A 72,089-nucleotide genomic window follows, 5' to 3' on the forward strand; every position below is an offset into this window, starting at 1 on the left:
AGTTTCTTTACCGATATTAATTGGTATTTTTTAGAATTTATTGTTCTTATTTTATTTTTTTTTTATTATTTTTATATTTAAATATATTAAGCTATGAAAATTATTTTAGAATGATATTTTTAACTTTTAGTGTATGTGAAGGAGCTTTAGGATTATCAATTTTAGTTTCAATAATTCGAACTCATGGAAATGATTATTTTCAATCTTTTAGAGTTATATATCGTTAAAATTAATTTTTTTTTAATTTTTTAAGCCCTCTTTGTTTTATAAATAATATATTTTCAATGGTACAGATTATATTATTTTTTATTAGATTTGTTATATTATTAATAAATAATTTTTTAAATTATTGAACAAGTATTTCATATTTTTTAGGGGGGATATATTATCTTATGGGCTAATTTTGTTAAGCTTATGAATTTGTTCATTAATAATTATAGCAAGTGAAAGAGTTAATAAATATAATAATTATAAAAATTTATTTTTATTTAATATTGTTATATTAGTATTATTTTTAGTTTTAACTTTTAGAAGAATAAGATTATTTATATTTTATTTATTTTTTGAAAGAAGATTAATTCCAACTTTATTTTTAATTTTAGGGTGAGGGTATCAACCAGAACGTTTACAAGCAGGGACTTATTTATTATTTTATACATTATTAGTTTCTTTACCAATATTAATTGGTATTTTTTATATAATAAATAAAATAGGAACAAAAAATTTTTATTTAATAAATAATTTTATATTTAATTATGATTTATTATATTTTTGTATAATAAGTGCGTTTTTAGTAAAAATACCAATATTTTTAGTTCATTTATGATTGCCAAAAGATCATGTTGAAGCACCTGTTTCAGGGTCAATAATTTTAGCAGGTATTATATTAAAGTTAGGAGGTTATGGTATATTGCGAGTTATTAGAATTATACAACTTATAAACTTAAAATATATATTGGTTTGAATTAGAATTAGTTTAGTAGGAGGGGTTTTAGTTAGTTTAGTATGTTTACGCCAAACTGATTTAAAGGCTTTAATTGCGTATTCTTCTGTAGCTCATATAGGAATTGTATTAGCAGGGCTATTGACAATAAGATATTGAGGTTAATGTGGTTCTTATAGATTAATACTTGCTCATGGACTATGTTCATCAGGGTTAGTTTGTTTAACCAATATTTCTTATGAACGTTAAGGGAGACGAAGTTTATTAATTAATAAGTGTATATTAAATTTTATACCCGCTATAGCATTATGGTGATTTTTATTAAGATCAGCAAATATAGCTGCTCCTCCTACACTAAATTTATTAGGAGAAATTTTATTAATTAATAGAATTGTGTCTTGGTCATGAATTTCAATAATTATATTATCTTTGTTAACTTTTTTAGAGTTGCTTATACCTTATAAAGAGTGAAACATGTATATTATGACTTTATTTAAATAGTTTAATAAAAATACTAATTTGTGGTGTTAGTGATATGATGAATTCATTTTAGATCATGAAATATATATCAATTTAATTTTTATTAGAATATCATGTTTTATTTTAAAATTAAATTTTTTAATAAATGATAGTTTATTTTATCGAGTGAGAGTTAGTATCATTAAATTCGATTTCAATTGTTATAACTTTTTTATTTGATTGAAAAAGTCTTTTATTTATATCTTTTGTTTTAATAATTGCTTCTTTAGTAATTTATTACAGAAAAAAGTATATAAAAAGAGATGTAAATATTAATCGATTTATTATATTAGTATTAATATTTGTTTTATCGATAATAATATTAATTATTAGTCCAAATTTAATCAGAATTTTACTTGGATGGGATGGTTTAGGGTTGGTTTCATATTGTTTGGTGATTTATTTTCAAAATATTAAATCATATAATGCTGGTATATTAACTGCTTTATCTAATCGTATTAGGGATGTGGCTCTATTATTAGCAATTGCTTGAATATTAAATTATGGAAGATGAAATTAAGTATTTTATTTAGAAATTATACAAAATGAATATGAAATAATATTAATTGGAAGTTTTGTTATATTAGCAGCTATAACAAAAAGAGCCCAAATTCCATTTTCTTCATGATTACCAGCGGCTATAGCAGCCCCAACTCCTGTGTCTGCTTTAGTTCATTCTTCAACTTTAGTAACAGCAGGAGTATATTTATTAATTCGGTTTAATATTTTATTAGCAAATAGATGATTAGGCCAATTTTTATTATTATTATCTGGGTTAACAATATTTATGGCGGGGTTAGGTACTAATTTTGAATTTGATTTAAAAAAGATTATTGCTTTATCTACTTTAAGTCAACTTGGGTTAATAATGAGAATTTTATCTATAGGATTTTATAAGTTAGCAAATCATATAATGCTGGTATATTAACTGCTTTATCTAATCGTATTGGGGATGTGGCTCTATTATTAGCAATTGCTTGAATATTAAATTATGGAAGATGAAATTATGTATTTTTTTTAGAAATTATACAAAATGAATATGAAATAATATTAATTGGAAGTTTGGTTATATTAGCAGCTATAACAAAAAGAGCCCAAATTCCATTTTCTTCATGATTACCAGCGGCTATAGCAGCTCCAACTCCTGTGTCTGCTTTAGTTCATTCTTCAACTTTAGTAACAGCATAGGTATATTTATTAATTCGGTTTAATATTTTATTAGCAAATAGATGATTTTTATTATTATTATCTGGGTTAACAATATTTATGGCGGGGTTAAGCGCTAATTTTGAATTTGATTTAAAAAAGATTATTGCTTTATCTACTTTAAGTCAACTTGGGTTAATAATGAGAATTTTATCTATAGGATTTTTTAAGTTAGCAATATTTCATTTATTAACTCATGTATTATTTAAAGCTTTATTATTTATATGTGCTGGAGCCATTATTCATAATATAAATAACTCACAAGATATTCGGTTAATAGGGGGGTTGAGAATTTATATACCTTTAACTTCTGCTTGTTTTAACGTTTCTAATTTAGCTTTGTGTGGTATACCCTTTTTATTCAAAGGATTTAATTTTAGAAGTTGTAATAATTAGAAACATTAATATATTTTCTTTATCTTTTTCTACCGGGTTGACTGTTTGTTATTCTTTTCGGTTAGTTTATTATTCAATAACAGGGGATTTAAATTGTAGAAGCTTAAATATATTAAATGATGAAGGGTGAGTTATTGCGAGGGATATTAGGCTTATTAATTATAAAAACTGTTGGGGGAAGAATATTAAATTGATTAATTTTTCCTACCCCGGATATAATTTGTTTACCTATTTATATGAAATTATTAATTTTATTTGTTTGTATTGTAGGGGGTTTAATAGGTTATTTAATTTCTTTAAGAAATTTGTACAGAATTAATAAATCTTTAAGATTTCATGCTTCAACAAATTTTATAGGATCTATATGATTTATACCTTATATTAGAACTTATGGGCTAATTTATTTTCCTTTAAATTATGGCCAAATTGTTTGTAAAAGTTTTGATCAAGGTTGATCTGAATATATTGGGGGACAACATTTATATAGAAAATAAGTAAATTCTTCTCAAGTTTTATTTTTAATACATATTGCTTCATCTATTTTAAGTCAACTTGGGTTAATAATGAGAATTTTATCTATAATATTTTATAAGTTAGCAATATTTCATTTATTAACTCATGCATTATTTAAAGCTTTATTATTTATATGTGCTGGAGCAATTATTCATAATATAAATAACTCACCAGATAATCGGTTAATAGGGGGGTTGAGAACAAATTAGTAAATGCTTCTCAAGTTTTATTTTTAATACATAATAATAGATTAAAAATTTATTTAATATTATTTGTATTTTTTAATTTTAATTTTAACAATATTTTTTATAGTTTTATAAATTCAAATAGCTCACATTTAGAGTATAACATTGAAGATGTTATGGTGGCTGTTAAACCTTTGAATATTGTGAATTAATAATAGTAATTTATAAAAAAAAAGAATTTTATTCTTACAATGAAAATGTAAAGTTTTATTTAAACTATATAAATAGAAGTGTAAATGGAATTTAACCATTAAAAGGAAAAAGTTAGCTTTTACTTGAACACCACACTTCCTTAATTGGAGATAGCTCTCAATTTTATCATTAACAGTGATAGACCTCTATTTTGGTTTAAATTAAAAAGAATAAGGGTAAATTTACCTAAGATTAGGTCGAAACTAATTGCAATCAATAGCTTCATATTCGTTTAAATATAAGGTAGATTGAAAATTCAATACTTTTTGAATGCAAATCAAATGTTATACTTAACTACAACCCTAAATTTTGTATTAATTTGATCAGTTTAATATTCCTTGATTTCCTTCATCGTAAAGTCCAATTAATAAAATTAAAATAAAAATAATTGATGTTATTGTTCAAACAAGTAAATTTGAAAATTTAAAAATAATAATTATTGGTAAAATTAATGCAATTTCTACATCAAAAATTAAAAAAATAATTGTGATTAAGAAAAATTGAAGAGAAAATGGGAGACGAGAAGAAGATTTTGGGTCAAATCCACATTCAAAAGGGGAACTTTTTTCTCGATCAACCAAAGTTTTTTTTGATAAAATTGAAGCTAAAATTATTACAATAAATGAGATTATTATAATAAATGAAGAAATTATTGGAAGTCAAATATACTTTTATACTATATAGATAATTATAAGATGATTAATATCCTCATTAATAAATTGTGATATATAAAAATAATCATACTACGTCTACAAAATGTCAGTATCAAGCTGCTACTTCAAATCCAAAATGATGGTTTTTTGAAAAGTGATTATTTAAATGTCGTAATAAACAAATTAATAAAAAAGTGGTTCCGATTAAAACATGAACACCATAGAATCCAGTAGCCATATAAAATGTATAACCATAAACTGAGTCTGCAATTGTGAATGGAGCTTCAATATATTCGCATGCTTGTAGTATAGTAAAATAAATTCCTAATAGAACTGTAAAAAATAAACCTTGAGTTGTTTGAGAGTAGTTTCTTTTAGTAAATGAATTTGGAAATGATTAAATGAAATAATACCAGCTGGAGATCATGAAGACCCTAATTCAATTGCTGGGGATAAACTTCTATGGAAAAAAGCTCAGAAAAATCTTACAAAAAATAAAACTTCAGATAAAATAAATAAAATTATTCCTCATCGTAATCCAATAGTTACAGCAAATGTGTGTAATCATTGATATGTACCTTCTCGGGATACATCTCGTCATCATTGGTAAACAGTAAGAATTGTAATAATATTTCCTAATAAAAATAAAGAAGTATCATATTGATGAAATCATTTAACTATTCCTGAAACAGTTCTTATAGCTCCGATTGCACCTGTTAAAGGTCATGGGCTATAATCAACCTGATGAAATGGGTGATTTGAATGTGTTGACATTTAATAAATAAATTAAGTTACTTCTCTAAATGTAAATATTGATTTTTTTTAAAAAGAAAGTTTTTAATTAAATAATGCTTTATAGTAAATTTAAAAAAAAAAATTATATTTATATTGTAAATAATTAAAATTTTCTATATAGATATATATATTAATGTAAATCTTTAACAATATATAAATATATAAATATATAATAATTTATAAAAATTATATAAATTTATATAAATTAAAATAATATTTAGATAAATCTTTTAAATATAGATTTTTTTACTATAAATGTAAAGATTTTTGGATTGCGAAATTTTTTATCTAAATTGTTAACTATATAATAATATATATATATATATATATATATTTAATAATTTTAAAATTTATAAAATAATTAACAATTTAAAAATAAAAAAAAAAAATTAAAATTTTACAAAAATAATTAACATGTAATAATTTAATAACCCCAAAAAGAATAAGTAAATAACAGCAATTTTGTGACTTCTAAAAACTATTCTCTTTTTTTTTTAATTTTAAAAAATTAGTAAAAAAGAAAACTTATTTATATTAAAAATTATATTTTTTTTAAATATTTTTATATACTAGATCTAGATTAATATATAATATATATATATATAATATATATATATATATATATATATATATATATATATATATATATATATATATTATATATTAATCTAGATCTAGTATATAAAAATATTTAAAAAAAATATAATTTTTAATATAAATAAGTTTTCTTTTTTACTAATTTTTTAAAATTAAAAAAAAAAGAGAATAGTTTTTAGAAGTCACAAAATTGCTGTTATTTACTTATTTTTTTTGGGGTTATTAAATTATTACATGTTAATTATTTTTGTAAAATTTTAATTTTTTTTTTTATTTTTAAATTGTTAATTATTTTATAAATTTTAAAATTATTAAAAATTTTTATAATTTTGTTAGTTTATAAATTTTTATAATTTTTATAAATTATTAAATTTTAATTTTAATTGAAATTTAATTTAAAATTACCTAAAATAAAGTATTTACAATGAAATTATTTTAAAACTTTTTTTGAAATAGTTAATAATGATTAAATTTAATAATTTTTTAAAAGTTACAATAATTTATAAAGGGCACATTTTATATTATCAGATTTAGTGATTATAATTAAATATTTAATTAAAAATTATTTAAAAAAAATTTTTAGGAATAAATTATAATTATAAATTATTAAATTAATTAACATTTATAAAATTTTTATAAATATTTATTAAATTAATATATTAAAGTTTTATTTTGGCTTAAAATTTTGTTATTAATTTGATTTACATGTAAATTTTTGTGTGAAATTTTATTAATTTTAAAAATTAGTAAATTATTTATAGCCGCAGTAATTAATTTTATAAATTAAAGAAATTTAGATATAGTAATATTAAAGAGTACAGATAAAATTGGTGCCAGCAATCGCGGTTACACTAATTGTACAAATGAATTTTTTCGGTAAAAGTTAAATTAAATTTTGTTAAATATAATTAAATTTATTAAGTGAAATTTTAAATTTAAATTTTTTATAAAATATATAATTGAAACTTGAAAATTTTAATAAAAAACTAGGATTAGATACCCTATTATTTAAAATGTAAATATTAATACTTAAGTAGTAGTAGTTATGTTCTTAAAAACTTAAAAAATTTGGCGGTATTTTAGTCTATCCAGAGGAACCTGTTTTGTAATCGATAATCCACGATGGACCTTACTTAAATCAATCAGTTTATATACCGTCGTTATCAGAATATTTTATAAGAATAATAATATTCAATAATTTTTATTAAAATTATCAGATCAAAGTGTAGCTTATATTTATGTAATAATGGGTTACAATAAATTAATTTAAACGGATAATATTATGAAAAAATTTTTGAAGGTGGATTTGGTTGTAAAATTCTATTTTAGCTCTAAAATATCTACACATCGCCCGACGCTCTTATTATGAAGGTAAGATAAGTCGTAACAGTAGATGTACTGGAAAGTGTATCTAGAATGACAATTTAAAGCTTATTTAGTAAAGCATTTCATTTACATTGAAAAGATTTTTGTGCAAGTCAATATAAATTGATTAGATTTTATTTATTAATTTTATTTATTTTAATTGAAAATATTAAAAATAATTTTATAGAATAAAGTTTTAGTATTGTTTAAAGAAAAAATAAATTTAATTATAGTTTAATAGTATTGTAAAAAAAAAATTGAAATAATTTGAAAAATTTTTATTTTAAAAGAAAATTTAATTTATTGTACCTTGTGTATCAGTGTTTATTAAATAAAGAATATTAAAAATATTTTTCTCGATTTTAAAAGAGTTAATATAATATAAGTTAATGTAGTAAAATTATTTATAATATTATATTAGAAATGAAATGTTATTCGTTTTTAAAGGTATCTAGTTGTTCAAGACATGAATTTAATTCAGAATTTTTAAATTCATTTAATAATTTTTAAATTAAATGATTTATAAATTTAATATTTTATGGGATAAGCTATAAAATAAAGTTTTATAAATAATAAATAAATTTAATAAATATATGCTTAGAATTAGCAATTGTTTACAATTATGTTATAATTTATTTTATAAAATAAATTATTTATTATATTTTAATTATTTATAGAAATATTAATTTTAATTTTTAAAATTAAGTAATAATGATAAAATTAGTATATTATATTGTAAAGATAAATTTAAATGAAAAGATTATATAAAGAATTCGGCAAAAATATTGTTCGCCTGTTTAACAAAAACATGTCTTTTTGAAATAAATTTAAAGTCTGACCTGCCCACTGAAATTTTAAATGGCCGCAGTATTCTAACTGTGTAAAGGTAGCATAATCATTAGTCTTTTAATTGAAGGCTGGAATGAATGGTTGGACGAAATATTAACTGTTTCATTTAATTTTTTTAGAATTTTATTTTTTAGTCAAAAAGCAAAAATTTATTTAAAAGACGAGAAGACCCTATACATCTTTATATTTTATTTATTTTAATTGTAAAGATTAATTTTATTATAATAAAATAAAATAAAATATTTTATTGGGGTGATATTAAAATTTAAAAAACTTTTAATTATAATAATTCATTAATTTATGAATAATTGATCCATTAATAATGATTAAAAATTTAAGTTACTTTAGGGATAACAGCGTAATTTTTTTGGAGAGTTCATATCGATAAAAAAGATTGCGACCTCGATGTTGGATTAAGATATAATTTTGGGTGTAGCTGTTCAAATTTTAAGTCTGTTCGACTTTTAAATTCTTCCATGATCTGAGTTCAAACCGGCGTAAGCCAGGTTGGTTTCTATCTTTAAAAAATTGTAATATTTTAGTACGAAAGGACCAAATATTAAAATAATTATATTTTTAATTTGAATATTATTAATTGAGCAGCTATATTGGCAGATTAGTGCAATAAATTTGGAATTTATTTATGTAATTATACCCTGATCCCATTAAAAATGGGAAATCAGGGTATAATGGTTTTGTGCAAATGTATGTAACAGGCAGAAGGAGGCGTGGCAGACCCCATAAAGTATATATATTCTTGATCAGGACGACAAGCCGAGTCGATTGAGCCCTGTCCGTCTGTCTGTCCGTCCGTCTGTCCGTCTGTCCGTCTGTCCGTCTGTCCGTCTGTCCGTATGTGTGAACGCGTGGATCTCAGCATCTATAAGAGCTAGAGACTTGAAATTTTTTTTGTAGGTCCGTGTATAGCACGCGCAGGTCAAGTTTGTTTCAAATATTCGATAACTATTCGCATTTAATTGTTATCGAATAAAAACATTATTGAAATGCAGTAAATAAATTATATCTCGAACGTCTTAAGAGCTAGAGCCTCCAAATTTTGTATTTAGTCTTATGTATATTTTATGCAATTTTGATTTTGTTGGATTTTGGATACCGGCTCCAAATTCCCCCAAATTCTTAGAATTTAAGTTTAGTTGGAGCTAGGGCCATTATGTGAAGGCGTTTGCATCTCAACCAAGCCAATAGGATATGTAGATCATATGCTGAAAGTTTCATTAAAATCCATTAAGTAAAACAGAAGTTATTAAACAAAACGTTTGGCCAATTTGCTAAAGCACATGTCAGCAGCGCCACGCGCACGCATTTTTCCTATGCGTGTGCACACATACATTCAAATGCGTGTATTCTTTTCTATTCCAAGAATTGAAATTGCGATTGAATTGTGCTGAATTATTAGCTGCTACTTATGTTCAAATTTGCAACAACTCGCGAAAGAAGGGCAGTGGCTGCGTTGGTATAGGCGCCGCTCGTATGCAGCTTGGTCCGGGTTCGAGACCAGAGGAGATGAAATGTTTTTTATTGTTTTATTTTTTTTTTTTAGTTATGAAGTGGCGGTGTTGGTAGAGTTTGTGCACGTTGCGCAAATAATCCGGGTTCGAATCCTGGTCTCGCAATGTCGATTTTTATTTGTTTTCTTTTTTTTTTAATTCTCGATACAAACTACGGAAAATATTACAAAACTCAAAGGACTAGGATCAGGGTATCTCCTAGTCGGGCACCCCGAGTAGAGCTTTCTTACTTGTTTTATTTACAAATAGTACTTGTTTTATATAGAATTAATTATGTCTTTAATTGGGAGTTTATTATTAATTATTTGTGTCTAGTAAGAGTGGCTTTTCTAACTTTATTAGAACGGAAAGTTTTAGGATATATTCAGATTCGTAAAGGTCCTAATAAAGTTGGATTAATAGGAATTCCTCAACCTTTTTGTGATGCGATTAAGTTATTTACAAAAGAACAAACTTATCCTTTATTGTCAAGTTAATTAAGATACTATATTTCTCCAATTTTATCTTTATTTTTATCTTTAGTTGTATGAATATGTATACCTTTTTTTATTAAATTATATTCATTTAATTTAAGAGGTTTATTTTTTTTATGCTGTACAAGATTAGGAGTTTATACTGTTATAGTAGCTGGTTGGTCATCTAATTCAAATTATGCATTATTAGGGGGTTTACGAGCTGTTGCTCAAACAATTTCTTATGAAGTTAGATTAGCTTTAATTTTATTATCTTTCGTATTTTTAATTGGAGGCTATAATTTTATATATTTTTATTGCTATCAATCTTATATTTGGTTTTTAATTATTATTTTTCCTATAGCTTTAGTTTGAATTACTATTTCTTTAACTGAAACTAAACGAACTCCTTTTGATTTTGCTGAAGGAGAATCTGAATTAGTTTCGGGGTTTAATGTAGAATATAGAAGAGGGGGATTTGCATTAATTTTTTTAGCAGAGTATGCAAGAATTTTATTTATAAGAATGTTATTTTGTGTAATTTTTTTAGGGTGTGATGTATTTAATTTATTATTTTATTTTAAATTAACATTAATTTCGTTTGTTTTTATTTGGGTTCGGGGAACTTAACCTCGGTTTCATTATGATAAATTAATATATTTGGCTTGAAAATGTTTTTTATCTTTTTCTTTAAATTATTTATTATATTTTATTGGGTTTAAAATTTTATTATTTGCTTTATTATTATGAATTAAACTTAGTAAAGTTAATAGAAAATAAAATGTCTATCTTATGTTTTCAAAACATAAAATTATTCAAGCTCATTAACTAATTTAATAAATTATCTCATCATTTATTAACGACTGGATTAATTAAATAATATAAAAAATAAATTACAGTTAAAATTTGTCTAATTAATACATAAGGTTCTTCAACTGGGCGAGCTCCAATTCAAGTCAGTAAAATTACAGTAACAACTATAATTCAAAATAGAATTTGATTAATTGGGTAAAATTGAATTCTTCGAAATTTTCTTAAGTTATAAAAAGGGAGAATTATTAAAATAGCAATTGAAAGAACTAAAGCAATAACTCCACCTAATTTATTAGGAATAGAACGAAGGATGGCGTAAGCAAATAAAAATATCATTCGGGTTGAATGTGGGCAGGAGTAACAAGAAGGTTAGCAGGGATAAAATTATCCGGGTCTCCAAGTAAGTTTGGGTTAATTAAAATTAAAGAAAAATTCATTGTACTAAATCAAGTCCTAAGTAAGGTACTGCTGATAATAAATTTGTAATAACTGTTGCTCCTCAAAAAGATATTTGTCCTCAAGATAATACGTATCCTATATAAGCAGTTCCTATTACAAGAAATAAAATAATTATTCCAATTGTTCATGTTGGGGTAAATAAGTAAGATCCGTAATAAATTCCACGTCCAACATGTAGATAAATACAAATAAAAAAAGAGGCTCCGTTAGCATGTATAGTTCGTAGTAATCAACCATAATTTACATCTCGGCAAATATGATTTACTCTGTTAAAAGCTATATTAACGTCTGCTGTGTAATGAATGGCTAAAAATATACCGGTTAAAATTTGAATAATTAAACATAACCCTAATAATGATCCAAAATTTCATCATGCAGAAATATTAATTGGTGCGGGTAAATCAACTAATGCATTATTAGCAATTTTAAATAAGGGGTGTGAAGTTCGTAAAGGTTTGTTCATTAGTTTATTAAACGTAAAGGTCCCTTGAATATATTTGTAATTTTTACAACAATTAAAGTAATTAACAAATAATTTATTAATAAAATTGTTACAAAATTTGTTGGGGAGTTATAAAGTTTATTAAGAGAAAGTGTATTTTCTGGGAAATAAGAGTAGATATTTGAAATATTTTGTATTTCGTTATTTATAAAAAAAAATTAATATAATTTTTGTCGATAAATAAAAATACAAAAATTCTTAAAAATATAAAAGTAAAACAAATTAAGGTTAATTTAATAGATAAATTAAATATTTCATTAGAAGCTAAGGAGGTAACATAAACAAATAAAACTAGTATACCCGCTAAAAAAAATTAAAAATAAAATATATGAAAATCAAAAAGTTTTTGTTATTATACCTGTAATTAAACAAATTAAAATTGTTTGAATTAATAAAGTTAAACCTATAGCTAATGGGTGAATTATATTAATGAAAATAATTGAAGTAAAAAAAATATTGCGTAAAGAATTAATTGAAGAATTTCAAGAGGTAGTTTATATAAAATATTAATTTTGGGGATTAATGAAAAAGAAATATTTTTTTCTCTTGAAGTTTTAAAAGAAATAATCTTATTTTTGATTTACAAGACCAATGTTTTTATTAAATTATTAAAACTAATGAGTATATTTTTGTATTGAAGTTTACCTGTGATTTTATTTATTTTTGGGTTATTTTGTTTTGTGTCAAATCGTAAGCATTTACTTTCTATACTTTTAAGTTTAGAATTTATTGTTCTTATTTTATTTTTTTTATTATTTTTATATTTAAATATATTAAGTTATGAAAATTATTTTAGAATGATATTTTTAACTTTTAGTGTATGTGAAGGAGCTTTTGGATTATCAATTTTAGTTTCAATAATTCGAAATCATGGAAATGATTATTTTCAATCTTTTAGAATTATATAATGTTAAAATTATTTTTTTTTAAATTTTTTTTTAAGCTTTCTTTGTTTTATAAATAATATATTTTGAATGGTACAGGTTATATTATTTTTTTATTAGATTTGTTATATTATTAATAAATAATTTTTTAAATTATTGAACAAGTATTTCATATTTTTTAGGAGGGGGATATATTATCTTATGGGCTAATTTTGTTAAGTTTATGAATTTGTTCATTAATAATTATAGCAAGTGAAAGAGTTAATAAATATAATAATTATAAAAATTTATTTTTATTTAATATTGTTATATTAGTATTATTTTTAGTTTTAACTTTTAGAAGAATAAGATTATTTATATTTTATTTATTTTTTGAAAGAAGATTAATTCCAACTTTATTTTTAATTTTAGGGTGAGGGTATCAACCAGAACGTTTACAAGCAGGGATTTATTTATTATTTTATACATTATTAGTTTCTTTACCAATATTAATTGGTATTTTTTATATAATAAATAAAATAGGAACAATAAATTTTTATTTAATAAATAATTTTATATTTAATTATGATTTATTATATTTTTGTATAATAAGTGCGTTTTTAGTAAAAATACCAATATTTTTAGTTCATTTATGATTGCCAAAAGATCATGTTGAAGCACCAGGGTCAATAATTTTAGCAGGTATTATATTAAAGTTAGGAGGTTATGGTATATTGCGAGTTATTACAATTGTACAACTTATAAACTTAAAATATATATTGGTTTGAATTAGAATTAGTTTAGTAGGAGGGGTTTTAGTTAGTTTAGTATGTTTACGCCAAACTGATTTAAAGGCTTTAATTGCGTATTCTTCTGTAGCTCATATAGGAATTGTATTAGCAGGGCTATTGACAATAAGATATTGAGGTTAATGTGGTTCTTATAGATTAATACTTGCTTATGGACTATGTTCATCAGGGTTAGTTTGTTTAACCAATATTTCTTATGAACGTTAAGGGAGACGAAGTTTATTAATTAATAAGTGTATATTAAATTTTATACCCGCTATAGCATTATGGTGATTTTTATTAAGATCAGCAAATATAGCTGCTCCTCCTACACTAAATTTATTAGGAGAAATTTTATTAATTAATAGAATTGTGTCTTGGTCATGAATTTCAATAATTATATTATCTTTGTTAACTTTTTTAGAGTTGCTTATACCTTATAAAGAGTGAAACATGTATATTATGACTTTATTTAAATAGTTTAATAAAAATACTAATTTGTGGTGTTAGTGATATGATGAATTCATTTTAGATCATGAAATATATATCAATTTAATTTTTATTAGAATATCATGTTTTATTTTAAGATTAAATTTTTTAATAAAGGATAGTTTATTTTATCGAGTGAGTTAGAATCATTAAATTCGATTTCAATTGTTATAACTTTTTTATTTGATTGAATAAGTATTCTATTTATATCTTGTTTTAATAATTGCTTCGTTAGTAATTTATTACAGAAAAGAGTATATAAGAAGAGATGTAAATATTAATTGATTTATTATATTAGTATTAATATTTGTTTTATCTATAATAATATTAATTATTAGTCCAAATTTAATTAGAATTTTACTTGGATGGGATGGTTTAGGGTTGGTTTCATATTGTTAGGTGATTTATTTTCAAAATATTAAATCATATAATGCTGGGATATTAACTGCTTATCTAATCGTATTTGGGATGTGGCTCTATTATTAGCAATTGCTTGAATATTAAATTATGGAAGATGAAATTATGTATTTTATTTAGAAATTATACAAAATGAATATGAAATAATATTAATTGGAAGTTTTGTTATATTAGCAGCTATAACAAAAAGAGCCCAAATTCCATTTTCTTCATGATTACCAGCGGCTATTGCAGCTCCAACTCCTGTGTCTGCTTTAGTTCATTCTTCAACTTTATTAACAGCAGGGGAATATTTATTAATTCGGTTTAATATTTTATTAGCAAATGGATGATTTTTATTATTATTATCTGGGTTAACAGTATTTATGGCGGGGTTAGGCGCTAATTTTGAATTTGATTTAAAAAAGATTATTGCTTTATCTACTTTAAGTCAACTTGGATTAATAATAAGAATTTTATCTATAGGATTTTATAAGTTAGCAATATTTCATTTATTAACTCATGCATTATTTAAAGCTTTATTATTTATATGTGCTGGAGCAATTATTCATAATATAAATAACTCACCAGATAATCGGTTAATAGGGGGGTTGAGAACAAATTAGTAAATGCTTCTCAAGTTTTATTTTTAATACATAATAATAGATTAAAAATTTATTTGATATTATTTGTATTTTTTAATTTTAATTTTAACAATATTTTTTATAGTTTTATAAATTCAAATAGCTCACATTTAGAGTATAACATTGAAGATGTTATGGTGGCTGTTAAACCTTTGAATATTGTGAATTAATAATAGTAATTTATAAAAAAAAAAGAATTTTATTCTTACAATGAAAATGTAAAGTTTTATTTAAACTATATGAATAGAAGTGTAAATGGAATTTAACCATTAAAAGGATAAAGTTAGCTTTTACTTGAACACCACACTTCCTTAATTGGAGATAGCTCTCAATTTTATCATTAACAGTGATAGACCTCTATTTTGGTTTAAATTAAAAAGAATAAGGGTAAATTTACCTAAGATTAGGTCGAAACTAATTGCAATCAATAGCTTCATATTCGTTTAAATATAAGGTAGATTGAAAATTCAATACTTTTTGAATGCAAATCAAATGTTATACTTAACTACAACCCTAAATTTTGTATTAATTTGATCAGTTTAATATTCCTTGATTTCCTTCATCGTAAAGTCCAATTAATAAAATTAAAATAAAAATAATTGATGTTATTGTTCAAACAAGTAAATTTGAAAATTTAAAAATAATAATTATTGGTAAAATTAATGCAATTTCTACATCAATATTTCTTATGAACGGTTAGGAAGACGAAGTTTATTCATTAATAAGGGGATATTAAATTTTATACCTGCTATAGCATTATGATGATTTTTATTAAGATCGGCGAATATAGCTGCTCCTCCTACATTAAATTTATTAGGGGAAATTTCATTAATTAATAGAATTGTTTCTTGGTCATGAGTTTCAATAATTATATTATCTTTTTTATCTTTTTTAGAGCTGCTTATACTTTATATTTATACTCTTTTAGACAACATGGAAAGATTTTTTCTGGGGCTTATGCTTTTAGAGGGGGTAAAATTCGTGAATATTTATTATTATTATTACATTGATTACCTTTAAATTTATTAATTATAAAGAGTGAAACATGTATATTATGACTTTATTTAAATAGTTTAATAAAAATACTAATTTGTTGTGTTAGTGATATGATGAATTCATTTTAGATCGTGAAATATGTATCAATTTGTAGAATTAGATTTATTAATTTAATTTTTATTAGAATATCGTGTTTTATTTTAAGATTAAATTTTTTAATAAATGATATAGTTTATTTTATTGAGTGAGAGTTAGTATCATTAAATTCGATTTCAATTGTTATAACTTTTTTATTTGATTGAATAAGTCTTTTATTTATATCTTTTGTTTTAATAATTGCTTCTTTAGTAATTTATTACAGAAAAGAATACATAAGAAGAGATGTAAATATTAATCGATTTATTATATTAGTGTTAATATTTGTTTTATCAATAATGATATTAATTATTAGACCAAATTTAATTAGAATTTCATATTCATCATATTGTTTAGTGATTTATTTTCAAAATATTAAATCATATAATGCTGGGATATTAACTGCTTTATCAAATCGAATTGGGGATGTGGCCTTATTGTTGGCAATTGCTTGAATATTAAATTATGGGAGATGAAATTATGTATTTTATTTAGAAATTATACAAAATGAATATGAAATAATATTAATTGGGAGTTTGGTCATATTAGCTGCTATAACAAAAAGAGCTCAAATTCCGTTTTCTTCTTGGTTACCGGCGGCTATAGCAGCCCCAACTCCTGTGTCTGCCTTAGTTCATTCTTCAACTTTAGTAACAGCGGGGGTATATTTATTAATTCGATTTAATGTTTTATTGGCAAATAGATGATTAGGTCAATTTTTATTATTATTATCTGGATTGACAATATTTATAGTAGGATTAGGAGCTAATTTTTAATTTGATTTAAAAAAGATTATTGCTTTATCTACTTTAAGTCAACTTGGATTAATAATAAGAATTTTATCTATAGGATTTTATAAATTAGCAATATTTCATTTATTGACTCATGCAATATTTAAAGCTTTATTATTTATATGCGCTGGGGCAATTATTCATAATATAAATAATTCACAAGACATTCGATTAATAGGGGGGTTGAGAATTCATATGCCTCTTACTTCTGCTTGTTTTAATGTTTCTAATGTAGCTTTGTGTGGGATACCTTTTTTAGCTGGGTTTTATTCAAAAGATTTAATTTTAGAAGTTGTAATAATTAGTAACATTAATATATTTTCTTTTTTTCTTTATTTTTTTTTCTACAGGGTTGACTGTTTGTTATTATTTTCGTTTAGTTTATTATTCAATAACAGGGGATTTAAATTGTAGAAGTTTAAATATATTAAATGATGAAGGGTGAGTTATATTGCGAGGAATATTAGGTTTATTAATTATAAGAATTGTCGGTGGAAGAATATTAAATTGATTAATTTTTCCTACACCGGATATAATTTGTTTGCCTATTTATATGAAATTATTAATTTTATTTGTTTGTATTGTAGGAGGATTAATAGGTTATTTAATTTCCTTAAGAAATTTATACAGAATTAATAAATCTTTAAGATTTTATGCTTCAACAAATTTTGTAGGTTCTATATGATTTATGCCCTATATTAGAACTTATGGGTTAATTTATTTTCCTTTAAATTATGGACAAATTGTATGTAAAAGTTTTGATCAAGGTTGATCAGAATATTTTGGAGGGCAACATTTATATAGAAAATTAGTAAATTCTTCTCAAACTTTATTTTTAATACATAATAATAGATTAAAAATTTATTTGATATTATTTGTATTTTGAATTTTAATTTTAACAGTATTTTTTATAATTCTATAAATTCAAATAGCTCACATTTAGAATATAACATTGAAGATGTTATGGTGGTTGTTAAACCTTTGAATATTGTGAATTAATAATAGTAATTTATAAAAAAAAGAATTTTTTTCTTACAATGAAATTGTAAAGTTTTATTTAAACTATATAAATAGTGTAAATGGAATTTAACCATTAAAAGGAAAAAGTTAGCTTTTACTTGAACACCACACTTCCTTAATTGGAGATAGCTCTCAATTTTATCATTAACAGTGATAGACCTCTATTTTGGTTTAAATTAAAAAGAATAAGGGTAAATTTACCTAAGATTAGGTCGAAACTAATTGCAATCAATCGCTTCATATTCGTTTAAATATAAGGTAGATTGAAAATTCAATACTTTTTGAATGCAAATCAAATGTTATACTTAACTACAACCCTAAATTTTGTATTAATTTGATCAGTTTAATATTCCTTGATTTCCTTCATCGTAAAGTCCAATTAATAAAATTAAAATAAAAATAATTGATGTTATTGTTCAAACAAGTAAATTTGAAAATTTAAAAATAATAATTATTGGTAAAATGAATGCAATTTCTACATCAAAAATTAAAAAAATAATTGTGATTAAGAAAAATTGAAGAGAAAATGGGAGACGAGAAGAAGATTTTGGGTCAAATCCACATTCAAAAGGGGAACTTTTTTCTCGATCAACCAAAGTTTTTTTTAATAAAATTGAAGCTAAAATTATTACAATAAATGAGATTATTATAATAATTGAAGAAATTATAGTAATTGAAAAAAGTATCTATACTATTATTAATAGACCTTATGATTGGAAGTCAAATATACTTTTATACTATATAGATAATTATAAGATGATTAATATCCTCATTAATAAATTGTGATATATAAAAATAATCATACTACGTCTACAAAATGTCAGTATCAAGCTGCTGCTTCAAATCCAAAATGATGGTTTTTTGAAAAGTGATTATTTAAATGTTGTAATAAACAAATTAATAAAAAAGTGGTTCCGATTAAAACATGAATACCATGGAATCCAGTAGCCATATAAAATGTATAACCATAAACTGAGTCTGCAATTGTGAATGGAGCTTCAATATATTCGCATGCTTGTAGTATAGTAAAATAAATTCCTAATAGAACTGTAAAAAATAAACCTTGAGTTGTTTGAGAGTAGTTTCTTTTAGTAAATGAATTTGGAAATGATTAAATGAAATAATACCAGCTGGAGATCATGAAGACCCTAATTCAATTGCTGGGGATAAACTTCTATGGAAAAAAGCTCAGAAAAATCTTACAAAAAATAAAACTTCAGATAAAATAAATAAAATTATTCCTCATCGTAATCCAATAGTTACAGCAAATGTGTGTAATCATTGATATGTACCTTCTCGGGATACATCTCGTCATCATTGGTAAACAGTAAGAATTGTAATAATATTTCCTAATAAAAATAAAGAAGTATCATATTGATGAAATCATTTAACTATTCCTGAAACAGTTCTCATAGCTCCGATTGCACCTGTTAAAGGTCATGGGCTATAATCAACCTGATGAAATGGGTGATTTGAATGTGTTGACATTTAATAAATAAATTAAGTTACTTCTCTAAATGTAAATATTGATTTTTTTTAAAAAGAAAGTTTTTAATTAAATAATGCTTTATAGTAAATTTTAAAAAAAATTATATTTATTTGTAAATAATTAAAATTTTCTATATAGATATATATATATTAATGTAAATCTTTAACAATATATAAATATATAAATATATAATAATTTATAAAAATTATATAAATTTATATAAATTAAAATAATATTTAGATAAATCTTTTAAATATAGATTTTTTTTACTATAAATGTAAAGATTTTTGGATTGCGAAATTTTTTATCTAAATTGTTAACTATATATATATATATATATATATATATATATTATATATTAATCTAGATCTAGTATATAAAAATATTTAAAAAAAATATAATTTTTAATATAAATAAGTTTTCTTTTTACTAATTTTTTAAAATTAAAAAAAAAAAGAGAATAATTTTTACAAGTCACAAAATTGCTGTTATTTACTTATTCTTTTTGGGGTTATTAAATTATTAAATGTTAATTATTTTTGTAAAATTTTAATATTTTTTTTTTTATTTTTAATTGTTAATTATTTTATAAATTTTAAAATTAATAAAAATTTTTATAATTTAGATTTATTAATTTAATTTTTATTAGAATATCGTGTTTTATTTTAAGATTAAATTTTTTAATAAATGATATAGTTTATTTTATTGAGTGAGAGTTAGTATCATTAAATTCAGTTTCAATTGTTATAACTTTTTTATTTGATTGAATAAGTCTTTTATTTATATCTTTTGTTTTAATAATTGCTTCTTTAGTAATTTATTACAGAAAAGAATACATAAGAAGAGATGTAAATATTAATCGATTTATTATATTAGTGTTAATATTTGTTTTATCAATAATGATATTAATTATTAGACCAAATTTAATTAGAATTTTGCTTGGATGAGATGGTTTAGGGTTGGTTTCATATTGTTTAGAGATTTATTTTCAAAATATTAAATCATATAATGCTGGGATATTAACTGCTTTATCAAATCGAATTGGGGATGTGGCCTTATTGTTGGCAATTGCTTGAATATTAAATTATGGGAGATGAAATTATGTATTTTATTTAGAAATTATACAAAATGAATATGAAATAATATTAATTGGGAGTTTGGTCATATTAGCTGCTATAACAAAAAGGGCTCAAATTCCGTTTTCTTCTTGGTTACCGGCGGCTATAGCAGCCCCAACTCCTGTGTCTGCCTTAGTTCATTCTTCAACTTTAGTAACAGCGGGGGTATATTTATTAATTCGATTTAATGTTTTATTGGCAAATAGATGATTAGGTCAATTTTTATTATTATTATCTGGATTGACAATATTTATAGCAGGATTAGGAGCTAATTTTGAATTTGATTTAAAAAAGATTATTGCTTTATCTACTTTAAGTCAACTTGGATTAATAATAAGAATTTTATCTATAGGATTTTATAAATTAGCAATATTTCATTTATTGACTCATGCATTATTTAAAGCTTTATTGTTTATATGCGCTGGGGCAATTATTCATAATATAAATAATTCACAAGACATTCGATTAATAGGGGGGTTGAGAATTCATATGCCTCTTACTTCTGCTTGTTTTAATGTTTCTAATTTAGCTTTGTGTGGGATACCTTTTTTAGCTGGGTTTTATTATATATTAATCTATAATCTGAAGGAATTATTAAAAGTTCTAAAATGTTCTGATTCAATTTAATGATAAACCGAAAATTGCTGATGGGTCAAATACAGAAAATAGATTTGTTATCATTTTCAATTTATTGAATTTAAATTAATATTTTTTAATTCGTTTGATTTAGGAGATGAAGGTATGTATGAATAATAATTTAATGAACAAAATAAAATAGAAATAATTGAGAAAGTAAAAAATATTAAAAGTCATCTAATAGGGGCTATTTGAGGAATTAAAAAATATTAAAAATTTAATAATTTTAGTTTGACATACTAATGTTATAAGTAATTTTTTCACAAAAAGTAATCGTTAATTTACTATAAAATGGTTTAAGAGACCAGAAATTCACTTAATAAAATAGTTTGCTGTTTCAACATAGGTAAAATAAAAGTCGTAAAGAAAGGAATGCAATAAATAAAAGAATAATTGCAGGAAGAATAGTTCAAATTATTTCAATTAATTGACTGTGTTAAAGAAATCTATTTACATATTTATTGAAAAATAATATAAATATAAGATACCCGACTAATACAGTAATTATTACTAAAATTAATAAGGCATGATCGTGAAAAAAAATTAACTGTTCTATTAAAGGAGAAGCACTATCTTGAAGACCTAAATTAGCTCATGTTGACATTAGCAACTTCTAATAAAAGTTAAATACTTTATATATGGAGCTTAAATCCATTGCACTAATCTGCCATATTAGAATGATTAATTAGTTAATAAAGGTAACTCAGAATATCTATGTTCAGCAGGTGGGGTATTTTGGTATCATTCAATTGAAGAATTTAATTGAATAGGATAAATAACTTGTCGTTGTGATACAAGACTTTCTCAAATAATATAGAAAATAAATAAAATCCCTAACAGTGAGATAGGTGAACCAATTACATTTCACCTTGTGTAAGCGTCTGGGTAATCAGAATATCGACGAGGTATCCCAGGTAATCCAAGAAAATGTTGAGGGAAAAAAGTAAGATTTACTCCAATAAATATAATGACTTTTTAATCCTGTTAAACCTCCGACTGTGAATAAAAATACAAATCCTAAAGCTCATAAAATAGCATGGGAATATGTAAGTTGTTGTCTAAAACTAAAAATTTTGATACCTGTTAGGAACAGCAATAATTATAGTTGCAGATGTGAAGTAAGCTCGGGTATCTACATCTATTCCCATACTGAATATATGGTGAGCTCAAACAATAAATCCAAGTAAACCAATTGCAAGTATGGCATAAATTATCCCTAAAGACCCAAAAGTTTCCTTTTTTCCTGATTCTTGACTAATAATATGAGAAAATATTCTAAATCCTGGTAAAATTAAAATATAGACTTCAGGATGACCAAAAAATCAAAATAAATGTTGGTAAAGAATTGGGTCCCCTCCTCCGGCTGGGTCAAAAATGATGTATTTAAATTTCGGTCAGTTATTATTAGTAATAGCTCCGGCTAAAACTGGAAGTGACAATAATAACAAAAGTGCAGTAATTACAACTGATCAAACAAATAAAGGTATACGATCTAGAGTAATTCCTTTTGATCGTATATTAATTACAGTAGTGATAAAATTAACTGCCCCTAAAATTGAAGAAATTCCGGCTAAATGTAAAGAAAAAATAGCTAAATCTACAGAAGTTCCATGAGCAATCCCTGATGATAGGGGTGGGTAAACAGTTCATCGTGTGCCAGCTCCGTTTTCAACAATACTTCTCACTAATAAAAGAGATAAAGCAGGATGAAGGAGTCAAAATCTTATATAGCTATATCAGGAGCTCCTAATATTAAAGGAACTAATCAATTTCCAAATCCACCAATTATAATAGGTATTACTATAAAAAAAATTATAACAAAAGCATGTGCAGTAACGATTACATTATAAATTTGATCATCTCCAATTAAAGCACCAGGATGGGCTAATTCGGCTCGGATTAGAATTCTTAATGATGTTTCTGCTATTCCCGCTCAAGCTCAGAAAATAAAATATAAAGTTCCAATATCTTTGTGATTTGTTGAAAATAATCATTGTCGCCATTAAGTGGCTGAAGTTTAGGCGATAGATTGTAAATCTATTTATAAGAATTATTCTTCTTAATCAATTAAAAAAATAAAGGTCTTATAGTCAACAATGATATCAAACTGCAATTTTGAAGGTGTAAAATTTACTAAGGCTTAAAGGGTATTCCTATATTTACAGCTTTGAAGGCTATTAGTTTATTTAACTTAAAGCCTTAGCTTAAAATATTATATAAAATAAGGAAATTAGGAATATACCAAAAATTAAAAAAAATGTTATTAATAAATATAATTTTATAACAACATTATTAATTTGTCAATTTGATACTCAATTATTTTCATAATAATTTAATATAAATGCTGAGTAACAAATTCGTAAATAAAAAAATAAAGTAATTAATGCTGATATTAGTATAATAAATAATTGAAAATATTGTCTACAAAAAGTTATTTGTTGAATTACGATTCATTTAGGGAAAAATCCTAAAAATGGGGGTAATCCTCCTAAAGATAAAAAATTTGTAAATAAAGTAAATTTTACTATTTTATTTTGAGAAAATCAAGAAAATAATTGATTTAAATGGAATAATTTAAAAATATTAAATATAAAAGTTAAAGTAAAAGATAAAAATGAATAAAATAAAAAGTAAATAAATCAAACTGATTCACTAATTATTAAAGCTCTTAGCATTCATCCTAAATGGTTAATTGAAGAATAGGCTATTAATTTTCGTAAAGAAGCTTGGTTTAACCCTCCTAAGGCCCCAACAACAACTGATAAAATTACACTAACTAATAAAAGATTTTTTAAATTTAAATAGGAAATTAGCATTAAAGGGGCAATTTTTTGTCAAGTTATTAATAAAAGTGCGTTTATTCATGTTAAACCTTCTATTAAATTTGGGAATCAAAAATGAAAAGGAGCTGCTCCTCTTTTTATTAACAAGGTCGATAAAATAATTATAGAAATAAAAGATCTATTTGTTTCATAATTTATGTTATTCTTTAATATTAACAAAATTACAAAAAATAATAATTCAGTTGAAGCAAGAGCTTGAGTTAAAAAATACCTTAAAGAAGCTTTAGTAGATTTTAAATTATTACTATCTCTTATAAGGGGGATAAAAGACAATAAATTAATTTCAAGACCTATTCAAGCTCCTAATCAAGAATTAGAAGTAACTGTAATTAAAGTTCCGATAATTATTATTAATACAAATAAAATTTTTGAAGAATTATTAAAAATTAAAAAGAAAAGGATTAAAACCTTTATAAATGGGGTATGAACCCAGTAGCTTAATTAGCTTATTTTTTTAAATTATTTTATTTTAGTGTACGATGCACAAAAGTTTTTGATACTTTTAGAAATAGTTTAATTCTATTAGATATAAATTCTTTCCAAAAAAAACAATAAAAGTTATTAATGAATGTAGAATACTACATTATTTACCCTATCAAGGTAATCCTTTTATCAGACAATTCATTATTAATAGCTTTCGCTACGTTTTTTTTTTTTTTTTTTTATTGCACTTTTTTTGTAAATATTGATTTTTTTTAAAAAATAACTTTTTTAATTAAATAATACTTTATAGTATTTTAAAAAAAAAAATAAATATATTGTGGATAATTATAATTTTCTATATAGATATATATATTAATGTAAATTTTCAATAATATATAAATATATAAATATATAATAATTTATAAAAATTATATAAATTTATATAAATTAAAATAATATTTAGATAAATCTTTTAAATATAGATTTTTTTTACTATAAATGTAATGATTTTTGGATTGCGAAATTTTTTATTTAAATTGTTAACTATATAATAATATATTAAATATTTATATATATATATATTATCTATTAATCTAGATCTAGTATATAAAAATTTTTTTAAAAAAATTATAAATTTTAATATAAATAAGTTTTCTTTTTTACTAATTTTTTAAAATTACAAAAAAAAAAAAAAAGGGGGAAAGAATTTTTATAAGTAACAAAATTGCTGTTATTTACTTATTCTTTTTGAAGTTATTAAATTATTAAATGTTAATTATTTTTGTGAAATTTTAATATTTTTTTATTTTTAAATTATTAATTATTTTATAAATTTTAAAATTGTTAAAAATTTTTATAAATTTGTTAGTTTATAAAAATTTATGATTTTTATGAGTTATTAAATTTTAATTTTAATTAAAATTAAAATTAACTAAAATGTAATATTTAAAATGAAATTATCTTAAAAATTTTTTTGAGATTTTTTTTCATTAAAATAGTAGATAATGATTAAATTTAATAATTTTTTTTTTAAATATTATAATAATTTATAAAGGGGTCATTTATATTATCAGATTTAGTGATTATCATTAATTATTTAAATAAAATAAAAATTTTTAGGAATAAATTATTATTATAAATTATTTAATTAATTAAAATTTATAAAATTTTTATGAATATTTATTAAATTAATATTTTAAAGTTTTATTTTGGCTTAAAAATTTGTTATTAATTTGATTTATATGTAAATTTTTGTATGAAATTTTATTAATTTTAAAAATTAATAAATTATTTATAGCCGCAGTAATTAATTTTATAAATTAAAGATATTTAGATATAGTAATATTAAAGAGTACAGATAAAATTGGTGCCAGCAATCGCGGTTACACTAATTGTACAAATGAATTTTTTCGGTAAAAGTTAAATTAAATTTTGTTAAATATAATTAAATTTATTAAGTGAAATTTTAAATTTAAATTTTTTATAAAATATATAATTGAAACTTGAAAATTTTAATAAAAAACTAGGATTAGATACCCTATTATTTAAAATGTAAATATTAATACTTAAGTAGTAGTAGTTATGTTCTTAAAAACTTAAAAAATTTGGCGGTATTTTAGTCTATCCAGAGGAACCTGTTTTGTAATCGATAATCCACGATGGACCTTACTTAAATCAATCAGTTTATATACCGTCGTTATCAGAATATTTTATAAGAATAATAATATTCAATAATTATTATTAAAATTCATATCAGATCAAGGTGTAGCTTATATCTATGTAATAATGGGTTACAATAAATTAATTTAAACGGATAAAATTATGAAAAAATTTTTGAAGGTGGATTTGGCTGTAAAATTATAAAGATTAATAATTTGATTTTAGCTCTAAAATATGTACACATCGCCCGTCGCTCTTATTATTAAGGTAAGATAAGTCGTAACATAGTAGATGTACTGGAAAGTGTATCTAGAATGACAATTTAAAGCTTATTTAGTAAAGCATTTCATTTACATTGAAAAGATTTTTGTGCAAATCAATATAAATTGATTAGATTTTATTTATTAATTTTATTTATTTTAATTTAAAATATTAAAAATAATTTTATAGCAAAAAGTTTTAGTATTGTTTAAAGAAAAAATAAATTTAATAATAGTTTAATAGTATTGTAAAAGAAAATTGAAATAATTTGAAAAATTTTTATTTTAAAAGAAAATTTACTTTCTTGTACCTTGTGTATCAGTGTTTATTAAATAAAAAATATTGAAAATATTTTTTATCGATTTTAAAAGAGTTAATATAATATATAAGTTAATGTAATAAAATTATTTATAATATTATATTAGAAATGAAATGTTATTCGTTTTTAAAGGTATCTAGTTTTTCAAGACATGAATTTAATTCAGAATTTTTAAATTCATTTAATAATTTTTAAATTAAATGATTTATAAATTTAATATTTTATGGGATAAGCTATAAAATAAAGTTTTATAAATAATAAATAAATTTAATAAATATATGCTTAGAATTAGCAATTGTTTACAATTATGTTATAATTTATTTTATAAAATAAATTATTTATTATATTTTAATTATTTATTGAAATATTAATTTTAATTTTTAAAATTAAGTAATAATGATAAAATTAGTATATTATATTGTAAAGATAAATTTAAATGAAAAGATTATATAAAGAATTCGGCAAAAATATTGTTCGCCTGTTTAACAAAAACATGTCTTTTTGAAATAAATTTAAAGTCTGACCTGCCCACTGAAATTTTAAATGGCCGCAGTATTCTAACTGTGTAAAGAAAGCATAATCATTAGTCTTTTAATTGAAGGCTGGAATGAATGGTTGGACGAAATATTAACTGTTTCATTTAATTTTTTTAGAATTTTATTTTTTAGTCAAAAAGCAAAAATTTATTTAAAAGACGAGAAGACCCTATACATCTTTATATTTTATTTATTTTAATTGTAAAGATTAATTTTATTATAATAAAATAAAATAAAATATTTTATTGGGGTGATATTAAAATTTAAAAAATTTAATTTATGAATAATTGATCCATTAATAATGATTAAAAATTTAAGTTACTTTAGGGATAACAGCGTAATTTTTTTGGAGAGTTCATATCGATAAAAAAGATTGCGACCTCGATGTTGGATTAAGATATAATTTTGGGTGTAGCTGTTCAAATTTTAAGTCTGTTCGACTTTTAAATTCTTACATGATCTGAGTTCAAACCGGCGTAAGCCAGGTTGGTTTCTTTCTTTAAAAAATGGTAATATTTTAGTACGAAAGGACCAAATATTAAAATAATTATATTTTTAATTTGAATATTATTAATTGAAAAGCTATTTTGGCAGATTAGTGCAATAAATTTAGAATTTATTTATGTAATTTTATTTACAAATAGTACTTGTTTTATATAGAATTAATTATGTCTTTAATTGGGAGTTTATTATTAATTATTTGTGTACTTGTAAGAGTAGCTTTTTTAACTTTATTAGAGCGGAAAGTTTTAGGATATATTCAGATTCGTAAAGGTCCTAATAAAGTTGGATTAATAGGAATTCCTCAACCTTTTGCGATGTATTTAATTTATTATTTTATTTTAAATTATTATTAATTTCATTTGTTTTTATTTGGGTTCGAGGAACTTTACCTAGGTTTCGTTATGATAAGTTAATATATTTAGCTTGAAAATGTTTTTTTATCATTTTCTTTAAATTATTTATTATTTTTTATTGGTTTTAAAATTTGATTGTTTTCTTTATTATTATGAATTAAATTTAGTAAAGTTAATAGAAAATAAAATTTCTATCTTATGTTTTCAAAACATATGCTTATTCAAGCTCATTAACTATTTTAATAAATTATCTCATCATTTATTAACGATTGGATTAATTAAATAATATAAAAAATAAATTACAGTTAAAATTTGTCCAATTAATACATAAGGTTCTTCAACTGGGCGGGCTCCAATTCAAGTCAGTAAAATTACAGTAACAACTATAATTCACAATAAGATTTGATTAATAGGATAAAATTGAATTCCCCGAAATTTTCTTAAATTGTAAAAGGGGAGAATTATTAAAATGGCGATTGGAAGAACAAGAGCAGAAACTCCACCTAATTTATTAGGAATAGAACGAAGGATGGCATAAGCAAATAAAAAATATCATTCAGGTTGAATGTGAGTGGGAGTAACAAGAGGATTAGCGGGGATGAAATTATCTGGGTCTCCAAGTAAATTTGGGTTAATTAAAATTAAAGAAATTAATAAGAAAATTATGATAATAAAACCAACAATATCTTTGTAAGTAAAGTAAGGATGAAAAGGAATTTTATCTGTATTTGAATTTAATCCAATAGGGTTATTTGATCCAGTTTGATGTAGAAATAATAAACGAATTATTGTTATTGCTAAAACAATAAAAGGTAAAATGAAATGAAAAGTGAAGAATCGTGTTAAAGTTGCGTTATCAACTGCGAATCCCCCTCAAATTCATTGTACTAACATATCCTATAAAAGCAGTTCCTATAACAAGGAATAAAATAATTACTCCAATTATTCATGTTGGGGTGAATAAATAAGATCCATAGTAAATTCCACGTCCAACATGTAGGTAGATACAAATAAAAAAAAAGAGGCTCCTTTAGCGTGTATAGTTCGTAATAATCATCCATAATTTACATCTCGGCAGATATGATTTACTCTGTTAAAAGCTATATTAACATCTGCTGTGTAATGTATAGCTAAAAATAAACCGGTTAAAATTTGAATAATTAAGCATAATCCTAATAATGATCCAAAATTTCATCATGCAGAAATATTAATTGGTGCGGGTAAATCGACTAATGCATTATTAGCAATTTTAAATAAGGGGTGTGAAGTTCGTAGAGGTTTGTTCATTAGTTTATTAAACGTAAAGGCCCCTTGAATATTTTTGTAATTTTTACAACAACAATTAAAGTAATTAGTAAATAATTTATTAATAAAATTGTTACAAAATTTGTTGGGGAGTTATAAAGTTTATTAAGAGAGAGGGCATTTTCTGGGAAATAACAGTAGATGTTTGAAATATTTTGTATTTCGTTATTTATAAAAAAAAATTAAAATAATTTTTATCACTAAATAAAAATACAAAAATTCTTAAAAATATAAAAATAAAACAAATTAAGGTTAGTTTGATAGATAAATTAAATATTTTATTAGAAGCTAAAGAAGTAACATAAATAAATAAAACTAATATTCCCCCTAAAAAAATTAAAAATAAAATATATGAAAATCAAAAAGTTTTTGTTATTAAACCTGTAATTAAACAAATTAAAATTGTTTGAATTAATAATTTTAAACCTATAGCTAATGAATGGATTATATTAATAAAAATAATTGAAGTGAAAAAAATTATTGCATAAAGAATTAATTGAAGAATTTCAAGAGGTAGTTTATATAAAATATTAATTTTGGGGATTAATGAAAAAGAAATTCTTTCCCCTTGAAGTTTTAAAAGAAATAATCTTATTTTTGATTTACAAGACCAATGTTTTTATTAAACTATTAAAACTAATGATTATAATTTTATATTGAAGTTTACCTGTGGTTTAATTTATTTTTGGGTTATTTTGTTTTGTATCAAATCGTAAACATTTACTTTCTATACTTTTAAGTTTAGAATTTATTGGTCTTATTTTATTTTTTTTTATTATTTTTATATTTAAATATATTAAGTTATGAAAATTATTTTAGAATGATATTTTTAACTTTTAGTGTATGTGAAGGAGCTTATTATCAATTTTAGTTTCAATAATTCGAAATCATGGAAATGATTATTTTCAATCTTTTAGAATTATATAATGTTAAAATTAATTTTTTTTTTGATTTTTTTGAGCTCTCTTTGTTTTATAAATAATATATTTTGAATGGTGCAGGTTATATTATTTTTTATTAGATTTGTTATATTATTAATAAATAATTTTTTAAACTATTGAACAAGTATTTCTTATTTTTTAGGGGGGATATATTATCTTATGGATTAATTTTATTAAGTTTATGAATTTGTTCATTAATAGTTATGGCAAGTGAAAGAGTTAATAAATATAATAATTATAAAAATTTATTTTTATTAAATATTGTCATTAGTTTTATTTTTAGTTTTAACTTTTGGAAGAATAAGATTGTTTATATTTTATTTATTTTTTGAAAGAAGATTAATTCCTACTTTATTTTTAATTTTAGGATGAGGATACCAACCAGAACGTTTACAAGCAGGAATTTATTTATTATTTTACACATTGTTAGTTTCTTTACCAATATTAATTGGTATTTTTTATATAATAAATAAAATAGTAACAATAAATTTTTATTTAATAAATAATTTTATATTTAATTATGATTTATTATATTTTTGTATAATAAGTGCATTTTTAGTAAAAATGCCGATATTTTTAGTTCATTTGTGATTACCAAAAGCTCATGTTGAAGCACCTGTATCAGGATCAATAATTTTAGCAGGTATTATATTAAAGTTAGGGGGTTATGGTATATTACGAGTTAATAGAATAATACAACTCATAAATTTAAAATATAGATTTGTTTGAATTAGAATTAGTTTAGTAGGAGGAGTTTTAGTTAGTTTAGTATGCTTACGTCAAACTGACTTAAAAGCTTTAATTGCATATTCTTCTGTAGCTCATATAGGGATTGTATTAGCAGGGTTATTAACAATAAGATATTGAGGTTCATGCGGTTCTTACAGATTAATACTTGCTCATGGGCTTTGTTCGTCTGGGTTATTTTGTTTGGCAAATATTTCTTATGAACGGTTAGGAAGACGAAGTTTATTCATTAATAAGGGTATATTAAATTTTATACCTGCTATAGCATTATGATGATTTTTATTAAGATCGGCGAATATAGCTGCTCCTCCTACATTAAATTTATTAGGGGAAATTTCATTAATTAATAGAATTGTTTCTTGGTCATGAGTTTCAATAATTATATTATCTTTTTTATCTTTTTTAGAGCTGCTTATACTTTATATTTATACTCTTTTAGACAACATGGAAAGATTTTTTCTGGGGCTTATGCTTTTAGAGGGGGTAAAAATCGTGAATATTTATTATTATTATTACATTGATTACCTTTAAATTTATTAATTATAAAGAGTGAAACATGTATATTATGACTTTATTTAAATAGTTTAATAAAAATACTAATTTGTGGTGTTAGTGATATGATGAATTCATTTTAGATCGTGAAATATGTATCAATTTGTAGAATTAGATTTATTAATTTAATTTTTATTAGAATATCGTGTTTTATTTTAAGATTAAATTTTTTAATAAATGATATAGTTTATTTTATTGAGTGAGAGTTAGTATCATTAAATTCGATTTCAATTGTTATAACTTTTTTATTTGATTGAATAAGTCTTTTATTTATATCTTTTGTTTTAATAATTGCTTCTTTAGTAATTTATTACAGAAAAGAATACATAAGAAGAGATGTAAATATTAATCGATTTATTATATTAGTGTTAATATTTGTTTTATCAATAATGATATTAATTATTAGACAAAATTTAATTAGAATTTCATATTCATCATATTGTTTAGTGATTTATTTTCAAAATATTAAATCATATAATGCTGGGATATTAACTGCTTTATCAAATCGAATTGGGGATGTGGCCTTATTGTTGGCAATTGCTTGAATATTAAATTATGGGAGATGAAATTATGTATTTTATTTAGAAATTATACAAAATGAATATGAAATAATATTAATTGGGAGTTTGGTCATATTAGCTGCTATAACAAAAAGAGCTCAAATTCCGTTTTCTTCTTGGTTACCGGCGGCTATAGCAGCCCCAACTCCTGTGTCTGCCTTAGTTCATTCTTCAACTTTAGTAACAGCGGGGGTATATTTATTAATTCGATTTAATGTTTTATTGGCAAATAGATGATTAGGTCAATTTTTATTATTATTATCTGGATTGACAATATTTATAGTAGGATTAGGAGCTAATTTTTAATTTGATTTAAAAAAGATTATTGCTTTATCTACTTTAAGTCAACTTGGATTAATAATAAGAATTTTATCTATAGGATTTTATAAATTAGCAATATTTCATTTATTGACTCATGCAATATTTAAAGCTTTATTATTTATATGCGCTGGGGCAATTATTCATAATATAAATAATTCACAAGACATTCGATTAATAGGGGGGTTGAGAATTCATATGCCTCTTACTTCTGCTTGTTTTAATGTTTCTAATGTAGCTTTGTGTGGGATACCTTTTTTAGCTGGGTTTTATTCAAAAGATTTAATTTTAGAAGTTGTAATAATTAGTAACATTAATATATTTTCTTTTTTTCTTTATTTTTTTTCTACAGGGTTGACTGTTTGTTATTATTTTCGTTTAGTTTATTATTCAATAACAGGGGATTTAAATTGTAGAAGTTTAAATATATTAAATGATGAAGGGTGAGTTATATTGCGAGGAATATTAGGTTTATTAATTATAAGAATTGTCGGTGGAAGAATATTAAATTGATTAATTTTTCCTACACCGGATATAATTTGTTTGCCTATTTATATGAAATTATTAATTTTATTTGTTTGTATTGTAGGAGGATTAATAGGTTATTTAATTTCTTTAAGAAATTTATACAGAATTAATAAATCTTTAAGATTTTATGCTTCAACAAATTTTGTAGGTTCTATATGATTTATGCCCTATATTAGAACTTATGGGTTAATTTATTTTCCTTTAAATTATGGACAAATTGTATGTAAAAGTTTTGATCAAGGTTGATCAGAATATTTTGGAGGGCAACATTTATATAGAAAATTAGTAAATTCTTCTCAAACTTTATTTTTAATACATAATAATAGATAAAAAATTTATTTGATATTATTTGCATTTTGAATTTTAATTTTAACAGTATTTTTTATAATTCTATAAATTCAAATAGCTCACATTTAGAGTATAACATTGAAGATGTTGTGGTGGTTGTTAAACCTTTGAATATTGTGAATTAATTATAGTAATTTATAAAAAAAAGAATTTTATTTTTACAATGAAAATGTAAAGTTTTATTTAAACTATATAAATAGAAGTGTAAATGGAATTTAACCATTAAAAGAAAAAAGTTAGCAGCTTTTACTTGAACTCCACACTTCCTTAATTGGAGATAATTCTCAATTTTATCATTAACAGTGATAGACCTCTATTTTGGTTTCAATTAAAAAGAATAAGGGTAAATTTACCTAAGATTAGGTCGAAATTAATTGCAATTAATCGCTTCATATTCATTAAAATATAAGGTAGATTGAAAATTCAATACTTTTTGAATGAATGTTATGTTAAGTTTTATATTAATTTGATCAGTTTAATATTCCTTGATTTCATTCATGATAAAGCCCGATTAGTAAAATTAGAATAAAAATAATTGATGTTATTGTTCAAACAAGTAAGTTTGAAAATTTAAAAATAATAATTATGGGTAAAATTAATGCAATTTCTACATCAAAAATTAAAAAAATAATTCTGATTAAAAAAAATCGAAGAGAAAATGGGAGACGAGAAGAAGATTTTGGGTCAAATCCACATTCAAAAGGAGAAGTTTTTTTTGATAAAATTGAGGCTAAAATTATTACAATAAATGAGATTATTATAATAATTGAAGAAATTATAATAATTGAAAAAATTATCTATACTATTATTAATAGACCTTATGATTGGAAGTCAAATATACTTTTATACTATATAGAGAAGTATAAGATGATTAACCTCCTCATCAATAAATTGTGATATATAAAAATAATCATACTACGTTTACAAAATGTCAATATCAAGCTGCAGCTTCAAATCCAAAATGATGGGTTTTTGAAAAATGATTATTTAAATGTCGTAATAAACAAATTAATAAAAAAGTTGTCCCAATTAAAACATGATCACCATGGAATCCTGTAGCTATATAAAATGTAGAACCATAAACTGAGTCTGCAATTGTGAATGGGGCTTCAATATACTCGTATGCTTGTAGTATAGTAAAATAAATTCCTAATAGAACTGTAAAAAATAAACCTTGAGTTGTTTGAGAGTGGTTTCTTTCTATTAAACTATGGTGGACTCATGTCACTGTGACTCCTGATGTTAATAAAATTGCTGTATTTAATAAAGGAATTTGAAATGGGTTAAATGAAATAATACCAGCTGGGGGTCATGAAGCTCCTAATTCAATTGCTGGGGATAAACTTCTGTGGAAAAAAGCTTAGAAAAATCTTACAAAAAATAAAACTTCAGATAGAATAAATAAAATTATTCCTCATCGTAATCCAATAGTTACAGCATATGTGTGTAGTCCTTGGTATGTGCCTTCTCGAGATACATCTCGTCATCATTGGTAAACAGTAAGAATTGTAATAATATTTCCTAATAAAAATAAGGAAGTATCATATTGATGGAATCATTTAACTATTCCTGAAACAGTTGTTTGGCTCCAATTGCACCTGTTAAGGGTCATGGGCTGTAATCAACTAGATGAAATGGGTGATTTGAATGCGTTGACATTTAATAAATAAAATTAATTTACTTCTCTAGAGTATAAAGTTCTTAAAACAGCGAATACATAAGATTGAATTATAGCAACAGCAGATTCTAAAACTAATAAAGCAATTTGTCCGGCTAATAAAAATGTTACTAAAATATAAGATATTGAAGGACCCGTATTACCCAATAAAGTTAATAGTAAATGTCCTGCAATTATATTAGCTGTTAATCGTACAGCTAAGGTACCTGGTCGAATAATATTTCTAATTGTTTCAATACATACTATAAAAGGCATAAGAATAGCTGGAGTACCTTGAGGAACTAAATGTGCAAATATATGTTGGGTATGATTAATTCATCCATAAATTATAAAAGATAATCATAAAGGTAGAGCTAAAGATAAGGTTAATGTTAAATGGCTTGTTCTTGTAAAAATATATGGAAATAAGCCTATAAAATTATTAAATAAAATTAAAGAAAATAATGAAATAAAAATAAATGTTGAACCGTTATGGCCTGAAGGTCCTAATAATGTTTTAAATTCTTTGTGTAAAGTCAATAAAATTGAATTTCAGAAAATATATCGAGAAGGTATTAATCAATAAGCTGAAGGAATTATTAAAAGTTCTAAAATGTTCTGATTCAATTTAATGATAAACCGAAAATTGCTGATGGGTCAAATACAGAAAATAGATTTGTTATCATTTTCAATTTATTGAATTTAAATTAATATTTTTTAATTCGTTTGATTTAGGAGATGAAGGTATGTATGAATAATAATTTAATGAACAAAATAAAATAAAAATAATTGAGAAAGTAAAAAATAGTAAAAGTCATCTAATAGGGGCTATTTGACGAATTAAAAAATATTAAAAATTTAATAATTTTAGTTTGACATACTAATGTTATAAGTAATTTTTTCACAAAAAGTAATCGTTAATTTACTATAAAATGGTTTAAGAGACCAGAAATTCACTTAATAAAATAGTTTGTTGTTTCAACATAGGTAAAATAAAAGTCGTAAAGAAGGGAATGCAATAAATAAAAGAATAATTGCAGGAAGAATAGTTCAAATTATTTCAATTAATTGACCGTGTAAAAGAAATCGATTTACATATTTATTGAAAAATAATATAAATATAAGATACCCGACTAATACAGTAATTATTACTAAAATTAATAAGGCATGATCGTGAAAAAAAATTAACTGTTCTATTAAAGGAGAAGCACTATCTTGAAGACCTAAATTAGCTCATGTTGACATTAGTAACTTCTAATAAAAGTTAAATACTTTATATATGGAGCTTAAATCCATTGCACTAATCTGCCATATTAGAATGATTAATTAGTTAATAAAGGTAACTCAGAATATCTATGTTCAGCAGGTGGGGTATTTTGGTATCATTCAATTGAAGAATTTAATTGAATAGGATAAATAACTTGTCGTTGTGATACAAGACTTTCTCAAATAATATAGAAAATAAATAAAAACCCTAACAGTGAGATAGGTGAACCAATTGTTGAAATTACATTTCACCTTGTGTAAGCGTCTGGGTAATCAGAATATCGACGAGGTATCCCAGCTAATCCAAGAAAATGTTGAGGGAAAAATGTAAGATTTACTCCAATAAATATAATGATAAATTGACTTTTTAATCATTTATTATTTAATTTTAACCCAGTAAATAAAGGGAATCAATGAACAAATCCTGCTATAATTGCAAATACAGCTCCTATAGATAAAACATAGTGAAAATGAGCAACTACATAGTATGTATCATGTAAAATAATATCAACTGAAGAATTGGCTAATACAACTCCTGTTAAACCTCCGACTGTGAATAAAAATACAAATCCTAAAGCTCATAAAATAGCATGGGAATATGTAAGTTGTTGTCTAAAACTAAAAATTTTGATACCTGTTAGGAACAGCAATAATTATAGTTGCAGATGTGAAGTAAGCTCGGGTATCTACATCTATTCCCATAGTGAATATATGGTGAGCTCAAACAATAAATCCAAGTAAACCAATTGCAAGTATGGCATAAATTATCCCTAAAGACCCAAAAGTTTCCTTTTTTCCTGATTCTTGACTAATAATATGAGAAAATATTCCAAATCCTGGTAAAATTAAAATATAGACTTCCCCTCCTAGACGTCCCCTCCTCCGGCTGGGTCAAAAATGATGTATTTAAATTTCGGTCAGTTGTTATTAGTAATAACTCCGGCTAAAACTGAAAATGACAATAATAACAAAAGTGCAGTAATTACAACTGATCAAACAAATAAAGGTATACGATCTAGAGTAATTCCTGTTGATCGTATATTAATTACAGTAGTGATAAAATTAACTGCCCCTAAAATTGAAGAAATTCCGGCTAAATGTAAAGAAAAAATAGCTAAATCTACAGAAGCTCCATGAGCAATCCCTGATGATAGGGGTGGGTAAACAGTTCATCGTGTGCCAGCTCCGTTTTCAACTATACTTCTCACTAATAAACGAGATAAAGCAGGATGAAGGAGTCATAATCTTATATAGCTATATCAGGAGCTCCTAATATTAAAGGAACTAATCAAATTAAAACAAAAGCATGTGCAGTAACGATTACTTTATAAATTTGATCATCTCCAATTAAATCACCAGGATGGCCTAATTCGGCACGGATTAGAATTCTTAATGATGTTTCTACTATTCCCGCTCAAGCTCCGAAAATAAAATATAAAGTTCCAATATCTTCGTGATTTGTTGAAAATAATCATTGTCGCGATTAAGTGGCTGAAGTTTAGGCGATAGATTGTAAATCTATTTATAAGAATTATTCTTCTTAATCAATTAAAAATAAAGGTCTTATAGACAACAATGATATCAAACTGCAATTTTGAAAGTGTAAAATTTACTAAGGCTTAAAGGGTATTCCTATATTAACAGCTTTGAAGGCTATTAGTTTATTTAACTTAAAGCCTTAGCTTAAAATATTATATAAAACAATGAAATTAGGAATATACCAAAAATTGAAAAAAATGTTATTAATAAGTATAATTTTATAATAAAATTATTGATTTGTTTTTTTTTTGTAATAATTTAGTATAAATGCTGGGTTATCCGGGTCTCCAAGTAAGTTTGGGTTAACTAAAATTAAAGAAATTAGTAAAAAAAATTATAATAATAAAACCAACAATATCCTTTTAAGTAAAGTAAGGATGAAAGGGAATTTTATCTGTATTTGAATTTAATCCAATACGGTTATTTGATCCAGTTTGATGTAGAAATAATAATAATAATAATAATAATAAATACAAATAAAAAAAAGAGGCTCCGTTAGCATGTATAGTTCGTAGTAATCAACCATTATTTCCATCTCGGCAAATATGATTTACTCTGTTAAAAGCTATATTAACGTCTGCTGTGTAATGTATGGCTAAAAATAAACCGTTTAAAATTTGAATAATTAAACATAACCCTAATAATGGTGCGGGTAAATCAACTAATGCATTATTAGCAATTTTAAATAAGGGGTGTGAAGTTCGTAAAGGTTTGTTCATTAGTTTATTAAACGTAAAGGTCCCTTGAATATTTTTGTAATTTTTACAACAACAATTAAAGTAATTAACAAATAATTTATTAATAAAATTGTTACAAAATTTGTTGGGGAGTTATAAAGTTTATTAAAAGAAAGTGTATTTTCTGGAAAATAAGAGTAGATATTTAAAATATTTTGTATTTCGTTATTTATAAAAAAAAAAATTAATATAATTTTTGTCGATAAATAAAAATACAAAAATTCTTAAAAATATAAAAGTAAAACAAATTAAGGTTAATTTAATAGATAAATTAAATATTTCATTAGAAGCTAAAGAGGTAACATAAATAAATAAAACTAGTATACCCCCTAAAAAAATTAAAAATAAAATATATGAAAATCAAAAAGTTTTGGTTATTATACCTGTAATTAAACAAATTTAAATTGTTTGAATTAATAAAGTGAAACCTATAGCAAATGGGTAAATTATATTAATGAAAATAATTGAAGTAAAAAAAATTATTGCGTAAAGAATTAATTGAAGAATTTCAAGAGGTAGTTAATATAAAATATTAATTTTGGGGATTAATGAAAAAGAAATTCTTTTCTCTTGAAGTTTTAAAAGAAATAATCTTATTTTTGATTTACAAGACCAATGTTTTTATTAAACTATTAAAACTAATGATTATATTTTTGTATTGAAGTTTACCTGTGATTTTATTTATTTTTGGATTATTTTGTTTTGTGTCAAATCGTAAGCATTTACTTTCTATACTTTTAAGTTTAGAATTTATTGGTCTTATTTTATTTTTTTTTATTATTTTTATATTTAAATATATTAAGTTATGAAAATTATTTTAGAATGATATTTTTAACTTTTAGTGTATGTGAAGGAGCTTATTATCAATTTTAGTTTCAATAATTCGAAATCATGGAAATGATTATTTTCAATCTTTTAGAATTATATAATGTTAAAATAATTTTTTTTTTAAATTTTTTAAGCCCTCTTTGTTTTATAAATAATATATTTTGAATGGTACAGGTTATATTATTTTTTATTAGATTTGTTATATTATTAATAAATAATTTTTTAAATTATTGAACAAGTATTTCATATTTTTTAGGGGGGGATATATTATCTTATGGGCTAATTTTGTTAAGTTTATGAATTTGTTCATTAATAATTATAGCAAGTGAAAGAGTTAATAAATATAATAATTATAAAAATTTATTTTTATTTAATATTGTTATATTAGTATTATTTTTAGTTTTAACTTTTAGAAGAATAAGATTATTTATATTTTATTTATTTTTTGAAAGAAGATTAATTCCAACTTTATTTTTAATTTTAGGGTGAGGGTATCAACCAGAAAGTTTACAAGCGGCGATTTATTTATTATTTTATACATTATTAGATTCTTTACCGATATTAATTGGTATTTTTTATATAATAAATAAAATAGGAAAAATAAATTTTTATTTAATAAATAATTTTATATTTAATTATGATTTATTATATTTTTGTATAATAAGTGCGTTTTTAGTAAAAATACCAATATTTTTAGTTCATTTATGATTGCCAAAAGATCATGTTGAAGCACCTGTATCAGGGTCAATAATTTTAGCAGGTATTTTATTAAAGTTAGGAGGTTATGGTATATTGCGAGTTATTAGAATTATACAACTTATAAACTTAAAATATATATTTGTTTGAATTAGAATTAGTTTAGTAGGAGGGGTTTTAGTTAGTTTAGTATGTTTACGCCAAACTGATTTAAAGGCTTTAATTGCGTATTCTTCTGTAGCTCATATAGGAATTGTATTAGCAGGGCTATTGACAATAAGATATTGAGGTTTATGTGGTTCTTATAGATTAATACTTGCTCATGGACTATATTCATCAGGGTTAGTTTGTTTAACCAATATTTCTTATGAACGTTTAAATTTTATACCTGTTATTTTTATTAAGATCAGCAAATATAGCTGCTCCTCCTACACTAAATTTATTAGGAGAAATTTTATTAATTAATAGAATTGTTTCTTGGTCATGAATTTCAATAATTATATTATCTTTGTTATCTTTTTTTAGAGCTGCTTATACCTTATAAAGAGTTAAACATGTATATTATGACTTTATTTAAATAGTATAATAAAAATACTAATTTGTGGTGTTAGTGATATGATGAATTCATTTTAGATCATGAAATATATATCAATTTGTAGAATTAGATTTATTAATTTAATTTTCATTAGAATAACATGTTTTATTTTAAGATTAAATTTTTTAATAAATGATAATTTATTTTATCGAGTGAGAAAGACGGACAAAGGCAGACCGACACAGCCAATCGGACACAAACAGACGGACACAGCCTGAAAGACGCAGAGAGATGGACAGCCATATACATACACAGATGGACGGACTCATGTAAACTGACACAGACTGGCAGTCACAGACAAATACAGGCGAAAACGGATAGACGGACACAGACAGACGGACACAAAAAGACGAACACAGACAAAAAGACAGGCACATACAGAAAGGCAGGCACATACAGACACAGACAGACGGATACATTCAAACACAGGCAAACCGCCACACACACAGACAGTCTGTCACAAATAGACAGACACGAACAGACTGGCAGAAATATACACACCTAGACAGACATATACATACACACGGATACAGACAGACGGACAAAAATAGACGGATAGAGATCGACAGACAGACGCTGAAAGACGGGAGGAAAGAGACGGTCTCAGGCAGACAGACGGACACAGGCAGGCAAATACAGACAGACACAGATGAACACAGACTAACAGACACAGACAGATAGACACACAGACACAGACAGACACAGAGAGACGGAGACACGTTGGCAGACAGACACAGAACGACGGGAACATAGAGTCGGTCATAGACAGACTGACACAGACAGAGGGACACCGAAAGACACACACAATCGAACACAAAGAGACGCACACAGACAGACGGACACAAACCGAAAGACGGGCATATACAGACACAGACAGACGGACACACGCAGACAGACTGTCACAAGCAGACATACACAGAAACACGGGCAAAGATAGACAGACCTAGATGGGCACGGACACAGACAGGCATATACAGACAGTAATACACAGTCAGACGTCAGTTTTGAAAACAACAAATACATAAGATTGAATTATAGCTACAGCAGATTCTAGAACTAATAAAGCAATTTGTTTAACTAATAAGAATGTTGAATTTCAGAAAATAGTATATCGAGAAGGTATTAATCAATAAGCTGAAGGAATTATTAAAAGTCCTAAAAATGTTCTGATTCAAATTAATGATAAACCGAAAATTGCTGATGGGTCAAATACAGAAAATAGATTTGTTATCATTTTCAATTTATTGAACTTAAATTAATATTTTTTAATTCGTTTGATTTAGGAGATGAAGGTATGTATGAATAATAATTTAATGAACAAAATAAAAATAATTGAGAAAGTAAAAAATAGTAAAAGTCATCTAATAGGGGCTATTTGACAAATTAAAAAATATTAAAAATTTAATAATTTTAGTTTTATATATTAATGTTATAAGTTTAACTAATTTTTTGACAAAAAGTAATCGTTAATTTACTATAAAATGGTTTTAGAGACCAGTACTTACTTTCAGTCATCTTGTGATGAATTTAGATTATTAGAAATTCACTTAATAAAATAGTTTACAGGAACTCTTTCAATTACAATAGGTATAAAACTTTGAATAGCCCCACAAATTTCTGAACATTGTCCGTAAAATAATCCTGGGCGGTTAATAAAAAAATGTGTTTGATTTAGGCGGCCAGGGGTTCCATCAACTTTTACACCTAAAGCGGGAATTGTTCAAGAATAAATTACATCCGCAGCAGTTACTAAGATTCGAATTTGAGAATTTATAGGTAAAACAATTTGATTACCAACATCTAAAAGACGGAATCCATCTGTTGTTAATTCATTTGTTGGAATTATATAAGAATCAAATTCAACGTTATTGAATTCTGAATATTCATAACTTCAGTATTATCGATGACCAATTCTCTTTAAAGTTACAGAAGGTTCATTAATTTCATCTAAAATGTATAAAAGTCGTAAAGAAGGGAAATGAAAAAGGAAGTAAAAAAATAGTTGCAGGAAGAATAGTTCAAATAATTTCAATTAATTGACCGTGTAAAAAAATCAATTTACATATTTATTGAAAAATAATGTAAATATAAGATATCCGACTAATACAGTAATTATTACTAAAATTAATAAGGCATGATCGTGAAAAAAAATTAACTGTTCTATTAAAGGAGAAGCACTATCTTGAGGACCTAAATTAGCTCATGTTGACATTAGTAACTTCTAATAAAAGTTAAATACTTTATATATGGAGCTTAAATCCATTGCACTAATCTGCCATATTAGAATGATTAATTAGTTAATAAAGGTAACTCAGAATATCTATGTTCAGCAGGTGGGGTATTTTGGTATCATTCAATTGAAGAGTTTAATTGAATAGGATAAATAACTTGTCGTTGTGATACAAGACTTTCTCAAATAATATAGAAAATAAATAAAATCCCTAAAAGTGAGATAGATGAACCAATTGTTTAAATTACATTTAACGTTGTGTAAGCGTCTAGGTAATCAGAATATCGACGAGGTATCCCAGATAATCCAAAAAAATAGATAAAACATAGTGAAAATGAGCAACTACATAGTATGTATCATGTAAAATAATACCAACTGAAGAATTGGCTAATACAACTCCTGTTAAACCTCCGACTGTGAATAAAAATACAAATCCTAAAGCTCATAAAATAGCATGGGAATATGTAAGTTGTGCTCTAAAACTAAAAATTTTGATACCTGTTAGAAACAGCAATAATTATAGTTGCAGATGTGAAGTAAGCTCGGGTATCTACATCTATTCCCATAGTGAATATATGGTGAGCTCAAACAATAAATCCAAGTAAACCAATTGCAAGTATGGCATAAATTATCCCTAAAGACCCAAAAGTTTCCTTTTTTCCTGATTCTTGACTAATAATATGACAAATTATTCCAAATCCTGGTAAAATTAAAATATAGACTTCAGGATGACCAAAAAATCAAAATAAATGTTGGTAAAGAATTGGGTCCCCTCCTCCGGCTGGGTCAAAAATGATGTATTTAAATTTCGGTCAGTTATTATTAGTAATAGCTCTGGCTAAAACTGGAAGTGACAATAATAACAAAAGTGCAGTAATTACAACTGATCAAACAAATAAAGGTATACGATCAAGAGTAATTCCTGTTGATCGTATATTAATTACAGTAGTGATAAAATTAACTGCCCCTAAAATTAAAGAAATTCCGGCTAAATGTAAAGAAAAAATAGCTAAATCTACAGAAGCTCCTCCATGAGCAATCCCTGATGATAGGGGTGGGTAAACAGTTCATCCTGTCCCAGCTCTGTTTTCAACTATACTTCTCACTAATAAAAGAGATAAAGAAGGATGAAGGTGTAAAACTCTGTTATTATTTATTCGAGGGAAAGCTATATCAGGAGCTCCTAATATTAAAGGAACTAATCAATTTCCAAATCCAATTATAATAGGTATTACTATAAAAAAATTATAACAAAAGCATGTGCAGTAACGATTACATTATAAATTTGATCATCTCCAATTAAAGCACCAGGATGGCCTAATTCGGCTCGGATTAGAATTCTTAATGATGTTTCTGCTATTCCCGCTCAAGCTGAGAAAATAAAATATAAAGTTCCAATATCTTTGTGATTTGTTGAAAATAATCATTGTCGCCATTAAGTGGCTGAAGTTTAGACGATAGATTGTAAATCTATTTATAAGAATTATTCTTCTTAATCAATTAAAAATAAAGGTCTTATAGTCAACAATTATATCAAACTGTAATTTTGAAAGTGTAAAATTTACAAAGGCTTAAAGGGTATTCCTATATTAACAGCTTTGAAGGCTATTAGTTTATTTAACTTAAAGCCTTAGCTTAAAATATTATATAAAACAATGAAATTAGGAATATACCAAAAATTAAAAAAAAAATGTTATTAATAAGTATAATTTTAAAATAAAATTATTGATTTGTTTTTTTTCGTAATAATTTAGTATAAATGCTGAGTAAAAATAAAGTGATTAATGCTGATATTAACATAATAAATAATTGAAAATATTGATTACAGAAAGTTATTTGTTGGATTAAAGCAATAACTCCACCTAATTTATTAGGAATAGAACGAAGGATGGCGTAAGCAAATAAAAAATATCATTCGGGTTGAAATTGGGCAGGAGTAACAAGAGGGTTAGCAGGGGAGGGTTATCCGGGTCTCCAAGTAAGTTTGGATTAACTAAAATTAAAGAAATTAGTAAAAAAAATTATAATAATAAAACCAACAATATCCTTAAGTAAAGTAAGGGTGAAAGGGGATTTTGTCTGTATTTGAATTTAATCCAATAGGGTTATTTGATCCAGTTTGGTGTAAAAATAATAAATGAATTATTGTTATTACTAAAACAATAAAAGGTAAAATGAAATGAAAAGTGAAGAATCGTGTTAAAGTTGTGTTATCAACTGCGAATCCACCTCAAATTCATTGTACTAAATCAAGTCCTAAGTAAGGTACTGCTGATAATAAATTTGTAATAACTGTTGCTCCTCAAAAAGATATTTGTCCTCAAGGTAATACGTATCCTATATAAGCAGTTCCTATTACAAGAAATAAAAGAATTACTCCAATTGTTCATGTTGGTGTAAATAAGTAAGATCCGTAATAAATTCCAAATCCAACATGTATATAAATACAAATAAAAAAAAGAGGCTCCGTTAGCATGTATAGTTCGTAGTAATCAACCATAATTTACATCTCGGCAAATATGATTTACTCTGTTAAAAGCTATATTAACGTCTGCTGTGTAATGTATGGCTAAAAATAAACCGTTTAAAATTTGAATAATTAAACAACCCTAATAATGGGGCGGGTAAATCAACTAATGCATTATTAGCAATTTTAAATAAGGGGTGTGAAGTTCGTAAAGGTTTGTTCATTAGTTTATTAAACGTAAAGGTCCCTTGAATATTTTTGTAATTTTTACAACAATTAAAGTAATTAACAAATAATTTATTAATAAAATTGTTACAAAATTTGTTGTGGAGTTATAAAGTTTATTAAGAGAAAGTGTATTTTCTGGAAAATAAGAGTAGATATTTAAAATATTTTGTATTTCGTTATTTATAAAAAAAAAATTAATATAATTTTTGTCGATAAATAAAAATACAAAAATTCTTAAAAATATAAAAGTAAAACAAATTAAGGTTAATTTAATAGATAAATTAAATATTTCATTAGAAGCTAAGGAGGTAACATAAATAAATAAAATTAGTATACCCCCTAAAAAAATTAAAAATAAAATATATGAAAATCAAAAAGTTTTGGTTATTATACCTGTAATTAAACAAATTAAAATTTTTTGAATTAATAAAGTTAAACCTATAGCTAATGGGTGAATTATATTAATGAAAATAATTGAAGAAAAAAAAATTGTTGCGTAAAGAATTAATTGAAGAATTTCAAGAGGTAGTTAATATAAAATATTAATTTTGGGGATTAATGAAAAAGAAATTCTTTTCTCTTGAAGTTTTAAAAGAAATAATCTTATTTTTGATTTACAAGACCAATGTTTTTATTAAACTATTAAAACTAATGATTATATTTTTGTATTGAAGTTTACCTGTGATTTTATTTATTTTTGGATTATTTTGTTTTGTGTCAAATCGTAAGCATTTACTTTCTATACTTTTAAGTTTAGAATTTATTGGTCTTATTTTATTTTTTTTATTATTTTTATATTTAAATATATTAAGTTATGAAAATTATTTTAGAATGATATTTTTAACTTTTAGTGTATGTGAAGGAGCTTATTATCAATTTTAGTTTCAATAATTCGAAATCATGGAAATGATTATTTTCAATCTTTTAGAATTATATAATGTTAAAATAATTTTTTTTTTGAATTTTTAAGCCCTCTTTGTTTTATAAATAATATATTTTGAATGGTACAGGTTATATTATTTTTTATTAGATTTGTTATATTATTAATAAAATTTTTTTAAATTATTGAACAAGTATTTCATATTTTTTAGGGGGGGATATATTATCTTATGGGCTAATTTTGTTAAGTTTATGAATTTGTTCATTAATAAGTATAGCAAGTGAAAGAGTTAATAAATATAATAATTATACAAATTTATTTTTATTAAATATTGTTATATTAGTAATATTTTTAGTTTTAACTTTTAGAAGAATAAGATTATTTATATTTTATTTATTTTTTGAAAGAAGATTAATTCCAACTTTATTTTTAATTTTAGTGTGAGGGTATCAACCAGAACGTTTATTTATTATTTTATATATTATTAGTTTCTTTACCGATATTAATAAATAAAATAGGAAAAATAAATTTTTATTTAATAAATAATTTTATATTTAATTATGATTTATTATATTTTTGTATAATAAGTGCGTTTTTAGTAAAAATACCAATATTTTTAGTTCATTTATGATTGCCAAAAGATCATGTTGAAGCACCTGTTTCAGGGTCAATAATTTTAGCAGGTATTATATTAAAGTTAGGAGGTTATGGTATATTGCGAGTTATTAGAATTATACAACTTATAAACTTAAAATATATATTTGTTTGAATTAGAATTAGTTTAGTAGGAGGGGTTTTAGTTAGTTTAGTATGTTTACGCCAAATTGATTTAAAGGCTTTTATTGCGTATTCTTCTGTAGCTCATATAGGAATTGTATTAGCAGGGCTATTGACAATAAGATATTGAGGTTCTTGCTCATGGACTATATTCATCAGGGTTAGTTAATAAAGGTAACTCAGAATATCTATGTTCAGCAGGTGGGGTATTTTGGTATCATTCAATTGAAGAGTTTAATTGAATAGGATAAATAACTTGTCGTTGTGATACAAGACTTTCTCAAATAATATAGAAAATAAATAAAATCCCTAAAAGTGAGATAGATGAACCAATTGTTTAGGTCTAGGTAATCAGAATATCGACGAGGTATCCCAGCTAATCCAAAAAAATGTTGAGAAAAAAAAGTAAGATTTACTCCAATAAGTATAATGATAAATTGACTTTTTAATCATTTATTATTTAATTTTAACCCGGTAAATAAAGGGTATCAATGAACAAATCTTACTATAATTGCAAATACAGCTCCTATAGATAAAACATAGTGAAAATGAGCAACTACATAGTATGTATCATGTAAAATAATACCAACTGAAGAATTGGCTAATACAACTCCTGTTAAACCTCCGACTGTGAATAAAAATACAAATCCTAAAGCTCATAAAATAGCATGGGAATATGTAAGTTGTGCTCTAAAACTAAAAATTTTGATACCTGTTAGAAACAGCAATAATTATAGTTGCAGATGTGAAGTAAGCTCGGGTATCTACATCTATTCCCATAGTGAATATATGGTGAGCTCAAACAATAAATCCAAGTAAACCAATTGCAAGTATGGCATAAATTATCCCTAAAGACCCTAAAGTTTCCTTTTTTCCTGATTTCTTGACTAATAATATGAGAAATTATTCCAAATCCTGGTAAAATTAAAATATAGACTTCAGGATGACCAAAAAATCAAAATAAATGTTGGTAAAGAATTGGATCCCCTCCTCCGGCTGAGTCAAAAATGATGTATTTAAATTTCGGTCAGTTATTATTAGTAATAGCTAAAACTGGAAGTGACAATAATAACAAAAGTGCAGTAATTACATCTGATCAAACAAATAAAGGTATACGATCAAGAGTAATTCCTGTTGATCGTATATTAATTACAGTAATGATAAAATTAACTGCCCCTAAAATTAAAGAAATTCCGGCTAAATATAAAGAAAAAATAGCTAAATCTACAGAAGCTCCTCCATGAGCAATCCCTGATGATAGGGGTGGGTAAACAGTTCATCCTGTCCCAGCTCCGTTTTCAACTATACTTCTCACTAATAAAAGAGATAAAGAAGGATGAAGGTGTAAAACTCTTATATTATTTATTCGAGGGAAAGCTATATCAGGAGCTCCTAATATTAAAGGAACTAATCAATTTCCAAATCCAATTATAATAGGTATTACTATAAAAAAAATTATAACAAAAGCATGTGCAGTAACGATTACATTATAAATTTGATCATCTCCAATTAAAGCACCAGGATGGCCTAATTCGGCTCGGATTAGAATTCTTAATGATGTTTCTACTATTCCCACTCAAGCTCTGAAAATAAAATATAAAGTTCCAATATCTTTGTGATTTGTTGAAAATAATCATTGTCGCCATTAAGTGGCTGAAGTTTAGACGATAGATTGTAAATCTATTTATAAGAATTATTCTTCTTAATCAATTAAAAATAAAGGTCTTATAGTCAACAATTATATCAAACTGCAATTTTGAAAGTGTAAAATTTACAAAGGCTTAAAGGGTATTCCTATATTAACAGCTTTGAAGGCTATTAGTTTATTTAACTTAAAGCCTTAGCTTAAAATATTATATAAAACAATGAAATTAGGAATATACCAAAAATTAAAAAAAAAATGTTATTAATAAGTATAATTTTATAATAAAATTATTGATTTGTTTTTTTTTTTCGTAATAATTTAGTATAAATGCTGAGTAAAAATAAAGTGATTAATGCTGTTATTAACATAATAAATAATTGAAAATATTGATTACAGAAAGTTATTTGTTGGATTAAAGCAATAACTTCACCTAATTTATTAGGAATAGAACGAAGGATGGCGTAAGCAAATAAAAAATATCATTCGGGTTGAAATTGGGCAGGAGTAACAAGAGGGTTAGCAGGGGAGGGTTATCCGGGTCTCCAAGTAAGTTTGGATTAACTAAAATTAAAGAAATTAGTAAAAAAAATTATAATAATAAAACCAACAATATCCTTAAGTAAAGTAAGGGTGAAAGGGGATTTTGTCTGTATTTGAATTTAATCCAATAGGGTTATTTGATCCAGTTTGGTGTAAAAATAATAAATGAATTATTGTTATTGCTAAAACAATAAAAGGTAAAATGAAATGAAAAGTGAAGAATCGTGTTAAAGTTGTGTTATCAACTGCGAATCCACCTCAAATTCATTGTACTAAATCAAGTCCTAAGTAAGGTACTGCTGATAATAAATTTGTAATAACTGTTGCTCCTCAAAAAGATATTTGTCCTCAAGGTAATACGTATCCTATATAAGCAGTTCCTATTACAAGAAATAAAAGAATTACTCCAATTGTTCATGTTGGGGTAAATAAGTAAGATCCGTAATAAATTCCAAATCCAACATGTATATAAATACAAATAAAAAAAAGAGGCTCCGTTAGCATGTATAGTTCGTAGTAATCAACCATAATTTACATCTCGGCAAATATGATTTACTCTGTTAAAAGCTATATTAACGTCTGCTGTGTAATGTATGGCTAAAAATAAACCGTTTAAAATTTGAATAATTAAACAACCCTAATAATGGGGCGGGTAAATCACCTAATGCATTATTAGCCATTTTAAATAAGGGGTGTGAAGTTCGTAAAGGTTTGTTCATTAGTTTATTAAACGTAAAGGTCCCTTGAATATTTTTGTAATTTTTACAACAATTAAAGTAATTAACAAATAATTTATTAATAAAATTGTTACAAAATTTGTTGTGGAGTTATAAAGTTTATTAAGAGAAAGTGTATTTTCTGGAAAATAATATTTTGTATTTCGTTATTTATAAAAAAAAAATTAATATAATTTTTGTCGATAAATAAAAATACAAAAATTCTTAAAAATATAAAAGTAAAACAAATTAAGGTTAATTTAATAGATAAATTAAATATTTCATTAGAAGCTAAGGAGGTAACATAAATAAATAAAACTAGTATACCCCCCTAAAAAAATTAAAAATAAAATATATGAAAATCAAAAAGTTTTGGTTATTATACCTGTAATTAAACAAATTAAAATTGTTTGAATTAATAAAGTTAAACCTATAGCTAATGGGTGAATTATATTAATGAAAATAATTGAAGTAAAAAAAATTATTGCGTAAAGAATTAATTGAAGAATTTCAAGAGGTAGTTAATATAAAATATTAATTTTGGGGATTAATGAAAAAGAAATTCTTTTCTCTTGAAGTTTTAAAAGAAATAATCTTATTTTTGATTTACAAGACCAATGTTTTTATTAAACTATTAAAACTAATGATTATATTTTTGTATTGAAGTTTACCTGTGATTTTATTTATTTTTGGGTTATTTTGTTTTATGTCAAATCGTACGCATTTACTTTCTATACTTTTAAGTTTAGAATTTATTGGTCTTATTTTATTTTTTTTTATTATTTTTATATTTAAATATATTAAGTTATGAAAATTATTTTAGAATGATATTTTTAACTTTTAGTGTATGTGAAGGAGCTTATTATCAATTTTAGTTTCAATAATTCGAAATCATGGAAATGATTATTTTCAATCTTTTAGAATTATATAATGTTAAAATAAATTTTTTTTTGAATCTTTAAGCCCTCTTTGTTTTATAAATAATATATTTTGAATGGTACAGGTTATATTATTTTTTATTAGATTTGTTTATTATTAATAAAAATTTTTTAAATTATTGAACAAGTATTTCATATTTTTTAGGGGGGGATATATCATCTTATGGGCTAATTTTGTTAAGTTTATGAATTTGTTCATTAATAATTATAGCAAGTGAAAGAGTTAATAAATATAATAATTATACAAATTTATTTTTATTAAATATTGTTATATTAGTAATATTTTTAGTTTTAACTTTTAGAAGAATAAGATTATTTATATTTTATTTATTTTTTGAAAGAAGATTAATTCCAACTTTATTTTTAATTTTAGTGTGAGGGTATCAACCAGAACGTTTATTTATTATTTTATACATTATTAGTTTCTTTACCGATATTAATAAATAAAATAGGAAAAATAAATTTTTATTTAATAAATAATTTTATATTTAATTATGATTTATTATATTTTTGTATAATAAGTGCGTTTTTAGTAAAAATACCAATATTTTTAGTTCATTTATGATTGCCAAAAGATCATGTTGAAGCACCTGTTTCAGGGTCAATAATTTTAGCAGGTATTATATTAAAGTTAGGAGGTTATGGTATATTGCGAGTTATTAGAATTATACAACTTATAAACTTAAAATATATATTTGTTTGAATTAGAATTAGTTTAGTAGGAGGGGTTTTAGTTAGTTTAGTATGTTTACGCCAAATTGATTTAAAGGCTTTTATTGCGTATTCTTCTGTAGCTCATATAGGAATTGTATTAGCAGGGCTATTGACAATAAGATATTGAAGTTCTTGCTCATGGACTATATTCATCAGGGTTAGTTAATAAAGGTAACTCAGAATATCTATGTTCAGCAGGTGGGGTATTTTGGTATCATTCAATTGAAGAGTTTAATTGAATAGGATAAATAACTTGTCGTTGTGATACAAGACTTTCTCAAATAATATAGAAAATAAATAAAATCCCTAAAAGTGAGATAGATGAACCAATTGTTTAGGTCTAGGTAATCAGAATATCGACGAGGTATCCCAGCTAATCCAAAAAAATGTTGAGAAAAAAAAGTAAGATTTACTCCAATAAGTATAATGATAAATTGACTTTTTAATCATTTATTATTTAATTTTAACCCGGTAAATAAAGGGTATCAATGAACAAATCTTACTATAATTGCAAATACAGCTCCTATAGATAAAACATAGTGAAAATGAGCAACTACATAGTATGTATCATGTAAAATAATACCAACTGAAGAATTGGCTAATACAACTCCTGTTAAACCTCCGACTGTGAATAAAAATACAAATCCTAAAGCTCATAAAATAGCATGGGAATATGTAAGTTGTGCTCTAAAACTAAAAATTTTGATACCTGTTAGAAACAGCAATAATTATAGTTGCAGATGTGAAGTAAGCTCGGGTATCTACATCTATTCCCATACTGAATATATGGTGAGCTCAAACAATAAATCCAAGTAAACCAATTGCAAGTATGGCATAAATTATCCCTAAAGACCCAAAAGTTTCCTTTTTTCCTGATTCTTGACTAATAATATGACAAATTATTCCAAATCCTGGTAAAATTAAAATATAGACTTCAGGATGACCAAAAAATCAAAATAAATTTTGGTAAAGAATTGGGTCCTCTCCTCCGGCTGGGTCAAAAATGATGTATTTAAATTTCGGTCAGTTATTATTAGTAATAGCTCTGGCTAAAACTGGAAGTGACAATAATAACAAAAGTGCAGTAATTACAACTGATCAAACAAATAAAGGTATACGATCAAGAGTAATTCCTGTTGATCGTATATTAATTACAGTAGTGATAAAATTAACTGCCCCTAAAATTAAAGAAATTCCGGCTAAATGTAAAGAAAAAATAGCTAAATCTACAGAAGCTCCTCCATGAACAATCCCTGATGATAGGGGTGGGTAAACAGTTCATCCTGTCCCAGCTCTGTTTTCAACTATACTTCTCACTAATAAAAGAGATAAAGAAGGATGAAGGTGTAAAACTCTGTTATTATTTATTCGAGGGAAAGCTATATCAGGAGCTCCTAATATTAAAGGAACTAATCAATTTCCAAATCCAATTATAATAGGTATTACTATAAAAAAATTATAACAAAAGCATGTGCAGTAACGATTACATTATAAATTTGATCATCTCCAATTAAAGCACCAGGATGGCCTAATTCGGCTCGGATTAGAATTCTTAATGATGTTTCTGCTATTCCCGCTCAAGCTCAGAAAATAAAATATAAAGTTCCAATATCTTTGTGATTTGTTGAAAATAATCATTGTCGCCATTAAGTGGCTGAAGTTTAGGCGATAGATTGTAAATCTATTTATAAGAATTATTCTTCTTAATCAATTAAAAAAATAAAGGTCTTATAGTCAACAATGATATCAAACTGCAATTTTGAAGGTGTAAAATTTACTAAGGCTTAAAGGGTATTCCTATATTTACAGCTTTGAAGGCTATTAGTTTATTTAACTTAAAGCCTTAGCTTAAAATATTATATAAAATAAGGAAATTAGGAATATACCAAAAATTAAAAAAAATGTTATTAATAAATATAATTTTATAACAACATTATTAATTTGTCAATTTGATACTCAATTATTTTCATAATAATTTAATATAAATGCTGAGTAACAAATTCGTAAATAAAAAAATAAAGTAATTAATGCTGATATTAGTATAATAAATAATTGAAAATATTGTCTACAAAAAGTTATTTGTTGAATTACGATTCATTTAGGGAAAAATCCTAAAAATGGGGGTAATCCTCCTAAAGATAAAAAATTTGTAAATAAAGTAAATTTTACTATTTTATTTTGAGAAAATCAAGAAAATAATTGATTTAAATGGAATAATTTAAAAATATTAAATATAAAAGTTAAAGTAAAAGATAAAAATGAATAAAATAAAAAGTAAATAAATCAAACTGATTCACTAATTATTAAAGCTCTTAGCATTCATCCTAAATGGTTAATTGAAGAATAGGCTATTAATTTTCGTAAAGAAGTTTGGTTTAACCCTCCTAAGGCCCCAACAACAACTGATAAAATTACACTAACTAATAAAAGATTTTTTAAATTTAAATAGGAAATTAGCATTAAAGGGGCAATTTTTTGTCAAGTTATTAATAAAAGTGCGTTTATTCATGTTAAACCTTCTATTAAATTTGGGAATCAAAAATGAAAAGGAGCTGCTCCTCTTTTTATTAACAAGGTCGATAAAATAATTATAGAAATAAAAGATCTATTTGTTTCATAATTTATGTTATTCTTTAATATTAACAAAATTACAAAAAATAATAATACAGTTGAAGCAAGAGCTTGAGTTAAAAAATACCTTAAAGAAGCTTTAGTAGATTTTAAATTATTACTATCTCTTATAAGGGGGATAAAAGACAATAAATTAATTTCAAGACCTATTCAAGCTCCTAATCAAGAATTAGAAGTAACTGTAATTAAAGTTCCGATAATTATTATTAATACAAATAAAATTTTTGAAGAATTATTAAAAATTAAAAAGAAAAGGATTAAAACCTTTATAAATGGGGTATGAACCCAGTAGCTTAATTAGCTTATTTTTTTAAATTATTTTATTTTAGTGTACGATGCACAAAAGTTTTTGATACTTTTAGAAATAGTTTAATTCTATTAGATATAAATTCTTTCCAAAAAAAACAATAAAAGTTATTAATGAATGTAGAATACTACATTATTTACCCTATCAAGGTAATCCTTTTATCAGACAATTCATTATTAATAGCTTTCGATACGTTTTTTTTTTTTTTTATTGCACTTTTTTTGTAAATATTGATTTTTTTTAAAAAATAACTTTTTTAATTAAATAATACTTTATAGTAATTTAAAAAAAAAAAAATAAATATATTGTGGATAATTATAATTTTCTATATAGATATATATATTAATGTAAATTTTCAATAATATATAAATATATAAATATATAATAATTTATAAAAATTATATAAATTTATATAAATTAAAATAATATTTAGATAAATCTTTTAAATATAGATTTTTTTTACTATAAATGTAATGATTTTTGGATTGCGAAATTTTTTATTTAAATTGTTAACTATATAATAATATATTAAATATTTATATATATATATATTATCTATTAATCTAGATCTAGTATATAAAATTTTTTTAAAAAAATTATAAATTTTAATATAAATAAGTTTTCTTTTTTACTAATTTTTTAAAATTACAAAAAAAAAAAAAAAGGGGGAAAGAATTTTTATAAGTAACAAAATTGCTGTTATTTACTTATTCTTTTTGAAGTTATTAAATTATTAAATGTTAATTATTTTTGTGAAATTTTAATATTTTTTTTATTTTTAAATTATTAATTATTTTATAAATTTTAAAATTGTTAAAAATTTTTATAAATTTGTTAGTTTATAAAAATTTATGATTTTTATGAGTTATTAAATTTTAATTTTAATTAAAATTAAAATTAACTAAAATGTAATATTTAAAATGATATTATCTTAAAAATTTTTTTGAGATTTTTTTTCATTAAAATAGTAGATAATGATTAAATTTAATAATTTTTTTTTTAAATATTATAATAATTTATAAAGGGGTCATTTATATTATCAGATTTAGTGATTATCATTAATTATTTAAATAAAATAAAAATTTTTAGGAATAAATTATTATTATAAATTATTTAATTAATTAAAATTTATAAAATTTTTATGAATATTTATTAAATTAATATTTTAAAGTTTTATTTTGGCTTAAAAATTTGTTATTAATTTGATTTATATGTAAATTTTTGTATGAAATTTTATTAATTTTAAAAATTAATAAATTATTTATAGCCGCAGTAATTAATTTTATAAATTAAAGATATTTAGATATAGTAATATTAAAGAGTACAGATAAAATTGGTGCCAGCAATCGCGGTTACACTAATTGTACAAATGAATTTTTTCGGTAAAAGTTAAATTAAATTTTGTTAAATATAATTAAATTTATTAAGTGAAATTTTAAATTTAAATTTTTTATAAAATATATAATTGAAACTTGAAAATTTTAATAAAAAACTAGGATTAGATACCCTATTATTTAAAATGTAAATATTAATACTTAAGTAGTAGTAGTTATGTTCTTAAAAACTTAAAAAATTTGGCGGTATTTTAGTCTATCCAGAGTAACCTGTTTTGTAATCGATAATCCACGATGGACCTTACTTAAATCAATCAGTTTATATACCGTCGTTATCAGAATATTTTATAAGAATAATAATATTCAATAATTATTATCAAAATTCATATCAGATCAAGGTGTAGCTTATATCTATGTAATAATGGGTTACAATAAATTAATTTAAACGGATAAAATTATGAAAAAATTTTTGAAGGTGGATTTGGTTGTAAAATTATAAAGATTAATAATTTGATTTTAGCTCTAAAATATGTACACATCGCCCGTCGCTCTTATTATTAAGGTAAGATAAGTCGTAACATAGTAGATGTACTGGAAAGTGTATCTAGAATGACAATTTAAAGCTTATTTAGTAAAGCATTTCATTTACATTGAAAAGATTTTTGTGCAAATCAATATAAATTGATTAGATTTTATTTATTAATTTTATTTATTTTAATTTAAAATATTAAAAATAATTTTATAGCAAAAAGTTTTAGTATTGTTTAAAGAAAAAATAAATTTAATAATAGTTTAATAGTATTGTAAAAGAAAATTGAAATAATTTGAAAAATTTTTATTTTAAAAGAAAATTTACTTTCTTGTACCTTGTGTATCAGTGTTTATTAAATAAAAAATATTGAAAATATTTTTATCGATTTTAAAAGAGTTAATATAATATATAAGTTAATGTAATAAAATTATTTATAATATTATATTAGAAATGAAATGTTATTCGTTTTTAAAGGTATCTAGTTTTTCAAGACATGAATTTAATTCAGAATTTTTAAATTCATTTAATAATTTTTAAATTAAATGATTTATAAATTTAATATTTTATGGGATAAGCTATAAAATAAAGTTTTATAAATAATAAATAAATTTAATAAATATATGCTTAGAATTAGCAATTGTTTACAATTATGTTATAATTTATTTTATAAAATAAATTATTTATTATATTTTAATTATTTATTGAAATATTAATTTTAATTTTTAAAATTAAGTAATAATGATAAAATTAGTATATTATATTGTAAAGATAAATTTAAATGAAAAGATATTCAATTTAGAGGTTTATTAGAGACTGACTTAAAACTTAGAGGTGTTACTTATCATCTTATATGTACCATACTTTCTATCGATATATCATATCGCATTGTAACGGATGATATTCTTCAACACCCTTCCTCAATGCGATCATGATTACAAAATGTATCATTTTAATCCTAGCATTACAGTAAATTTCTCATGTTTGACTTTACATAAATTCTTCGTCAATACATCTGATATCATTTCATCTGTGGGAATGTACTTTATATCTATTACTTTATTTTTGTACATTTCCCTTACAAAATGGTATTTTATTTCAATATGCTTGCTACGCGAATGAAATTTTGCATCTTTAGCAAGGCATTGTGCGCTCTGATTATCACTATAAATCAGCACCTTTGCCATCGGCCCGAGCTCCATTTCGTTGATCAATTTTCTAACGTATACCGCCTCCTTGGCTGCCGTAGAAAGTGCCACATACTCGGCCTCTGTGCTACTGAGGGCGACCAAATTCTGCTTCTTTGATTCCCAAGAGACTGCTGCTCCAGCAAGGTAGAATGACCAACCCGTAAAAGACTTCCGATCGTTGCTGTCGCCAGCCCAGTCTGCATCAACATAACAGTGGATAGGCACACCCGTTTTGTTATAGTGTAGTTTCAAATATGAGGTACCTTTTAGATATCTCAATACCCGTTTGGCTGCAACCTCATGCTCCTTGTGCGGATCTGCATTTCCCTGCGCCAGCTTGGCCACAGAGTGTATTATATCTGGCCGTGTTGTCAACGCCAAATACAATAGCGAACCAATGAGCGATTGATAGCGTGTTTTATCCACCTGGCCGCAGTCAACATCATCGCACTTCATCTGGAAACCAATTTCCAACGGAGTCGCGCTTGACTTGCAGTCTTGCATGCCGTAATCATTTAGTAGTTCTTCAATGTACTGTTTATGGCCTATGGAGAGACTACCAGTCTTGCCATCTCGCTCAATTTCCATTCCCAAAAAATAGTGCAGTTCACCACCATCGACCACATCGAATTTGTTTGATATGAGCTGCTTAATGTGGGCCACATCTTCTTCTCTGGTACATGCTAGTATAAAATCGTCAACATATACAACAATAATATTTAAATACCCTTTGATCTTGTTTGTATAAATGCATGGTTCACTAGCACATGGGACGAAACCAATCTCCAAAAGAGTACTCTCTAGCTTTTGGTTCCACTCCCGACCGCTCTGTTTCAAGCCGTACAACGATTTCTTCAGCTTCAGTACGCGCTTGGGATGATCAGCGTCGATAAAGCCCTCTGGTTGTCGCATATACACATCATCGCGTAGCTCGCTGTTCAGGTATGCTGCAGAGACATCCATCTGATGCAGGTGCATCTCGTTCTCGACAGCTAACGCAATCACTAATCTGATTGAGGAGTAACGTGCAACTGGAGAGAACGTTTCCGTGTAGTTAACTCCGTATTGCTGTCCGCACCCTTTCGCGACCAATCTAGCTTTAAAACGCTGAACGTTGCCATACTCATCACGCTTGGTGGTAAAAACCCATTTACAACCAATAACTTTTTCGCCTGCAGGAAGATCGACCAGACTCCATGTCTCAATGTTTTTCAGGCTGTCATACTCCTTCTGCATCGCCGATTTCCAGTTTTCAGATTGTTCTGACCGAAATGCCTCCCTAACACATGTGGGAACAACAACATTTCGAGCGTCTAGTACATTCAGAACATTGTACTCTTTTCGTGGACGACCTAGACGCCCAGTGCGAACAATTCGTGGTCTCCCTGGACCTCTTTTGCCTGTCACCTGCTCCTCCTCAGCATCTTCGTCACCACTTTGACACTGCCCATCAACAGTTGGACTTTGCTGCTGCTCATCAGGATCGTGACTTTCATCATTTTGCTCGCAACTAAGTTTTTCATCTGGCTCGAGGATTAGCACATCTGGCTCATGTGATGACCCTTGATCGTGCTCCAATCCTTTCCTGAACTTGTGCTCTAAAAACACAACATCTCGGGATAACACAACGCTTCTTTTGACAGGGTTGTACAGACGATAAGCTTTGGCAGTTTCAGAGTAACCTACCAGTATATGCCGCTCGCCTTTTGCTGAAAACTTGTTTTTATGCTTTTTATTTAATACAATAGCTTCCATTCCAAATACTTTTAGATGAGATACGCTCGGTTTTTTCCCATACCAATCCTCATATGGAGTTTTGCCAATCAAGGCTGCAGTTTCAGCCCTATTGCGTAGATACGCAGCCGTCATTATCGCCTCTCCCCAAAAAGATTCACCAACTCCAGCATGCACCATCATACTTCGCGCCATCTCCACCAGTGTTCTGTTGGCGCGTTCCGCCACACCATTTTGTTGTGGAGTGGGGGGAACAGTTAGTTGTCTTTTATACCATGGCTTGATAAGAATTTTTCAAATGTACCGCTCAGGTACTCACGCCCGTTGTCGCTTCTTATGGCTTTTATGCGTTTTCCAGTTTGATTTTCAGCTAATTTTTTAAAGTCTTTGAATTTCTCAAATACATCACTTTTATGTTTTAGCACGTACACCGACATATAACGCGATTTATCGTCAATGAATGTTGCAAAATAACGCGCTCCACCTTGTGATGCCGTACGCATAGGACCACATATGTCTGTATGAACTAAAGCTAGTAATTCTTTTGAGCGATTTTCTGATACTTTGGGAAACTTCTTCACGCAAATTTTACTTTTTGCACACGTTTCGCACACAAAGTCATTTGTATTACACACACTAGCTGGAAGTCCATTAACCATGCCCTGTTTAATCATTTTATTTAGGCTATCGAAATTTAGATGCCCGAACCGATCATGCCATTTCACCAATTGATTCATATTTGCATTTACATTAGCTGCAACTACTGTTTTCATGCTACTTTCAAATAAAAACAAATCGTTATGTTTTTCTGCAACTAGCCAATTGTCATTGTTTCTGTCTTTAACATACACTTTGTTTTTCACAAAAATTACTTTTAACCCTTTTTCAGTTGCCTTTGACACAGATATAAAGTTGCATTGTAAGTTTTTCACATATAAAACGTCGACCAATTCGATCGTATTATTTTTCCACTTAAGCAACACTGACCCGCAACCTTCGGTTTCTATGTAATTATCGCCTGCTAGTTTTATTTTCTCTTTGTGGTCACGCATATATATGAACATTGATTTGTCTGCGCACAAATGAGCTGTAGCACCACTGTCCACACACCAGACATTTTTTGTCAATTGTATATTTCCAAGAAAAGGGAACACCGAAAAAGACTTTTTACTGTTCTTTTCGATCGTTTTTTCGCTCTCGTTGTCTTTATCAACCTTTTTCTCTCTTAATCTGCACTTCGCCGCGAAATGCCCGTTTTGCCCGCACAACCAACACTTCGTGTCTTTCGGGTCTTTCTTTGTCTTGTTTCTTTTACCGTTTGCTGGACGCGACGTAAAAATTGTATTCTCGCCCTTTTCACCCACTTCGCCTATGTTGCGCCTCTCTCCTTCCTCCAACAATTTGATTTTTATAGCGCTAAATGAAGGCAATGTGTCCCGTGTTTCGATAGCGACTACGAAATTGTCCAACTCTTCATGTAAACTTGCTAGTAATATTATTACAAGCATTTCATCAGCTACCTGCACTTGTATTTCATTTAATTTTTCTACTACATTAGAAAAATTATTCAAATGCTCACGAACACTGTCTGTAGCTGACATTTTAATATGCAACAATTGCTTGAACAATTGTACTTTACGCGCGGGTCCCGAAGGCATGTAGATCTCGGATAACTTTGTCCATGCTTCTCTCGCGGTTCCACAGTGCTTTATACAGTTTATCTCCGACGCTTTTACAGACAACAAAATGCTAGCTAGAGCTTTCTCATCTTTGCTATCAAACGACGCTTTCTGTTCCACTGTATCGTTCTCATTTTTTAATAACCGACCACATGTCACCGACCACAAGTCAGAATGAATCAACAGACTTTTCATCTGCACTGACCACGCACTATAGTTTTCACTATCTAGTTTCTCAATTGCAAACATTGAACTCATTTTGCACAATTTAGTTTAGCACACGCTTTAACTAATAAATCGAGTCTCATATGTGATTTTTCCAATCACCAGCACAGCTTTCACTTTCCGCTGCCTGGGCCCATAACCTATTCAATTAAGAGGTTTATTAGAGACTGACTTAAAACTTAGAGGTGGTACTTATCATCTTATATGTACCATACTTTCTATCGATATATCATATCGCATTGTAACGGATGATATTCTTCAACAAAAGATTATATAAAGAATTCGGCAAAAATATTGTTCGCCTGTTTAACAAAAACATGTCTTTTTGAAATAAATTTAAAGTCTGACCTGCCCACTGAAATTTTAAATGGCCGCAGTATTCTAACTGTGTAAAGAAAGCATAATCATTAGTCTTTTAATTGAAGGCTGGAATGAATGGTTGGACGAAATATTAACTGTTTCATTTAATTTTTTTAGAATTTTATTTTTTAGTCAAAAAGCAAAAATTTATTTAAAAGACGAGAAGACCCTATACATCTTTATATTTTATTTATTTTAATTGTAAAGATTAATTTTATTATAATAAAATAAAATAAAATATTTTATTGGGGTGATATTAAAATTTAAAAAATTTAATTTATGAATAATTGATCCATTAATAATGATTAAAAATTTAAGTTACTTTAGGGATAACAGCGTAATTTTTTTGGAGAGTTCATATCGATAAAAAAGATTGCGACCTCGATGTTGGATTAAGATATAATTTTGGGTGTAGCTGTTCAAATTTTAAGTCTGTTCGACTTTTAAATTCTTACAAAAATTACTTTTAACCCTTTTTCAGTTGCCTTTGACACAGATATAAAGTTGCATTGTAAGTCTTTCACATATAAAACGTCGACCAATTTGATCGTATTATTTTTCCACTTAAGCAACACTGACCCGCAACCTTCGGTTTCTATGTAATTATCGCCTGCTAGTTTTATTTTCTCTTTGTGGTCACGCATATATATGAACATTGATTTGTCTGCGCACAAATGAGCTGTAGCACCACTGTCCACACACCAGACATTTTTTGTCAATTGTATATTTCCAAGAAAAGGGAACACCGAAAAAGACTTTTTACTGCTCTTTTCGATCGTTTTTTCGCTCTCGTTGTCTTTATCAACCTTTTTCTCTCTTAATCTGCACTTCGCCGCGAAATGCCCGTTTTGCCCGCACAACCAACACTTCGTGTCTTTCGGGTCTTTCTTTGTCTTGTTTCTTTTACCGTTTGCTGGACGCGACGTAAAAATTGTATTCTCGCCTTTTTCACCCACTTCGCCTATGTTGCGCCTCTCTCCTTCCTCCAACAATTTGATTTTTATAGCGCTAAATGAAGGCAATGTGTCCCGTGTTTCGATAGCGACTACGAAATTGTCCAACTCTTCATGTAAACTTGCTAGTAATATTATTACAAGCATTTCATCAGCTACCTGCACTTGTATTTCATTTAATTTTTCTACTACATTAGAAAAATTATTCAAATGCTCACGAACACTGTCTGTAGCTGACATTTTAATATACAACAATTGCTTGAACAACTGTACTTTACGCGCGGGTCCCGAAGGCATGTAGATCTCGGATAACTTTGTCCACGCTTCTCTCGCGGTTCCACAGTGCTTTATACAGTTTATCTCCGACGCTTTTACAGACAACAAAATGCTAGCTAGAGCTTTCTCATCTTTGCTATCAAACGACGCTTTCTGTTCCACTGTATCGTTCTCATTTTTTAATAACCGACCACATGTCACCGACCACAAGTCAGAATGAATCAACAGACTTTTCATCATCACTATCTAGTTTCTCAATTTATTTTTATTAAATATTGTTATATTAGTAATATTTTTAGTTTTAACTTTTAGAAGAATAAGATTATTTATATTTTATTTATTTTTTGAAAGAAGATTAATTCCAACTTTATTTTTAATTTTAGGGTGAGGGTATCAACCAGAACGTTTACAAGCAGGGATTTATTTATTATTTTATACCTTATTAGTTTCTTTACCGATATTAATTGGTATTTTTTATATAATAAATAAAATAGGTAAAATAAATTTTTATTTAATAAATAATTTTATATTTAATTATGATTTATTATATTTTTGTATAATAAGTGCGTTTTTAGTAAAAATACCAATATTTTTAGTTCATTTATGATTGCCAAAAGATCATGTTGAAGCACCTGTTTCAGGGTCAATAATTTTGGCAGGTATTATATTAAAGTTAGGAGGTTATGGTATATTGCGAGTTATTAGAATTATACAACTTATAAACTTAGTAATATTTTTAGTTTTAACTTTTAGAAGAATAAGATCATTTATATTTTATTTATTTTTTGAAAGAAGATTAATTCCAACTTTATTTTTAATTTTAGTGTGAGGGTATCAACCAGAACGTTTATTTATTATTTTATACATTATTAGTTTCTTTACCGATATTAATAAATAAAATAGGAAAAATAAATTTTTATTTAATAAATAATTTTATATTTAATTATGATTTATTATATTTTTGTATAATAAGTGCGTTTTTAGTAAAAATACCAATATTTTTAGTTCATTTATGATTGCCAAAAGATCATGTTGAAGCACCTGTTTCAGGGTCAATAATTTTAGCAGGTATTATATTAAAGTTAGGAGGTTATGGTATATTGCGAGTTATTAGAATTATACAACTTATAAACTTAAAATATATATTTGTTTGATTTAGAATTAGTTTAGTAGGAGGGGTTTAAGTTAGTTTAGTATGTTTACGCCAAACTGATTTAAAGGCTTTTATTGCGTATTCTTCTGTAGCTCCAAGTAAGTTTGGGTTAACTAAAATTAAAGAAATTAGTAAAAAAAATTATAATAATAAAACCAACAATATCCTTTTAAGTAAAGTAAGGGTGAAAGGGGATTTTGTCTGTATTTGAATTTAATCCAATAGGGTTATTTGATCCAGTTTGGTGTAAAAATAATAAATGAATTATTGTTATTGCTAAAACAATAAAAGGTAAAATGAAATGAAAAGTGAAGAATCGTGTTAAAGTTGTGTTATCAACTGCGAATCCACCTCAAATTCATTGTACTAAATCAAGTCCTAAGTAAGGTACTGCTGATAATAAATTTGTAATAACTGTTGCTCCTCAAAAAGATATTTGTCCTCAAGGTAATACGTATCCTATATAAGCAGTTCCTATTACAAGAAATAAAAGAATTACTCCAATTGTTCATGTTGGGGTAAATAAGTAAGATCCGTAATAAATTCCACATCCAACATGTATATAAATACAAATAAAAAAAAGAGGCTCCGTTAGCATGTATAGTTCGTAGTAATCAACCATAATTTGTTAAAAGCTATATTAACGTCTGCTGTGTAATGTATGGCTAAAAATAAACCGTTTAAAATTTGAATAATTAAACAACCCTAATAATGGTGCGGGTAAATCAACTAATGCATTATTAGCAATTTTAAATAAGGGGTGTGAGGTTCGTAAAGGTTTGTTCATTAGTTTATTAAACGTAAAGGTCCCTTGAATATTTTTGTAATTTTTACAACAATTAAAGTAATTAACAAATAATTTATTAATAAAATTGTTACAAAATTTGTTGGGGAGTTATAAAGTTTATTAAGAGAAAGTGTATTTTCTGGAAAATAAGAGTAGATATTTAAAATATTTTGTATTTCGTTATTTATAAAAAAAAAAATTAATATAATTTTTGTCGATAAATAAAAATACAAAAATTCTTAAAAATATGAAAGTAAAACAAATTAAGGTTAATTTAATAGATAAATTAAATATTTCATTAGAAGCTAAGGAGGTAACATAAATAAATAAATCTAGTATACCCCCTAAAAAAATTAAAAATAAAATATATGAAAATCAAAAAGTTTTGGTTATTATACTTGTAATTAAACAAATTAAAATTGTTTGAATTAATAAATTTAAACCTATAGCTAATGGGTGAATTATATTAATGAAAATAATTGAAGTAAAAAAAATTATTGCGTAAAGAATTAATTGAAGAATTTCAAGAGGTAGTTAATATAAAATTAATTTTTGGGATTAATGAAAAAGAAATTCTTTTCTCTTGAAGTTTTAAAAGAAATAATCTTATTTTTGATTTACAAGACCAATGTTTTTATTAAACTATTAAAACTAATAATTATATTTTTGTATTGAAGTTTACCTGTGATTTTATTTATTTTTGGGTTATTTTGTTTTGTGTCAAATCGTAAGCATTTACTTTCTATACTTTTAAGTTTAGAATTTATTGGTCTTATTTTATTTTTTTTTATTATTTTTATATTTAAATATATTAAGTTATGAAAATTATTTTAGAATGATATTTTTAACTTTTAGTGTATGTGAAGGAGCTTATTATCAATATTAGTTTCAATAATTCGAAATCATGGAAATGATCATTTTCAATCTTTTAGAATTATATAATGTTAAAATAAATTTTTTTTTTGAATTTTTTAAGCCCTCTTTGTTTTATAAATAATATATTTTGAATGGTACAGGTTATATTATTTTTTATTAGATTTGTTATATTATTAATAAAATTTTTTTAAATTATTGAACAAGTATTTCATATTTTTTAGGGGGGGATATATGATGTTATGGGCTAATTTTGTTAAGTTTATGAATTTGTTCATTAATAATTATAGCAAGTGAAAGAGTTAATAAATATAATAATTATACAAATTTATTTTTATTAAATATTGTTATATTAGTAATATTTTTAGTTTTAACTTTTAGAAGAATAAGATTATTTATATTTTATTTATTTTTTGAAAGAAGATTAATTCCAACTTTATTTTTAATTTTAGGGTGAGGGTATCAACCAGAACGTTTACAAGCAGGGATTTATTTATTATTTTATACCTTATTAGTTTCTTTACCGATATTAATTGGTATTTTTTAAATAATAAATAAAATAGGTAAAATAAATTTTTATTTAATAAATAATTTTATATTTAATTATGATTTATTATATTTTTGTATAATAAGTGCGTTTTTAGTAAAAATACCAATATTTTTAGTTCATTTATGATTGCCAAAAGATCATGTTGAAGCACCTGTTTCAAGGTCAATAATTTTAATAATTTTAAATTTTTTAGGAGAAATTTCATTAAGAGAATTGTTTCTTGGTCATGAATTTCAATAATTATATTATCTTTGTTTTCTTTTTTTAGAGCTGCTTATACCTTATAAAGAGTTAAACATGTATATTATGAATTTATTTAAATAGTATAATAAAAATACTAATTTGTGGTGTTAGTGATATGATGAATTCATTTTAGATCATGAAATATATATCAATTTGTATAATTAGATTTATTAATTTAATTTTTATTAGAATAACATGTTTTATTTTTAGACCGAAAGACGGGCATATACAGACACAGACAGACGTACACACGCAGACAGACTGTCACAAGCAGACATACACAGACACACGGGCAAAGATAGACAGACCTAGACGGGCACGGACACAGACAGGCATATACAGACAGTAATACACAGTCAGACGTCAGTTCTGAAAACAGCAAATACATAAGATTGAATTATAGCTACAGCAGATTCTAGAACTAATAAAGCAATTTGTCTAACTAATAAGAATGTTACTAAAATATAAGATATTGAAGGACCTGTATTACCCAATAAAGTTAATAGTAAATGTCCAGCAATTATATTAGCTGTTAATCGTACAGCTAGAGTTCCCGGTCGGATGATATTTCTGATTGTTTCAATACATACTATAAAAGGTATAAGAATAGCTGGAGTACCTTGAGGAACTAAATGTACAAATATATGTTGAGTATGATTAATTCACCCATAAATTATAAAAGATAACCATAAAGGTAAGGCTAAAGATAAGGTTAATGTTAAATGGCTTGTTCTCGTAAAAATAAGGGAATAATCCTATAAAATTATTAAATAAAATTAAAGAAAATAATGAAATAAAAATAAATGTTGAACCGTTATGACCTGAAGGTCCTAACAATGTTTTAAATTCTTTGTCTAAAGTCAATAAAATTGAATTTCAGAAAATATTATATCGAGAAGGTATTAATCAATAAGCTGAAGGAATTATTAAAAGTCCTAAAAATGTTCTGATACAATTTAATGATAAACCGAAAATTGCTGATGGGTCAAATACAGAAAATAGATTTGTTATCATTTTCAATTTATTGAATTTAAATGAATATTTTTTAATTCGTTTGATTTAGGAGATGAAGGTATGTATGAATAATAATTTAATGAACAAAATAAAATAAAAATAATTGAGAGTAAAAAATAGTAAAAGTCATCTAATAGGGGCTATTTGAGGAATTAAAAAATATTAAAAATTTAATAATTTTAGTATGACATACTAATGTTATAAGTAATTTTTTCACAAAAAGTAATCGTTAATTTACTATAAAATGGTTTAAGAGACCAGTACTTACTTTCAGTCATCTTGTGATGAATTTAAATTAGTAGAAATTCACTTAATGAAATAGTTTACAGGAACTCTTTCAATTACAATAGGTATAAAACTTTGAATAGCCCCACAAATTTCTGAACATTGTCCGTAAAATAATCCTGGGGGGTTAATAAAAAAATGTGTTTGATTTAGGCGGCCAGGGGTTCCATCAACTTTTACACCTAAAGCGGGAATTGTTCAAGAATGAATTACATCTGCAGCAGTTACTAAGATTCGAATTTGAGAATTTATAGGTAAAACAATTTGATTACCAACATCTAAAAGACGGAATCCATCTGTTGTTAATTCATTTGTTGGAATTATATAAGAATCAAATTCAACGTTATTGAAATCTGAATATTCATAACTTCAGTATTATCGATGACAAATTCTCTTTAAAGTTACAGAAGGTTCATTAATTTCATCTAAAATATATAAAAGTCGTAAAGAAGGGAAATGAAAAAGGAAGTAAAAAAATAGTTGCAGGAAGAATAGTTCAAATAATTTCAATTAACTGACCGTGTAAAAGAAATCAATTTACATATTTATTGAAAAATAATGTAAATATAAGATATCCGGCTAATACAGTAATTATTACTAAAATTAATAAGGCATGATCGTGAAAAAAAATTAACTGTTCTATTAAAGGAGAAGCACTATCTTGAAGACCTAAATTAGCTCATGTTGACATTAGTAACTTCTAATAAAAGTTAAATACTTTATATATGGAGCTTAAATCCATTGCACTAATCTGCCATATTAGAATGATTAATTAGTTAATAAAGGTAACTCAAAATATCTATGTTCAGCAGGTGGGGTATTTTGGTATCATTCAATTGAAGAGTTTAATTGAATAGGATAAATAACTTGTCGTTGTGATACAAGACTTTCTCAAATAATATAGAAAATAAATAAAATCCCTAAAAGTGAGATAGATGAACCAATTGTTTAAATTACATTTAACGTTGTGTCGAGGTAATCAGAATATCGACGAGGTATCCCAGCTAATCCAAAAAAATGTTGAGGGAAAAAAGTAAGATTTACTCCAATAAATATAATGATAAATTGACTTTTTAATCATTTATTATTTAATTTTAACCCGGTAAATAAAGGGTATCAATGAACAAATCTTACTATAATTGAAAATACAGCTCCTATAGATAAAACATAGTGAAAATGAGCAACTACATAGTATGTATCATGAAAAATAATACCAACTGAAGAATTGGCTAATACAACTCCTGTTAAACCTCCGACTGTGAATAAAAATACAAATCCTAAAGCTCATAAAATAGCATGGGAATATGTAAGTTGTGCTCTAAAACTAAAAATTTGGATACCTGTTAGAAACAGCAATAATTATAGTTGCAGATGTGAAGTAAGCTCGGGTATCTACATCTATTCCCATAGTGAATATATGGTGAGCTCAAACAATAAATCCAAGTAAACCAATTGCAAGTATGGCATAAATTATCCCTAAAGACCCAAAAGTTTCCTTTTTTCCTGATTCTTGACTAATAATATGACAAATTATTCCAAATCCTGGTAAAATTAAAATATAGACTTCAGGATGACCAAAAAATCAAAATAAATGTTGGTAAAGAATTGGGTCCCCTCCTTCGGCTGAGTCAAAAATGATGTATTTAAATTTCGGTCAGTTATTATTAGTAATAGCTCCGGCTAAAACTGGAAGTGACAATAATAACAAAAGTGCAGTAATTACAACTGATCAAACAAATAAAGGTATACGATCAAGAGTAATTTCTGTTGATCGTATATTAATTACAGTAGTGATAAAATTAACTGCCCCTAAAATTAAAGAAATTCCGGCTAAATGTAAAGAAAAAATAGCTAAATCTACAGAAGCTCCTCCATGAGCAATCCCTGATGATAGGGGTGGGTAAACAGTTCATCCTGTCCCAGCTCCGTTTTCAACTATACTTCTCACTAATAAAAGAGATAAAGAAGGATGAAGGTGTAAAACTCTTATATTATTTATTCGAGGGAAAGCTATATCAGGAGCTCCTAATATTAAAGGAACTAATCAATTTCCAAATCCAATTATAATAGGTATTACTATAAAAAAAATTATAACAAAAGCATGTGCAGTAACGATTACATTATAAATTTGATCATCTCCAATTAAAGCACCAGGATGGGCTAATTCGGCTCGGATTAGAATTCTTAATGATGTTTCTACTATTCCCGCTCAAGCTCAGAAAATAAAATATAAAGTTCGAATATCTTTGTGATTTGTTTGAAAATAATCATTGTCGCCATTAAGTGGCTGAAGTTTAGACGATAGATTGTAAATCTATTTATAAGAATTATTCTTCTTAATCAATTAAAAATAAAGGTCATATAGTCAACAATTATATCAAACTGCAATTTTGAAAGTGTAAAATTTACTAAGGCTTAAAGGGTATTAGTTTATTTGTAGCTTAAAATATTATATAAAATAATGAAATTAGGAATATACCAAAAATTAAAAAAAAAATGTTATTAATAAGTATAATTTTATAATAAAATTATTGATTTGTTTTTTTTTTCGTAATAATTTAGTATAAATGCTGAGTAAAAATAAAGTGATTAATGCTGATATTAACATAATAAATAATTGAAAATATTGATTACAGAAAGTTATTTGTTGGATTAAAGCAATAACTCCACCTAATTTATTAGGAATAGAACGAAGGATGGCGTAAGCAAATAAAAAATATCATTCGGGTTGAAATTGGGCAGGAGTAACAAGAGGGTTAGCAGGGGAGGGTTATCCGGGTCTCCAAGTAAGTTTGGGTTAACTAAAATTAAAGAAATTAGTAAAAAAAATTATAATAATAAAACCAACAATATCCTTTTAAGTAAAGTAAGGGTGAAAGGGGATTTTGTCTGTATTTGAATTTAATCCAATAGGGTTATTTGATCCAGTTTGGTGTAAAAATAATAAATGAATTATTGTTATTGCTAAAACAATAAAAGGTAAAATGAAATGAAAAGTGAAGAATCGTGTTAAAGTTGTGTTATCAACTGCGAATCTACTTCAAATTCATTGTACTAAATCAAGTCCTAAGTAAGGTACTGCTGATAATAAATTTGTAATAACTGTTGCTCCTCAAAAAGATATTTGTCCTCAAGGTAATACGTATCCTATATAAGCAGTTCCTATTACAAGAAATAAAAGAATTACTCCAATTGTTCATGTTGGGGTAAATAAGTAAGATCTGTAATAAATTCCACATCCAACATGTATATAAATACAAATAAAAAAAGAGGCTCCGTTAGCATGTATAGTTCGTAGTAATCAACCATAATTTGTTAAAAGCTATATTAACGTCTGCTGTGTAATGTATGGCTAAAAATAAACCGTTTAAAATTTGAATAATTAAACAACCCTAATAATGGTGCGGGTAAATCAACTAATGCATTATTAGCAATTTTAAATAAGGGGTGTGAGGTTCGTAAAGGTTTGTTCATTAGTTTATTAAACGTAAAGGTCCCTTGAATATTTTTGTAATTTTTACAACAATTAAAGTAATTAACAAATAATTTATTAATAAAATTGTTACAAAATTTGTTGGGGAGTTATAAAGTTTATTAAGAGAAAGTGTATTTTCTGGAAAATAAGAGTAGATATTTAAAATATTTTGTATTTCGTTATTTATAAAAAAAAAAATTAATATAATTTTTGTCGATAAATAAAAATACAAAAATTCTTAAAAATATAAAAGTAAAACAAATTAAGGTTAATTTAATAGATAAATTAAATATTTCATTAGAAGCTAAGGAGGTAACATAAATAAATAAAACTAGTATACCCCCTAAAAAAATTAAAAATAAAATATATGAAAATCAAAAAGTTTTGGTTATTATACCTGTAATTAAACAAATTAAAATTGTTTGAATTAATAAAGTTAAACCTATAG

General features: G+C 24.9%; 1 protein-coding gene and 5 pseudogenes across 1 annotated transcript in view; all 6 read right to left on the bottom strand.

The window, feature by feature from the left end:
• Positions 1–22,074: 22,074 nt before the first annotated feature.
• Positions 22,075–23,847, bottom strand: LOC115483158 (annotated as a pseudogene).
• Positions 23,848–38,770: 14,923 nt separating this feature from the next.
• Positions 38,771–39,293, bottom strand: LOC115483159 (annotated as a pseudogene).
• Positions 39,294–45,828: 6,535 nt separating this feature from the next.
• Positions 45,829–46,347, bottom strand: LOC115483160 (annotated as a pseudogene).
• Positions 46,348–65,200: 18,853 nt separating this feature from the next.
• Positions 65,201–65,720, bottom strand: LOC115483161 (annotated as a pseudogene).
• Positions 65,721–68,934: 3,214 nt separating this feature from the next.
• On the bottom strand, positions 68,935–71,549 carry LOC115483162 (annotated as a pseudogene).
• Positions 71,550–71,639: 90 nt separating this feature from the next.
• The window catches only part of LOC115483163 (NADH-ubiquinone oxidoreductase chain 6-like), a gene marked incomplete at its 5' end in the record, with an annotated part of 520 nt that continues 70 nt past the window's right edge, over positions 71,640–72,089 (bottom strand). Inside the window, 2 exon segments of the mRNA XM_030224315.1 lie at positions 71,640–71,837; positions 71,839–72,089. The exon segment at positions 71,839–72,089 is cut by the window's right edge and continues 70 nt beyond it. Of these exon segments, the coding sequence (XP_030080175.1) occupies positions 71,640–71,837; positions 71,839–72,089 (449 nt within the window).

This window comes from Drosophila hydei, unplaced genomic scaffold, assembly GCF_003285905.1.
Source record: "Drosophila hydei strain 15085-1641.00,03,60 unplaced genomic scaffold, DhydRS2 tig00000530-arrow-arrow-pilon, whole genome shotgun sequence".
NCBI lineage: Eukaryota > Metazoa > Arthropoda > Insecta > Diptera > Drosophilidae > Drosophila > Drosophila hydei.